Source organism: Syngnathoides biaculeatus, chromosome 9 (genome assembly GCF_019802595.1).
Source record: "Syngnathoides biaculeatus isolate LvHL_M chromosome 9, ASM1980259v1, whole genome shotgun sequence".
In the NCBI taxonomy this organism is placed as follows: Eukaryota; Metazoa; Chordata; class Actinopteri; order Syngnathiformes; family Syngnathidae; genus Syngnathoides; species Syngnathoides biaculeatus.
The window spans coordinates 5,105,488-5,177,576 of record NC_084648.1 but is presented as its reverse complement, the minus strand read 5'-3'; the positions used below and the strand labels follow the sequence as shown (position 1 = coordinate 5,177,576).

The 72,089-nt window shown below is 40.6% G+C and overlaps 1 protein-coding gene across 4 annotated transcripts; it reads right to left on the bottom strand.

Moving 5' to 3' along the window:
* Positions 1–30,926: 30,926 nt before the first annotated feature.
* On the bottom strand, positions 30,927–51,862 carry pcdh10a (protocadherin 10a). Of its 4 annotated transcripts, none has more exons than XM_061830891.1 (5): positions 48,805–51,862; positions 47,594–47,652; positions 46,841–46,947; positions 33,907–34,290; positions 30,927–32,372 (listed from the first exon to the last, which is right to left on the bottom strand). In XM_061830891.1, the coding sequence occupies exons 1-5, from the start codon at positions 51,349–51,351 to the stop codon at positions 32,353–32,355; spliced, it is 3,117 nt and encodes a 1,038-aa protein (XP_061686875.1). In that variant the 5' UTR covers positions 51,352–51,862; the 3' UTR covers positions 30,927–32,352. The 4 variants fall into 4 exon arrangements, 3 of the variants coding, with proteins under 3 accessions (XP_061686875.1, XP_061686876.1, XP_061686874.1); XM_061830892.1 differs by having other exon boundaries at positions 34,130–34,290; XM_061830890.1 differs by lacking the exon at positions 30,927–32,372 and having other exon boundaries at positions 32,738–34,290.
* Positions 51,863–72,089: the final 20,227 nt, after the last annotated feature.

Below are 72,089 nucleotides of genomic sequence, written 5' to 3'. Positions count from 1 at the left end.
TGCCTTATCTAGTCACTTATACTCTCTGTCGTACTCCACAAAATGGGTTGAAGAAACAAAATAAAGTCCACACATTTATTTTGCATTAAATTTGCTCTTACAACTTTAGAAAAATATTCACTTTCAATGGGATATTAAACATAGTGAAGTTCCAATGGAAAAATAATGTACAAAGAAATGTGAGGGATTTTTAAGGAGTTGCATTGCCTTTCTTCTAAACAGCGTACAGTACATTTAAAAATGTAGATCCAGTAATCAAATCAACAATTTCTATGGTTGAGACGTTGACATTTAAGAATCTGCATTTGGCTTCGTGTCAAGTCTACTCCCTATATAACATTGAATGTCACAACAACCCACACGGTGTGTTTTCATCTCTTAACAACTTTGACCTTTCCAATTAGGCAATTGACATCTACCCGCCGGTTCTGGTGCAGTGACTGGTCATATAGATTTCAGAAAATGGCAATGTGGAGCTGGTCATTAGACAAAAGAGCAAGATTGCCTGTTACAGTCGTTTTAAAATAATAATATTATAAATATTGGATTGTGAAAAAGAATCAGATTACTTCATCTTTGCTCGCATCACTCCAACGACAAGATCAATTGGCCAGAATCATCGCAGTGGCCAGTGTTCAATACTGAGTAGTCTGCTACCTCACAAATGCTAACACAAACATCATGAATTAGGTGATACTATTAGATGACAAACAGTGACTGTTGTGTCCTATGTAACTGTAATGACCCTTTCAATAAAACAAAAACGTCAAAATATAATATCTTGATAAAATCCTGATGCTTCCACACGTATTAAAGGTTGAAATAGTTAATAGAGGGAACATGTTTTTAGTCATTTCAGAGGGTCCACTCAATAAATAAAATACTTGTCATCCAACTTAAAATCGAATTAATAACATTGAGTTTTGCTCTTGCCGAATTTAAGAATCAAAACAAGGGCATTCTGTTGATCCCCTGCAAAGAACACATGATAATGTTTTATTTCTCATTATTCCTTCAACGGTACTTTGATATGCCTGAAATTCTTATCCTTTTTTTAATGTGATAAGGTCAATCCCCCTTTGGGGGAAATTTCTATTTTGGCACCCTGCATCCAAATTTTCGACTTAAAAGTTTGTGGCCACCTATGAGGTCAGACCATGAAAGAGTTATGGCCTCATTTTTTTCGATGATGTGGATTAATGACAGCTAGAGGAGAGGAAGATAGAGGAGCAGGGTTGGTGAACAAGGACCTCGCCAGAAAACGAGAGCCACTAGCTTGCACTAATGCAAAGTTCACTCTTGCAGGTGGGGATAATGAAATACTGTACATAAGAACGCAGTACAGCACTTTTTCAAAAAAGAAAGATTAGATTTGCTGAAGAGTGAAATGTGTAGCCTCTGTTCACTATGCTGGACATCCGTGCTGGATTTAATTTAATGCTTCAAACCTGGGGCTCATTCTATTACAACATGTACAAGGACACGTTTCATATATTGTAGATTACCAACTTCTTAAACTGCTAGTTACTGGCATGCTGATTAGTTGTTGCCATTTTATTATTGTATGCATCATTCAGGATTGATCTAAATACAAATAGAATATGCACAATGTTTGCTATACTGCTACATGTGCTTATTTTTACCTTTAGATTTTTTTTAAAAATGAAATATTTAGGTATTCTTTTTAGACGGGAAAAGGCTTGAATCATTGTTTGACTTGGGTGTCGCCGCTCTATTTTGGTTCATTTTTACATAGAAATGGATATTAACTGCACAAGGTGGAATGGTAAATCAGATTGCAGCATCATGTATTTAAAAATTCAGGGTCAACAGTTCACCTCTCATTAAGACACAGAAACTCAAAATAAACATAACAAAACAATGACAGAAGAAAAGATATTGCTCAAGTTCATTTCGACATTCGGTGAACAAACACGCTACGTAAAACACCAAGATACGGTGTCAAACTAAAAATTAAAAGCTGACATTTATGTTTTCATGTTTCTTGCTTTGTTTGTTGCAGAAGTTGTAATGTTTCTTTAACCTTGCCTTACCTGAATCAAGTGATTGTCTTTGCTATTTTAGGGAGAGTTACTCAAAGGTCACCCCAAAGTGTCTGTTTTTAGAACTTCAGTGGGAAAAAAAGATTATTCAGATTTGCATTTTTGCACTTAATACAACAAATCCAAACTCTCCAAATTATCTCTGCTCATTTTCACAGGAGAACGATGCAATCATAGGTAATTTGATTTGTAATTTGTGATTTGGTCAGCCAATTGTCTACGTACTAAAAATAAAATATGAAGAGAAATTATTTTCCAATATAGACATTTTAGAAAATATTTCAAATCAACTATTAAAATAAGAGTTCTGTCTGGACAATATACCAACAGTGGTTATTTTTCTGCAATTGTTTATTTCTTATTGCCTGAGTAAAAAAAAAATGGACTCCACACAGAAATAACTGTTTAACATTGACCTCAGAGTGATTTGGTGTCAATGGCTGACAGCAGAAGCACTTTGTCAGCCGTGATGAGAGCAACATAGCGTATACACGCATTTAGACACATACACGTGTACAAAGTTGGTGACACGTGGATTGACTCACAGGCAAACAAATAAAAAGACAGCTAGTGACAGGTGGGGTCATACACATGCACTTCGAAGCACACTCAAACACACAGCAGCTCTTCAGTTGATCAGCGACTGTTCCAGCATCACCCCTCTCTCCAGCTCAAACCCCCGAGGAGCTTGCTATATGTCAGCGACGCCAATTTGCAGACGATGTGCCTGCCACTTCTGTGAGTGCATATTTGTTTGTCTTGGGGGAGGGAGTTAAATATTTCATACCTGTGGAAGAATGGAGTGGGAATATTAATGGTGGCTGCTCAAATGTCTTGTAAGAGATGCAGCAGAAACAGACATGGCTTCACAGATCAATCTAATCAGAATCAGAGAAACCAAATATACAAAGTTCATTTAGAAAATATTCTTTTACTATAAATACCACATAGGAAACGTGAAAAGCAATATCCACAGACAACATCAAACAAATAAATAGTAACTGTAAGTATGTCTGCGACAGCAGCAGTTCATCCATCCATTCATTTTAATACCTGTTTATCCTTACGAGGGTTGCGGGAGTGGTGGAGCCTATCCCAGCTGTCAACAGGCAGGAGGCAGTGTACACCCTGAACTGGTCGCTAGCCAATCGCACGGCACATATAGAGACAATCAGCCCCACTCACAATCACACCTTGAGAGTCCGAGAGTGTCAATTTAGAGCAGGGGTGCTCAATGTGTCGATCGCGATCAACAGTCTTGGTCGATCGCGGGACGGTGTGCCCAAAAAAAAAAAATGTCAGCCAATCTTCCCTTTAAACTGCGCACGTGCGTAATTGTGCACCGCTGATGCAGTCTCTTTGCAAATATTCTGCGTTGCGTGCAAAAAAAAAAAAAATCCAATGCAAATTTAAAGTATAACATACACCAATTCACTGTGTGCCATTTTGCAATGTGATTCAATGAGTAAGAGATGACTGGTTGTTACATCTAGTGGCACAATTCACATAAGTACTGTAATAAATGAAAAGAAGAAGCCACTGCTTTCTTTTAGGCAGCACACGGAACTTTCTCTAACAAGAACCGCTGCTCCGCCACACTCTCTTTTCCTAGTTTACCTTATTCATGCACTCTTAAAGACCTGCACTCATAATTACAAATGTTACAGTACTTACGCAGCCCATCAATATGTTTTATAATGACAGCGTCCACCACCGCTGCTTTAGTTACACAGTCTGGGCAACGTAGAGCAAAGACGAGTTAGACATGCTGTTTGTTTTTTACTTTCAATATTAATGGAGAAAGTTAAAAAAGAAATGCTGTTGTTTTAAGATGTAATGATTGTCGGAGTATGTGAATAATCAAAGAAAAAGTGGATCAACTGGATGAGATTTTCTTTGCGAGTGGGAAAGGTCTGGTCTCAAGTTAAAGTAGAAAGTAGAAAGGATGAGATGGTGTGTAATTTTAAAATTCCACCTTGGCACAGCCTGATCCAGGATGAAAGGACAGACAATACAGTGCACAAAAAGCGAATTCTGTATTTTCAATATAGGAGGCAACGTAACAATAATCTTAAAACGGTTTGGGAGCATCATCATCATCCACCCCCCCACCCCCCACCCCCCCGATCATCGGTAGCTCTTGGGGTAAAAAAGCCTGGGCACCCCAGATTTAGAGTGTCCAATTAATGTTGCATGTTTTTGGGATGTGAGAGGAAATCAGAGTGCCCTGAGAAAACCCACAGAGGCACGGGGAGAACATGCAAACTCCACGCAGGGAGGGACAGGTTTGAACCCAAGTCCTTAGAACTGTGAGGCCAACACTTTCCAGCTGCGCCAACCTGCCACGCAGAAGTTCAAAGATTCTAATTATTTTACAGTTTGGGCCATTCATAACAAAAATGATGGGTTGATATGATTAGTATTAGTTTTCCAAACAAAGAAGGCGTTCTTTTTTTTTTTATCTCCAAAGCTCTGAAAAATGTGAATTCCATGTAAAGCAACAAAGAAAAAGAACAGACTTGTCAAGCCAATGTTTTGACATCTCCAGGCGGAATTGCACAGCTGAGCTAATGGTAAGTGATAAAATGTAGGTTTATGAAGGATTAGTCAGCTGTGTGTGTGAATCAGACACGCGCGCACGCAAATGCACATGAAGGCACATGAGATTCCCCAAGTTTAGTGATGCATTAGTAGTGTTTACAACAGCTTTGAATGGAGCTTACCCTCTGCTCCTGTAATGCCTGCCCTCCCCATCGCTGTCACCACATACAAATATTGAAGCTACGGAAACCGGTTTTGGAGGGTTTTTAGTTAAAGACAGAAATTGTCAGTCACAGATGTTCAGGTCACCCGGCATGGGAGGGATGGAAACAATCGTGCTGGTTGTGAAAGTGGGGTTACAAGGAGAAGGGGATAGGGGTCAAGGCAAAAATATCTGGAAAGGAAGAAGCAGAGATTTGGGGTCCCATGCAAGAAAATATGCTTTGTACTTAGTTGGAGAAAGGACAGTAGGAGAAAGTCGGGAAAGAAAGCATTGACAAAGGGAAATTAAATGATTGCTGGCTGAAACATGACAATGGAAAAGAAATTGTGTCACCATTTAATTAGCTTTTTCAGCGAATCTTAATACATCCATTACGGACTTGTGATACAAATCATAAATAACCTCCATGAAGCTTTTGTCCAGCCATAGGATTTCATCTGGGTTTCCAGATCGCATCTCCAAATGCAGGTAGTCGGAAAAATGTCCAACCACATCAATTATAGATTCCAGTAAAGGTACTCATAATACTGAGAAAGCAACAGCAAATTCAGTACCATTTTAGGATTGGGACTTTGGTTTAGACTGCAAACTGATAAATCGACTGATGTAGCAAATGCATGAACTACCCTCACTTCTTCGATCTCAAGTCATTTCCATTTTTCTATGAAAAAGATTTTATATAAATATAAAATATGAATACCAAAAAAGTTTTGATCTCTTTTCGTATCAAAACGATGGCTTGCGCTTGATATAGGACAGAAAAACTCTTAGCTTAGAGCTTAACAAACACTGGAATCTTCTTAAATCTATACTAATCCATTATCCTCTGGTTGCACAGTGACCAACGGGAGGGGCCAGTGTTTGTGTGTACTTGTCTGTCTGTCTGTCTGTCTGTCCGTGTGTCTCTGTGTATGATGCACCAATGTTTAGGTTCATGGAAATGGAGATTTACAATCAGCAAAAACCTATATATATATGCGACAAAATAGAATTGTCGGGGGGGGTGCAGTTGGTAAGTGGGTATCAATTCATACATTTTTTTTATTGTATCTGAGGTCATATAGCTACAAACATACTCGATGGAGATTATTTTGCAGGGGAAAACTTGTAGTTTGGATTTTCATTGTATCTTCTACCAGCTCTAGAATATTTCTGATACACCAGTATACATATCTTCTTCTTTTCCTTTCGGCTTGTCCCGTTAGGGGTCGCCACAGCGTGTCATCTTTTGCCATCTTAGCCTATCTCCTGCATCTTCCTCTGTAACCCCAACTGCCCTCATGTCTTCCCTCACCACATCCATAAACCTTCTCTTTGGTCTTCCTCTTGCTCTTTTGCCTGGGAGCTCCATCCTCAGCATCCTTCTACCAATATACTCACTCTCACGCCTCTGAACATGTCCAAACCATCGAAGTCTGCTCTCTCGAATCTTGTCTCCAAAACATCCAGCTTTGGCTGTCCCTCTAATGAGCTCATTTCTAATCCTATCCAACCTGGTCACTCCGAGCGAGAACCTCAACATTTTCATTTCTGCCACCTCCAGTTCAGCTTCCTGTTGTTTCTTCAGTGCCACCGTCTCTAATCCGTACATCATGGCCGGCCTCACCACTGTTTTGTAAACTTTGCCCTTCATCCTAGCAGACACTCTTCTGTCTCATAACACACCAGACACCTTTCGCCAGCTGTTCCAACCTGCTTGGACCCGTTTCTTCACTTCCTGACCACACTCTCCATTGCTCTGTATTGTTGACCCCAAGTATTTGAAGTCGTCGACCCTCGCTATCTCTTCTCCCTGTAGCCTCACTCTTCCCCCTCCACTTTTCTCATTCACGCACATATATTCTGTTTTACTTCGGCTAATCTTCATTCCTCTCCTTTCCAGTGCATGTCTCCATCTTTCCAATTGTTCCTCTGCATGCTCCCTGCTTTCACTGCATATGACAATATCATCTGCGAACATCATGGTCCAAGGGGATTCCAGTCTAACCTCATCTGTCAGCCTATCCATTACCACTGCAAACAGGAAGGGGCTCAGAGCTGATCCCTGATGCAGTCCCACCTCCACCTTAAATTCCTCTGTCACACCTAAGGCACACCTCACCATTGTTCTGCTGCCATCATACATGTCCTGTACTATTTTAACATACTTCTCTGCCACACCAGACTTACGCATGCAGTACCACAGTTCCTCTCTTGGTACTCTGTCATAGGCTTTCTCTAGATCCACAAAGACGCAATGTAGCTCCTTCTGACCTTCTCTGTACTTTTCCACGAGCATCCTCAAGGCAAATAATGCATCTGTGGTACTCTTTCTAGGCATGAAACCATACTGTTGCTCGCAGATACTTACTTCTGTCCTGAGTCTAGCCTCCACTACTCTTCCCATAACTTCATTGTGTGGCTCATCAACTTTATTCCTCTATAGTTCCCACAGCTCTGAACATCCCCTTTGTTCTTAAAAATGGGAACTAGAAAACTTTTCCGCCATTCTTCAGGCATCTTTTCGCCCGCTAGTATTCTGTTGAATAAGTTGGTCAAAAACTCCACAGCCATCTCTCCAAATTGCTTCCATACCTCTACCGGTATTTCATCAGGACCAACTGCCTTTCCAGTTTTCATCCTTTGTAGTGCCTTTCTGACTTCCCCCTTAGTCATCATTTCCACTTCCTGGTCCTTCACTCTTGCCTCTTCAACTCTTCCTTCTCTCTCATTTTCTTCATTCATCAACTTCTCAAAGTATTCTTTCCATCTATTTAGTACACTACCGGCACCAGTCAACACATTTCCATCTCTATCCTTAATCACCCTGACCTGCTGCACATCCTTCCCATCTCTATCCCTCTGTCTGGCCAACCTGTAGAGATCCTTTTCTCCTTCTTTCGTGTCCAACCTGGTGTACATGTCTTCATATGCCTCTTGTTTAGCCTTTGCCACCTCTACCTTTGCCCTACGTCGCATCTCGATGTACTCCTTTCGCCTCTCCTCAGTCCTCTCAGTATCCCACTTCTTCTTCGCTAATCTCTTTCCTTGTATGACTCCCTGTATTTTGGGGTTCCACCACCAAGTCTCCTTCTCCCCTTCCTACCAGATGACACACCAAGTACTCTCCTGCCTGTCTCTCTGATCACCTGGCTGTCGTCGTCCAGTCTTCCGGGAGCTTCGGTTGTCCATCGAGAGCCTGTCTCACCTCTTTCCGAAAGGCTGCACAACATTCTTCCTTTTTCAGCTTCCACCACATGGTTCTCTGCTCTACCTTTGTCTTCTTAATCTTCCTACCCACCACCAGAATCATCCTACATACTACCATCCTATGCTGTCGAGCTACACTCTCCCCTACCACTACTTTACAGTCAGTAACCTCCTTCAGATTACATCGTCTGCACAAAATATAATCTACCTGCGTGGTTCTACCTCCGCTCTTGTAGGTCACTATATGTTCCTCCCTCTTCTGGAAATAAGTGTTCACTACAGCCATCTCCATCCTTTTTGCAAAGTCCACCACCATCTGCCCTTCAAAGTTCCTTTCCTGGATGCCGTACTTACCCATCACTTCTTCATCGCCCCTGTTTCCTTTACCAATATGTCCATTACAATCTGCACCAATCACAACTCTCTCGCTGTCTGGGATGCTCAGAACTACTTCATCTAGTTCCTTCCAGAATTTCTCTTTCAACTCTAGGTCACATCCTACCTGTGGTGCATAGCCGCTAACCACTTATACATAACACCCTCAATTTCAAATTTTAGTCTCATCACTCGATCTGATACTCTTTTCACCTCCAAGACATTCTTAGCCAGCTCTTCCTTTAAAATAACCCCTACTCCATTTCTCTTCCCATCTACTCCGTGGTAGAATAATTTAAACCCTGCTCCCAAACTTCTAGCCTTACAACCTTTCCACCTCCTCTCTTGGATGCACAGAATATCAACCTTTCTCCTAATCATCATGTCAACCAACTCCTGTGCTTTTCCTGTCATAGTCCCAACATTCAAAGTCCCTACACTCAGTTGTAGGCTCTGTGCATTCCTCTTTTTCTTCTGACGCTGGATCCGGTTTCCTCCTCTTCTTTGTCTTCGACCCACAGTAGCTGAATTTCCACCGACGCCCTGCAGGTTAGCAGTGCCGGGGGCGGGCGTTGTTAACCCGGGCCACGACCGATCCGGTATGGGATTTTTTAGATGAACGCTCATATTTGTTTGGCACAGTTTTTACGCCGGATGCCCTTCCTGACGCAAACCTCTGCATTTATCCGGGCTTGGGACCGGCCTACAGATTGCACTGGTTTGTGCCCCCATAGGGCTGCATTATACACCAGTATACATATATTTTCCGTTATTAATCTTCCATTTTTTTTATGAATTAATGCATTCCATGTCATCGAATATACACACGAACTTGTTTCCCGTTTAATTTAGCACACACATTTCTAATCTACGTTGACATTGAAGTTCTTTTTTTTTTAATGTAAATTTTTTCTTTTATCCTGGTTGAAGCAGATTTTAATGAGTGTGTCTTGTGTTTGGCCTGACTGGGTACCGGTAATGGGGTTTAATGGAAGGTCATGCCACCAAACCAGAAAAGACGTTGGCGGTTCCTGCATACGCATGGATAACTACTGGCTGATGATGTGATGGTTCGAACCTAAAGTTATATATATATACAACCATCAATTTTCTTAGCCGCTTATCCTCATGAGGATCGCAGCAGTGCTGGACCCTGTCAACGGGCAGGAGGTGGGGTACACCCTGAACTGGGTGCCAGCCAATTACAGGGCACATTAAGACAAACAGCCCCACTCCAAATCACACCTAGTGGCAATTTAGAGTGTCCAATTAATGTTGCATGTTTTGTGATGTGGGAGGAAAGCCCAGTGCCCGGAGAAAACCTAAGCAGGCGCAGTAGGAACATGCAAACTCCACACAGCCGGGTCCGGGATTGAACCCTGGACCCCAGAACTGTGAGGCCATTGCTTTCCAGCTGCACCACCATGCCAGATTTTGTTTTTCCATCGCTGATTTCTTTGGACAAAAGTTAAATACATGGATACCACTTAGTTATACTTACATGCTGTATGTACAATTTAAAAAAAAAAAGTCTAAACTTAATATTGTCTCATCTTTGGTAACTCTTTAAGACAAAACAATAGTTTACATTATAGACATTTTTGTACAGCTACTTTGTCCTGGTTTTCTCCCATAGGGCTCCGCAAGTGACTTCATTTGGAAGGAAGTGCTTTGCCCTAGTTTAACAAATGGGAGATTTGGTTTGACATAAACCACTATGACCAACCAGGGTGTTGAGCAATTGGAATTTTAGGGGGGAAATTGTAGACCTAAGTGACTGGTGGGAAAATTACTACTAGTTATTTTATTCCACTCTTCTAGTTCTCAAACTCTGTATATGCAACCTTCTTTTATGCCACTTATCCTCACTCGGGTGAAGAGTATGCTGGTGACTCTAAAATAGTTCTTCAAGGCAAGGCCAACGCTCAAAGAATCTTTTAAAAATGTACATAACAGACTTGTAACAATTTCACTAAAAACTTAACTGGAATTTAACTTGTTTTGGCTCTCCTCTGAGCTTTGCTCGGTTAAAAAAGAAACGTTCCCTACCATAGTTGCCAGTGACTTCTGTTTTGAGGGGAATTGATTGAACAGTATAAAGAGCTTCGTCTATTATCCTTAAGATTGTGTATTAGATAAACTAAAATGAACTGAAAATGGAATTCATTGTTAACAGTTGAACAGCACTGGCCTGCCCAAAAGCAGCTAATCGTGCATGATTTTGTGGCTACACAAAATAAGTCAATAAAACACGTAATTTTCATCCAAAGGACAAACAAAGTACCAAATGGTTTATTGCATTCCCTTCCTGTATGTGTGAATGAGTGTGTACTGAAGACTGTATGAGTGATGAGGCAGCATCTGTTACGCTCTCTACTGCAATGATAGACTAATCAAAGACAATTATGATGTTGACAAAGCCACCCAGCCGATAGTACTGATTCAGCCTCTGCAGGAGTTGAATATTTCCATTGAAAGCATTGGAAACATTTTACTGCCATTTATGCACACATGGTTTTGGCTGTGAGCAATCTGGAAGATATGTGAGATCCCATTGATAGTAATTGACTCAAAATACTGTGCAGCAGTAATTTACTAATTAAAATGTTTGATTCATAACCATCCATTGTCCAAATATTTTCTTTAGTGCTTATCCTCACTAGGGTTGTGGATGTACTGGACGCTATCACAGCTATTTTGGGCAAGAGGTTGTCTACACCATGAACTGGTTGCTCGCCAATCACAGTGCACATACAAACAAACAACCTTATGCACTCATATTCAGACCTACAGACTATTTGGAGTCTTCAATTAACCTTCCATGCATTTTTTAATATGTGGGAGAAAATGTGAATACCCGAAGAAAACCCACAAAGGCATGGGTGAGAACATGAAAACTCCAAGCAGTTAGGCCTAAGCTAAGATTTTTGACATTTTAATTTTTTATACTGACTAGTGTCCCTCAACACAAAATCTTTCAAATGCAGTAAATAATGTAATCTGAGAAAAACTCAACAGTGCACAAAATTCTTTTAAAATTGACCATTTACTAACTGAGTGCATACTGCATCTCTCTGTCTTACACTAACTGCCCTCAAGCCTTCCCTCACTACAGCTATAACCTACTCTGTGGCCTTGCTTTGGCTCTCTTGAGTGGCAGCTCCATCCTTATCATCCTTCTACCACTATGCTCAGTGTCTTTCTGTCCCTGTCCAAAAACACAATTTTACTGCTCACTCTACCTTTGTCTTTGAAATGTCTAACCTTGGCCGTCTGCCTGATTAGCTAATTTCTAATCACATACAAACTGGTTACCTCTAAAGAAAACCTAAACATTAATTTCCACCACCTCCAAGTCTGCTTTGTGTTGTCTCTTCAGTTTCACTGTCCCTAAATCCTGCTGTCGTCATTTCCTTATAAACGTTCCCCTCACAGACACCCATGCATGAAACCATATTGTTGCTCACAAATACTCCTTACTGTCCTGAGTCTAGCCTCCAAGACTTTTTCCCATGACTTCCTTGTCTGGCCCATCAAGATTAATTTCCGTCCTACAGAGCGCACCAGATTATAAACCTCACCCAGTACATTTGTGAAGGAAATACCATTTGGTGCATACATAAGCCACACCTGTGTAAAAGCCACAAGTGCCCACATTCAAACCCACATTGAAACACGACATATTTAGAAAGATGGTACACAGAAAGAGTTTTCAAAGTTTTAATACCTTAGCTTAGCTTAACATAGCAACAACATGGTAGGACAAACGGGGCTGGTAAAAAGCAACACGGTAGCACAGCACTAACAGGGCTGGTTTAAAAAAAAAACATACCTAAATCACTGAGAAGTGGCAGTAGCACAGCAGAAACCTGCTAGCGTGGTCCTAACAAGGCCTGTTAAAATAAAAAAACATACCGGTAAAAATCACTGAGACGTAGCAGTAACACAGCAGCAACATACTAGCACAGCACTAATCGGGCCGGTTTAAAAAAAAAACATACCGGTAAAAATCACTGAGAGAGGGCAGTAACACAGCAGCAACATGCTAGCACAGAGCTAATTCTAGCACAGCACTAACAGGGCCTGTTAAAAAAACATACCAGTAAAAGTCACTTCCTCGGCACATATATTCCACTGGTCTCACTCTTACCTTTTCCGCTCGAGTGCCCCCTTGCGACCGTTATAAAAAAATGCTCAAATTACCTGTATCACCGCATAAGCCACAGGGTTGAAAGCATATGAAAAAATCGCGGTTTATAGGCCAGAAATTACGGTATTCCTCTAAAGTTCCCACAACTCTGCACTTCATCATTGAGTAAGAGTAAGTAAAATGTGTAAGTAGGCAAGAAAAGTAAGTAAAAGTGATTGTATGTGTAACATATATATATATATATATATATATATATATATATATATATATATATATATATATATATATATATATATATATGTGTGTGTTGTGTGTGTGTGTGTGTGTGAGAGAGAGAGAGAGAGAGAGAGCGAGAGCGAGAGTGTAAAGGTTATTTCTACAGTGAGGCCTACTAAGGACCCACCATAAAACCAAGGCAATTAAGAACAGCAATGAAGAGGGAAAGTGACGTTGCACAGCAGTGCAGTGATCCAACATGGCCTCACTTGCACAGTGTAAGCGCTAGCACTGCAGAAACTGACAATGAGGGAAAGGGAACAGGTTATGCAAATGACCATGGCCTCTAACAGAGGAGAGTCAATGGAGTTTCTCCTCACTGACAGGAGCAGAAAGTTAACTATGCAAACAAGTCACTAGAGCTCTGAACCGAATCTTTATTTTATTTTTTACTTTTTTTTTCTTTTTCTGAAAGCGATTGTTGAATTTTAACCAGATTTTTGAAAAATCTTCCGGGAATTTTACAATTGCATCTGAGATTTTGATTAAAAAACTCCAAATGCACCTAAATGTGTTTTCAGATACTATTTGTCATTCTGAAACCACATCTTGTCTCCTCTGACTCAAAGAGTTACTTGTATTTCATTCAGCTTAACAAGTCTGTTATCTTTTGCTTGAGTTTTTATCTGACTTGAGAGAGGGGAAAAGGATGGCTGGGTTTAGTGGGTATATTTTCCTGCCATTCTGGTGGGAGAAACTTGGCCTTGTTTTCAAAGCCTGGTGCCAGATGGTAGGAGCAACTTGTGAGGCAAAGGAGGAGATAAAAGAAAACAAGCTTGACTCCAAAATGCCAAGACCAGATGAGAAGACATAACCCAATTCACACACACACACCGACACACACAGATGTCCAATTTTGCATCTCGAACACCACTTCAAAAGCCCACTTTAGGTGATTTTTTTTTTTTGCAGGAGCCTTAGGTGCGCTCTTGCATGCTATTGTTAGAATGTGAATGAAACCATCTGTCCATCGCCACATGGAAGATCCTAAATTTACATGAACAATAAGTAGGTGAAACACTCTCATATATCCTCTTTATAGCTACAAGAGATTTAGTCTCTTAAAAAGTACTGTCAGATATTACAAAGCACACTGATTTTGAAGCCTATCCCAGATGACTCTGGGCGAGCGGTGGTGTACACCCTGAATTGGTCGCCAGCCAATCGCAGGGCACATATAAACAAACAACCCTTCACACTCACATCTACACCTACAGGGAATTTGGAATCTTTAATCAACCTTCCATGCTGGTTAGGGGATGCGAAAGGAAACCAGAGTACCCGGAGAAAATCCTCTGAGGCACAGAGAGAAGACTCTACACAAACTCTACACAAGTGAGACCGGAACTAACAACTCTAGGCAATTTGGAGTGTTCAATATACCTTTTATGCAAGCACAGGAGGAACATGCAAACGCCACACAATTAGCTCCACACAAAGCTAAGATTTTTTTTTTAATTAGTTTTTTTTATACTAACTGGTGTCCCTCAATGGGAACTCTACACACTCGACCAATACTCTATGATAGACACCAAGCAAAGAACAACAAAGTACCAGGTATCCTGCACCACTTGGGTGGTGGGGATAATGCCTTGCTCAAAGGGAACTCCACAGAAGTTAGCGAATAGACCAGCATCTATCCAGAATCACAATGAGCAACAACTAGTTGTCATTTTTGTCCATAGCGTAACTCGATCCATCCTACAACTTCTAAGCCCATATCCTCACAGCATTCTTTGGTACTTTTGACCCAATTTCAACCTAGAATGTTTCAATTTTACTTGAAAAAAAATTACAGATTGCTTATGTTGAGCTTTATCAAATAACTTGTTTTGTTGTGAGACTCTGCTGAGACCCTCATGACAGTTAATTATTTAGTTTTCTTTGGGTGGTGTTTCTGAAATATTAGGTATGGAACGTCCTCTGCGTGCCGCCGAGGATCCATTTGCAAGGCATGAAAGACTTCTCTATTTCAAGAAAAATACTCCATAATTAAAAAGATGAAAAAATAGATATACTTTGAATTGGTTTTACATTTACAACAAAAATAAAAAAATGAATAGGTTTTAAGTGACTGGGGTCAACATATGGTGAAGCCAGACAGCTTAGGTCCTCTTTAGACCAATAAGGGGGTACAAGTCAGGTCAACCAGTCAAGTATAAAGATTATACTTGGATAACCTTTTGAAGAGTCGGTCCTGACTTCTGTTTACTGCTCAAATCTCAGTAATTACCCCAGGCTTGTGGCAGGAACCTTAACAATATATATTCGAGACATCAACAGCATGGAGGATCTTAAGAACTGACATGAACAATTTTTTTTTCCACAAGTGATTTGGATCAGACAAATCAGATGATTTTAGAGATAAAATACTCCTACATTTGGATTAACCCTCACCCTAACTCATAGCACCCCAACTCTGCGTGGGCCCTGGCTTTTACTGGACACTGAGACAAAGTGACCCTCTTGTCCACACTATATAAAAAGAGAGCGACATTGTAATTCTTGCTTCTTTGGAGTCAGTGTAGTGCAACCCAGCTGCATATAATCAGCCTCTGCGCCTGCCGTAAAGTTAGACCCGTGGAATGCTCTTTGACGGAGTCAAAACTCTCCTATGTCTGTGGGTCTGGGTGGCCAATTCAGTGACCTTATCCAATGTTTAAAGAATCCCATGGGAGACAATCTTGTCATTGATATCACCAGACAGACTGTATAAAATGGGTTGATCAAGGCGGCTGAGATCCAATGGCTAAAACTGGCTCTGGTCATCTCGAAAGTAGATTATGTACTAGTCCTCTTGTTAAGACCCATCAGTCCCCGGACTACGTCAAACCTGGGTCCTCCCAAACCAAATAATCTTGTGTATTCTCATGGAAAATAACAGATAGTTAAATCTGACCTATAAGATGATTGATAGTAAATGCCCATCACGCACATGTTCAGGGCTGGAATGAGTCACAGAACACATTGTGCTTTGAGTGGTTGGCTGTTAGTAACAGATGTTTGCCGGCCATCTGAAGCTGCATGCTCATGATGCTCGAGGACACCTTCCTTCCCATGTAGGGGATTCAGGGCAGAGGTATTGTTTGGAGGGTTCATGACTGTCACGAAAAGTGGCAGGGCCCAAAAGCACAAGTGAAAACCAACTTCGCAAGCATTTCAGTATCTTGCCACCAGCTGCTCTTAAAGTGTAGTTTATGTGTGCAAGAGTGAGTATCATGTAGAAGCAACTGAATTAATTCACAGGTCACAGGCTAATTCTTGGGTGGAAACAGAAAAATATAGATATTTTTTTTTCAAACTTAGGTCTCCTGAATGTGAGGGAGATGCGCGAACTATGTTCACTTACATTTTATCAGCTTTTACAAAAGCAAATAAATGTTTATGAATGCATTAATCATCATGTTGCTTATGAGCAGCATGATGGTTGACTGGTTAGCAAATCCGCTTCACAGTTCTGAAGACAGCGGTTCAAATCACACACTGCCGGTTTTGAGTTTGCATGTTCTCTCTATGCTTGCATGGGTTTTCTCCTGGCACTCCCATGTCCCCAAAACATGCAGGCAAGGTTATTTGAAAAGTCTATATTGCCCACAGGTGTGAGTGAGAATGGTTGTTTGTTTACTGTATATGTATGATTGTCTGGCGACCAATTTCGGGTCTATGCCGCCTCTTGGCAGAAATTATCTGGGATAGGCTGCAGCTCACTCATGACCCTAGTGAGTAGAAGCGTAATGGAGGATGAATGAATGAATTAATTAATTAATTAATTAATTAATTTGTTCATGCTTTGACACTTCAATCTCATTTCTTTGGGGAATAAATTCTCGAGGTAGAACATCTGGAGACAAACCATCTCATCAACTCAATACAAAAAAGGGAGATGAGCTCCATTTTTGGGTGGATCTAGTATTTCTCCTCTATCTCGCTTACTGTCTTCAATCCTCACATTCTCTGGCCTTGCTAACACAATACGAGATTTCACTTCCCATGAAATTAATTTTACTCATTACTCTCTGACAATTCTGTATTGAGCATGTGTGCCTCAGTTTAACATTGTTCCAATACCACTCAATATGTTTTCAATAAAACATTCATCATAATAGTTAACCATTTTGACATCTAATTTTAGCTAATTAATTTGAGAGAAATAAAGCTTGTGTTGTAGAGCCCCTTGAATGGCAATGAAAACTCTAATCATAAAGAAAATGATTCTAATTGTGCACTCACACAAACAGTAAATTAATTGGTTCATGTATTAAAGTATAATTTTAATATTACCTTTACAAAGAACGGTATTGTTCTAAAATGTGTATCTTGTGGTCAAGTGGTCACTCAATCCACGTTTGCCATCAGACAGGAGAACAAACGCTCAAAATAATAAAAAGGTTGTACTTTAAAACAACAGCACAACCACCATTGCGAAATATAAGTCATGCAAAGTTACACATCCAGACTCAAAATATTAAAAATGTAAATATTAGTTTTAATTGAATTTGTATATTGTTATCAGTCACAGCTTTATGAGTACTCGATGAGAAATTTATGAAAGAGATCTTCATGTTATAATGTGAAAGTTTGAAAAACAAAAATGCAAAGCAGTGAGCAACAATTTAAAACAGAAACAAACGATTGGGTTGGTTTCTAGTGTAAAGGTCTTCCTGTGTGGTGCGGTCCTACTCACGGGTCTGCAAAAACCGCCCCCCAAGTTGTGAATCATTTGAACTCACCGATAGTCCAACAGCCTGCATCCTCTTTTCGGTATTCTGAGCTATGAAATGCAACTAATGTACATTTGCATACTGCCCGCTTGCATTCATTATAATAGTATTAAAATACTGTAAGTAATCAGGAAGTGCAGACACTGTTGGCAATGATACTATCTGTGAAGCGGCTATGGCTATGTTTTTTTTCCCACTTGTGGAAAAAAAATTGGCTACCGTATCAACATATAACAGTTTTACTCTACTTACATCACTTATTTGGAAAAAAAGGCTCCTTTGTTCAACATTTTCAACACATCTTTGTATTTTATCTAAAGTGTGTGTCATTCGTTGTCCACGCCAGTGTTCCCCAACCTTTACTGAGACAAGGCCCATTTTCTCTTCGAAAAACCGCACCATCAAAAAAAATAAATAAATAAAAAAGTGGATATAAAGGTCATTATGTACCTTCTGGCATGTGGACGAAGAACAGATAATTGTTCTGTCTCTGACTATAGAGTATGTCACTGGCATTGATACTGTAGTTGAAAAAAGATACATTATTTGTAGCAAATAGTTTTTACTGGAGCTTGCATTACATGAGATTCCAATCTAAATAAATTCTGTGCAGCCTGCTACTGCTCATATGACTAGTCATGCATTTTTATTTCAACCCATTTTCAGCCTCAATTGCTGTTCCAAGTCCGACTAGAAAATACTGTATGTTCACTCATCTCTACTTTGTCACATGGCCTCTTACAATCTCCAGGCCTAGCAACATAGAAACAACAAGGATTCATGCAGGTATTGCGTTAACCAACAGCGCAGTGTGTTCCGTGACTAACAGCTTTATTTCAACATTTGTTATGGTTCAAGAAACAACAGAGGGAAAGCTATAGAGAAGACACAGGTTATTTTCACATGTGCCGCAAGCTAGACTGATATGCAATTTTGAGGCACCCATATTGGCTTTGACTTTGAATCTCTCACAATACATGTTTTTTTTTTTAGGTTGCTTTTTTTTTCAGTGGGTTGATGAGAGTTTGTCAGTATAGGGCTGTGCAGATCACCAATTCAATTCCAAGGGTGTAGCATGAAATTAAGTGACTTTACAAGGAGGACATGCTGGGTTTTAGCTAGTAGGAGGTACAGACAGCTTTGCAGTTTTTTTTAAGATCTTTTGTTCCTACATAAAGAACAACACATATCTATTTTATTGCCATGACAAGCACGTGTGTGTGTATACTGTGAGTTACTGGTGCCTTACGTATCATTTGACACACCAGACTGCACCGATTTCCCTCCTCATTTCCGGCAAACACCGGTAGACCCTCTAATTGCACATCATCACCTCTCCTAAGACTCCGTCAGTTGTTGGACTTCCTTGGTTGAAGAAACACAACTCACCATCGACTGGAAAATCCCGTCAATTACTGGTTGGAGCCATCTTTCTGTGCCGTGCTAACCTTCAGTGAACCTCAGCTATCATTAGCACCACCCAATCTCTCTAGTCCCAGAACAATATCACAACCTCTCTCCTGTTTACTGGAAGGATTTGGCTGTCTCTCTAGCTCTCTTTATCCCTGGGTTTCATAACACCAATCATGATGCCTTTTCATGCCTCATGGTTAAGAAGACTCTGAGGAGCCGACCAAACATCCAGACCATCTCCTTGTGCCTGATTTGGCCTGCTCCCAGATGCTTCAGTGGGGACACAGCTCTAAACTCATCTGCCATCCTGGAATTACCCAAACCCTCCATTTCTTAAAAACAGAACTTGTCGTGGCCAAGCCTGGTTAAAGTCACCCGGGAGTTTGTCCTAGCTTGGTCTATCTGTGCCCAAGGAAATGCTTTGCATCATCTCCAGCCTTTCTTCTCCGCCTCTTACTCAACTTGAGCCGCTCCTGGTCATCCAATGCCCTGGACTTTCCTACTGGCTGCGCCACCACTGAGTGTGACACTATTATTCCTACAATCATGGATAATTTCTGTAAGTGTGTTCACTTGGTGCCCCTTCCCAAGTTACCTTCTGCACTCAAGACACTGACCTTCTTGTTCTCAATGTGTTCAAGCTTCAAAGAATGTCCATTTAGATTGTTTCTGACAGAGGTCCCCAGTACTCAGTTTGGAAGGAGCTTTGTAAGACAGTGGGCATATCAGCCTCCCCGTCTTCTGGTTATCACCCACATAACACTGGCCAGACAGCGTGGGCAAATAAAAATCTGGAGTCTGCTCCTTGTTGTGTCGACACATGTAATCCCACCTCTTGTATTTTTTTTCTTGATCGAATATGCCGACAACCAGCTCACCAGCTCCGCCATAGGTATGCCTACCTTCATGGCATGCTATGGTTTTCAACTCCCTCTGTTTGGGTAGCAGGCCCATCTGGTGAGGCAGCACCTGTCATATGGAGGAGCATCATTTCAGTTCTGTCTCACTTCTTCTGCCAAAAAGAAACAAGCATTTGGCAGATTTCCATCATTCCCCTAAATCTGAGTTAAAGGTGGGTAAGATGGTGTGGCTGTTTTCCTGGGACCTGCCTCTTCAGACGGAATGCAATACTTCATTGGACCTTTTCCTGTTACCAATATCATCTACTTTATATCTGTACAACTAAAGTTCCCCAAGTCTATCAAGATGAATCCCACGTTTCACATAATCACTGCTCAACGCTGTCTCCACCGGTATTCTCTGTCCTCTGACCATAGTCCCCCCGCACTCGTAAGGCACTGACGATCAGCTTGCCTTCACTGTGTCACGCATCCTTCATGTATGGCTACAAGGCCTGCAGTTTCAGTTTCTTAAAGACTGGGAGAGGGAATTTTTGAGGACACTGTGGACTTCGTGTAAACTCATCCCGGATAACTCACTCTTTGTGGATTTTATGCAGCTCACCCTGTGAAACCTAGAAGGACAACGGGGGGTTGGTTCTATTGACGAGGGTGGTGACCAGCACTCTGACCCTCTTCAGCAAACTGACTCTCCCTCCCTTTCCAGCACTGGTCACATCCTCGTCTAAACACCTGGTTTCCATCAGCACTCATCACAGCCTGTACTTTTAAGCATGGCAGTCCAAGTGTTCCAGGACCCGGGGGCATCTCTGTGGTCCACTGGCCGATTCTTTGCCGAGTATTAGTCTCTGAACAAAGTTATTTTATTATGTGTGCTCGTATTTACCGTTATGTCATCTCTTCCTCCTCCAGTGTCTCCTGCAACACCACCCACCTTCACCACCTTGCCAGCTTCACTTACCTGCTTACTCGTCAGTCTCCTGCACTCTCCTGCTTCCATGGATTGCCCTCACACCTCTGGTTTCTGGATCTCAGACAGTTTCCAATAAAACCCCTTCCCATTACCTCTTCAGTTTCAGTCTGCTTTTGGGTCCAATCTAACATCTAGTTTCAAACTGTAAGAATTGTCTTGTAAAAAAAAATCGACCTTTCTAATACCAAGACTCACTTTACTAACTCTTAAATAATGCTGTGACATAAAACCAGCTGGTAACTGACAAACTCAAAATGAGTTTAAAATTGGGAGGATCTCATCATCACTTAAGGTTCCATTGTTGAGAAAAGCTGCAATCGGTTGAGTCAATCTGAGTGAAGGGCCACAGAAAGGTTAATTTGTGCCATCTGTGGGATAGCAATTTCTTTGAAAACCAAAGTCTAAAATATACACAATATTTAATTAATTCCATAAGTCTCCTATATTCAAGAGGGATAACATTCAAAATGCTGACGCATTGATATAAACATGACTCTATGACGTGCTTTCCTCTTTCTAAGTGCTTCTCTTCATTTTCTCAACTGTGTTTTATTGAATACAGTAATTTTGGTCAAAAGGAATATATTTTACTCACAAGTGCTTCTTATGCTCTTTTTCAATTCTTCGCATTTGTGTGCAGGCTCATGTAACTGTACAGGAAACTTGTCCTTGCTCTGACACATTCTCTTACAATGGCACCTTTGTAGTAGGGAATTATGACATGCCTGAAGAAGTCACCACAGGGCTTTATCTGTGGCTCTAGGGAAGGACATGCACAAATGCACACGTAAATATACTCATTAAGTACAAGCCAAGACATCAACAAAATTCTTCCAACATCAGGTCAATGGGGATCCAAGGGATTAAATACAACATGCAACCTTGGAGACTTGCCTTTGTATGGATAAGGCATTTTCGCTCAGCACTCCTGTGGGGTTGCTCTCATTTTTTTGTCGATAAAACCTAGAATGCTTGATTATATTTAAAAGGCTGGAGCATGTGGCCGTAATTCTGCCACCAAGGTAAGGACACACTTATTGGATCGTTCTGACACAGTTGCAACAGACGGAGATCAGATGTACGAGTCAAAAGGTTGTTAGTTTCATTTCAATACCATGACAAAAAGAGTTTTTTATTCATTGAAGAAGACAAGGCCACACACACACACACACACACACACTCAAGCAGGCATGTATGCGCGAATACAAACAGTTAATATGAAAGAACCTCTTCCTTATTTATGACTAATAATACAGAGAATTCCTTTGCTGTGCTTCTTTGGCCTTGTCACCTTACACCTGCTTCTGATACACAATATTAATATGATGATTAAAGCAGCATTATTCCTTACATTGAATTCCTTCTCTTTTATACCGCATTTTCACGTGGGGTATGGTATTCATAAAAACGTATTTAAGTATCAATGGAATCAGAGAAAGTTCAGGTAAAACAGTTTAATATACTTAATACGTGTTCACTTTGTCATTCATAAGCAATATACTGTAGATGTTATTTATAGTTGTTTTTTTTATGTTTAACTTTGTTATATCTCATTTTTCGACAAGAGGGGTATTGATTTTTGGTATTAAATAAGACAAATCAAACTAAATTTGAACGAAGGGATCAGTGAAAAAGAGTGTGTCACACGCTTCACCCAACACAAAGTTTACAACTCTAGGAGCAAAAGTTGTGTTGTTTGTAGAACTTGCTTGTGATTCTTATACAGTATATTGTAGTGCGTTTTCCTGTCCATCATGGGTCCACGAAACTGAATGTTAAATTTAGTGGCGGGGCACGCGCTTGTGTCACACTGTCCTTTTGGAAGACTTTTGCATGGAGGTAGTTATTCCTCTGTTTGCAGAAGGTGTTGCATGCACCTCTTAATGAGTTTTTGGCACAGACGTTCCTTTGTTTTTAACATTTTAAATTTGAGTCCCAAGGTAGGAATGTGATAACTACACTAACAGTATAATCAGAATCTTAAATGGAACAAGGAAGGCATTGATGTACAGAGTAATCAATTCTGGCTCAGTTGGTTTGTATTTTGAGTACTTGACTTGTTTTGCACCTTTGCCAAGAAATGGGGCACCAGAGTGGAGGCCGCATGCTTACAAAGAAGCAAGTGAACTTGTATTCTAAGGAGATATATTTAGATTATATTTTCCATATTCTTAAACTTATGTTTCAATGTCATGCCAATCTGAGATGACAGACAGTAACCATCTGGAAGACTGAATGGATGTGTTGGTTCTGTAAAGCAATGTTGAGTACAGTTATTTTTGCATGTATTTATTGGGGCGTGGGCAACACCCAGTTTACTCTCATTCATGTTAGATTCCATCCATCCATCCATCCATTATCCAAGCCGCTCATCCTCACAAGGGTCGCGGGAGTGCTGGAGCCTCTCCCAGCTGTCAACGGGCAGGAGGTTCACCCTGAACTGGCTGCCAGCCAATCGCAGGGCACATCGAGACAAACAGTCGCACTAAAAATCACACCTAGGGGCAATTTAGAGTGTCCAATTAATGTTGCATGTTTTTGGGATGTGGGAGGAAACCGGAGTGCCTAGAGAAAACCCAAGCAGGCATGGCGATGACATGCAAACTCCACACAGGCGGGGCTGGGATTGAACCCGGGTCTCAGAACTGTGAGTCCAACCCTTTCCACCTGAGCCCAAGTACAAATTAATTGTCTAAAAAAAGTAAGGATCTGTTAAATTCTTCTTCAAAAAAAAAAGGAAAACAAGTAGGTGAGTTTGTAAATGGAAAATCACAAATAGGTGGGGATCACGCTGCTACTGATGAGCTCCATTACCGAAGGTACAAATCCAATAATTCTTAGTTTTAAGAGATGTCAATCAGTCTCCATGGTTTTAATGTCATGGGCACTCTTTGAATACCGGCCATTAGATGGATGCCACTATAAATATGCGCAAGGTATTTTGCATACCAATAGATTTTTCTATTCACTTGCGGTGTTTCCTGATTTAACGACACTTTAAATTATGTCAAGGGTGCAGAGTAGCTTTGATCAGCTGTGGGGCATCTATTCTAATTATTATTACATCAGTCTGGACAGGGCTTTTATTATCAATAATGCAAGTAGGGAGGCTAGTTACTTGCTTACAAAGCACAGGGACTGAACTTAAAACCCCAGAGCCTGAAAAAAGTTGTGGAAGTTCATATTCTGTCTTTGATGCAGTCAGCATATCTGTGTGTAAAAGAAATTTCGTTGCTCAGGTGGTAGAGTGGTTGTCTCCCAATCTGAACGTTGTGGGTTCATCCCTCAGGGCTTGTGACCACGAAGCAAGATACCGAACCCCTAGTTACTCCTGATCCTGCATTATCAGTAAGTAGGTGAATGAGGAGAGACTGTTAAAAAATTCTTTGAGAAAGAAAAGGGCTGTATAAGTGAAAGCCCTAACATACTGAATCAGCTTTATGTGATCAAAAACAGCTGATTTGTCACGTACGAGGAAAATGCCCTTTCTCTGTAAATATGTTCATGTATCATCAGTGAGTGCCACGCAGGATGGACCAAGACAACTATGTAAATATTTCTTCACAATAAAATAAATATATATATATTTATATATATATATGAATTTGAGAGGGTCAAATTACACACATAATTCTGCCATCACAACCTCAGGGTTTTGATTGCAATCACTTGTTTCTCTACATAAGATCACAAGTAATTTATTACTCTGTATAGTACATCTGTTTATTTTTTATGCCATTGCAGAGTGTCTCTCAATAGGTAAATGCTTCATGAATCTGACCTCGCTTAACTGTCTCGCCAGGTAGGAGACCCCCTGTCTTGGTTGTCATTTCACAGTGTAACAGCTGAGTGCACAAAAGAAGGAGAGGAAGACAGACAGAAGGAAACATCCCGACAAAGTCTGGGTTGAAGAAAGGCGAAAAGGGATTTGAAGGAAAATGCCGACACAATAGCTATCACTGGATCAACAGCTCCCCTGTGCAACGTGAACAAATCCTCAGTTTTTGGACCAGGCGCTTGACGTCTCAAAGAGAATTATGGCTTCCGTGTCTCACTCTGTATCATTGTAGGATTGAGAGGTGAAAGGGCATCAGTTAAGAAATGTCTCTCAAGAGGAATGCCTTTGTTGGTGCAAACCCCTCCCCGCGAAGGATGCTATCAGTGTCTCAGAGGTAGGGGGATTACATTGCTCAATTTATATTTGACAAAATAACAATTATTAGCTGTTGGGCAATGTTATATATATATATATATATATATATTTTAAATACATGTTTCATATGTATTTTAAGTCTATTATGTCTTTCACAATTTATTCATTCATTCATCCAACTGAAATGGAACATATCTCTTAAAGTAAACAAATCTGCATGAACATTATTATCAAGTACCATGCTTGCATCATCATGTGTGACAACATAATCTAATCAAAGAAGCTTCATTTTTCTTTTCATGTATTCGTTGGCCTCAGAAAGATTTGCTCCTTTAAAGCATTTGTGGTGGCTGTGTACTTAGTCTGTTTTGTCTTTGTCAATCATGTTGCGTTAGCTCAGTGCTGGAGGCTGAGGTCTGTCCTCTCTTGTGTTGTTCCCCCCTTCGGGGGTCAGGGCATGAATCAGAGGCCTGATTCCGTCACCCCAGGTTACCAACTCACCACTTCCTATCCAGAATATTAAAATAAGAAGGCATGGTGGCTGAGGGCAAACTGTTTCAGGCCTAAAGGGGGAGTGCATGAGCATGTGTGTGTGTGTGTGTGTGTGTGAGTGTGTGCAAGAGCTTACGTTTTTTTTTTCTTTTTTTTCTGGAAAAGGGGAGTTACTGTAAAGTAGGACAAAAAGACTGTCTCAATGAGAGATAGATCTTAGTTCGATATTCATTCTTACCATTTTACTTACGCTATGTCATGTCATTTTTACATGCAGATTAAATTTTGTAAAACATTTTAAATGTAAAGTTCAGTAGGATCCAATAGAAGGGTACAGTATTGAAAATACTGTAGATAGAAATAATGCTGTCATGACTTACTGTGGTTAAAGTTTGCATTACATTGCAGCATACTGAGAACTCTCACCAACATTTTGCCACTTGTGAATAAAGAGTGGAATGGCGGTGTAACTAGTTATGAAATGTTCCTCACAGTTCTAAGGACCTGGGTTCAAATCTGGCTTCACCTGTGTGGAGTTTGTGTGTTCTTCCCTGTGCCTGTCTGGGTTTTCTCTGGGTACTCTAGTTTCCTCTCAAATCCCCAAAACATGCATGTTAGATTGACTGAAGCCTAAACTCAGGAGAAAGCACACCATAAGAAGGAAAAGAAAGTCAAACGTATTATCTGCAGTGGCATTATTGTACAGCCTACATTGATCAGAATTTTCACATTGTTCAATGTTATTTAAATAATTGCATGTGGTATTTATTGTACATATGTTGTATGCTTATCCTTACACCCCACATAACATCCAGAGGCAAAAGGTCAAGTAAAACATTATACAGTCTTTCATTATGATGCCAAATATTTCATCAGTACTGCAAATTACAACCAAGTATCATATGCATAGCAATTGAAATGAATTACATTAGTTTATTCATGCAAGTGCATTTAATGTTGTCGCTGGTACAATAGTCAAATTCGTCCTGATGCTGTGGGGGAACATGCATTTTGCGTTGCTTGTCCATGTGTGGCACATATAGTTCAATGTCTGGTGTTTTGATTGTCACTTGAGTCATGTCATGTCACACATCTTTCCTGTCGCCTGGTTCCATTCCATGCCAACCCACGCCATTTGCGTTGACATTACATGTAATCACACTACTTGAACCATCCAATACGTGTCTGGAATGAATGCAAGCATTAGTGTTCCTCATTGGTGTTCAACTTTTTCAAAATTGGTCTGTTTTTCATTTTGCAGGTGCGTGGACTGGATCTGAACTGTGGCTTAATATTAGAGGAGCTTTCTTCAAAACTGTTGACCTCCATGAATTATATTTAGATCGATATTGCATGTGGACAGCTCCATAGTTTACAAATTGATATCCTACTATAGCCCTGATGATGACTGAGTCAGGAAAAAAATAAATATAACTAATGTATTTGGGTGGCACAGTGGGGGAGACGGTGGTTAGAGTGCCTGCTTCACAGTTCTGTATGGACTGTGGTTGAAATCCCAACCCGCCTGTTTGGCGTTTGTATGTTCTCCTCATTCCTGTGTGGGTTTTCTCAAGGTATTCCAGTTTTCTCCGACATACAAAAAACATGCATGGTAGGTTGATTAAGAACTAAATTGCCCATAGGTGTGGATGTGAATGTGAATGTTTGTTTGTTCATAAGTGCCCTGCGACTGCCTGCTGACCAGTTCAGGGTATAATCTGCCTTTCACTTCAAGATAGCTGGGATTGGCCGGAGTGAGGATAAGCGGTACAGAAAATGGATGAATGGGAAGATATTGATGAGACTTAAGTGTCCTACAATGTGACACAAAATTGAAGGTAGACTGTTGCTGCCATTCATTTATTGGTCCCCAAAAAAAACTCCCAAATACTTGCAAATGTTTTTTGTAGGAACAGATTAAGAAAAAAACAGATCAAGCAAATTTTGGCCTCATCCACATTGCGGTGTTGGTATCACAGTAAAAGATGCTGTTCACAGCATCTTTCATGAGACCTGGGATAGCTGCAGACCTTAATGTGAGCTGTTTTTGCTTTGAATACTGTTAACTTGGTATCCACTCCAAGGGGTGTTTAATTAACCACGTTCTATTTCATCAAAAGAGTAATGAAAATGTTCTTTGAAAGTATTCACATTTAATGTTGGCAGTTATTTTGAGAACTGATTTAATTAAAAATTAATCTTTGGATTTAAAATGCTTCACTGCAACAAGTACTTTTTCCAAAGGTTATGAAGAAACTGTTTTGATCTTTGCGGTTTTGTTTGAATTGAGGATCTGAGGACACTTTACATTGAGTCATTATATTTGACGTGAAATTGTAACATCTCCCAGATAGCCATAAGTTTGTCCATGTCTTAGCATGACTGGAGAACAATTATTGTCTGCTTCTGGTCAATTGTTTGCTGCAACCTGACAAAGTGGAAGAAGGATGTGAGGATGAAAGTCGGCTGTCAGCTGGGGTCTGATGAGGTGGCTAGTTGTCAACCAACAGTGTGTATGTTAAAGGGTGTGCATGTGTGTTGGCTGTTGGGCCTGTAAAACGATAAGGCAGTAGAAGAGAGGGGAGTGGTACATGTGTGTCTGAGTGGGTGTGTCATGTTCCGTCTGTGTATGCGTAAGGCAGAGTGCGTATGGCTGATGAGGTGTCTGTGTTGAAAGGTGAGAGGGCTGATGGGGTCTCTAGAAAGTCTATTTAGCCAGAGTAATGAAGTGCATCTGCCAGGGATGAATATGAGGGAAAGGCTCGGCTGCTCAGACTGACAGCTAGGTCACCTCACTCAACCTTGTATAGTGAGAAGTAGTGAGATAGACACCATGATTCAGCTGCAATGACTTTGTCTGCTACGGAGGCATCTTAAGATCAGCCGGCTGGGTCGTTGATTCGAATGTCCTTCTCTTCTTTAAGGTCATCCGCATTTGCCTAAGCAGGATGCGTAACTTTTCCTTTTTTATGGTAATGCCAGTCATGGTGAGTTTTAACTTAAGAATGATAAAGTTTATTTTGTTTGTTTTTTCCAACAACAACAAATATTATAGTATAATGACAAAAGAATTGGGACCTGAAAGGCAAGTGGAGACACTTATTAGGTTTTGGAGTCTGTGTGTCTGGGGTCTAATCTTTAGAAGTGCCCTCATCAGCATGTCAAACATGCAGCACCTTCCAATTAGTGCATGCAACCACGAGGCTCAACTATTTTTTTTTTTTAAACAAATGATTTTTTAAAGAATATTCTGTTAAAAGAAAAGATTCAACCCTTCTCACTTCTGAAAAACATTATCATTAGCTCCAGACCACAATGTCACATTCAATATGACCCCAATTAGTCTTTTGCTTAACTGCAATGTCTAAAACTAATTAAGAATGAATACATGATCCTTTGTAGTGCAGGTATTCATTTTTTAGGCTTGACCATTTTTTTTTTTTTTTTTTTTACTAGGAAACCTTGGGCAAAGACTCCTGTTTAGGTTTGGCTTTAATGATTCCATTCTCGTCCGCCCTTTGCCATGTTTAGTTGTCTTGGTACTGGTTTGTCCCTGAACGTTTCTCTTTTCTGTCTCCTTCCCCTTGTGTAATTATCTGGCCTCGCCCATCAGCTTTACTTTCGCTTCCTTTTGATACCCTTGAATCCCATCTGTTCTTTGCCAGTTCATTATGTTGTTTTGTCTCATTAGTTTCATTAGCATTTTTGTTCTTGTGTTTCGACCTTTGTTCGTATTGACCAATGATTTTTTTTTAGCTTTGCATTTGTTAAATGTGGTTGGACTGTTTTCTGGTTTTGGCACCTTTTTTAGGGGCAAAAGAACTTTTTTTTTCCCCTCAGATATCTTTATTCTTGACTCAATGCTAAGGTTTTAATTCCAGCTTGTCTTGTAAAATCATATCACAAGCTACTCAATATTGTTACTGTTCACTACTAACTCTGATGACCGTGTTTAAGAAATATATATTATGGCAAGTTCAACATTTGGTTCAGTGGCGCATTTTGCTATTAGGTCCATTTGACCCTTTCGGGCTTCTGTACTTCTTGGTAAAAAGCATGCATGGATTAGTATGTTTGAGTTTTTGTTTTGTTTTTGATAATTAAAAGAATAAATATAATTGTTTAAAATATCCATGCTGCACTTGATTTGTCATAAAATTACCAACTTGAGTCAAATAAGCTTCTTGTGCAGTATTACGCACCAATGTCATCAGGGTGCGGCTGACAGCTATGTATTAGTATATTAACAGTTGTGTAAATGAATTATATTATTGGGTCCTTGCTATGTTGCTAGAGTTTAGTTGTGATTTACAGTTACAGTTGGAAAATTACATATCATTCCTACTATCCACCCTAATGAATTCAGTTGTTTTAGTTCAAAGGTGTTTGATATGGTTTGGTTCTGGGCTCTGTAAGGGCCAGTCAAGTTCTTCTACACCAAAGTCTCCCAATCATGCGTTTTTGGACCTCGGGTTGCATACGTGGAAAAATCCAAAGTGGAAAAAAGTAGGAAATTTCCAAACCGTTCCCAAAATGGTGAAAGCATAAAATGTTCAGGAGTCTCTTAAAAACATATTTTTACACAGCAAAATATTATAAGATTAAGTGTTTTGCTTTTCTTTAAAGTTGAACCAAAGTTACTCAAGAAATTCATTAAATCAGGAATACCATTCAAACGTGCTAATAACAGTTTCCATACTAAAGGAATGCAGAATTTCATGTAAAGTTGAAAAAAATGATTACATATCATTTAATACAGCATATGGAGTGGAGGGTATAGATAAAAAGTAATACATTGTGAAATACTACACATACTTCCCTTTTATTGTGTTTACAGTAGCTATAAACCGTCTGCTTCCAATCTTCAGTCTCATGCATTTGGATTTGATAGAATGTTTCTGGATGAGATGCTAATCTAAACCCCAAAGGCCACTCACTCATGCAGGAAACCACCGGATCAGTCACATGCGGCAGTCACATGAATCTCTGCTTCTAAAAGAAGGCAATCTTGTGATGGACACAAACAGATCGTCTCTGTTTGCAGTCAGCCAATTGACGGAAACCCCTCCACCCCCCACCCCCACTTCCTATGACCCTGACTTCAAGAGCTCTTTCTCCTCTTGTGAACATTCTGCAAGACCATGTGAGAATCACATTGAGGTGAACTGATAATGGGATTGGAATGCAAGGGCTGAAGTGTTGTCACCAGTCATTTCTTTTGGGAAGATAGGCACTACTGTAGTGTGACCGGCACCAGAAAATATTTTTTTGAGGTCATAAGAAAGTAGAGCAAAACCATAGCGATCACATACATCTTTTAAGTCCACAAGACTCATCAGGGATAACTCAGTGTCTTGTGAAAATTCAAGCACTAAAAATAGCGAAAGCAGTTATTGTGCTCCATGATAAAACCAAGGAAAGAGCAGGTTTCCCAGTGGACTTGTGGCAAATTATTCCCGACAAAACACACATTAGAGAACTTCAATAACACGGTTTATTTATTACTTGACCTTGTGTGTGTGTGTGTGTGTGTGTGTGTGTCTGCGTGTGTGTGTTTGTGAGATCGTATGATTGTGAAACCTTTGAAATATAGCTCAGTAATAATAGCTCCTCCCCTTGCTGTACAGGATCATATCTTGAGCTAAAAATACACGGGCGACCAAGATCTCGGTGACATGGTGAAAATAACAATCAAATAAGAAAGTCAACCTAGCCTTGGTTGGCCTCAACGGCATTTGCTTTTTTTTTTATATATATTTTACTTAAAGCATTCCTCCTTTCAAATCAGAACAACTCCCATTTTTGTCGCACTTGGAATGCTTGATTGAATGAGGTGTAGAAACCAATGCTTACACAGTTTTCGGGAAAACAAAATTTTGTTTGAATATAGTCATATATATAGTTAGATATGTAGAGATATATATTAATTTAAACGCTTTTTAAAATAGCACAGTAAACACTTTTCACACATGATAAAAAACACTGAATGTGTCCGATTGTTTATGTATAGGCCAAGGGCGTTAAAAGAATCGCATCCTGGTAATCGATCACTTCACTTCCATTAATCATGACGAGTTCAAACGTTAGAACATTCTCGCAATACTAAACATGACCTTCCATCTCGTTTTCTGTAGTAAAAAGCCACCCAGAAGAGGACTGAACCTCCACGTTGCTGTTTGCAACTATATGTTGTAATACAGTTGTATACAACTGTATTTGTCCACATGTGAACCACACAGAAATAAAACTCAAATGAAAAAAGTTACATAAGACAGTCAGTCAAAAACAAAAATGTAAAACTTGTCGTCAGTTCTCTGCATCCTCTTTTTTTTCTGTGCCATCAAATACTGTACCTGTATATCACCTGCTGGCCCTCCTTCACATTGTATGTCAGTCATTATATATACCCACATAGTTTCTGTACAGTTGGCTCACTGGTGACCAAAGAAATAGCTAAAGGGCTCCACATGATGTTGGTCCAAGTTGATGACCCTTAATGTATGTAAACAGGCACACACAGCTCTCCAGAGTCCAAAGCCATTTCTGTGAATGAGCCGGTCCTTCATGGTCCCTTGTATTCCTCTTTCATTATTTGTCATTCCTTTGCTGATAATGTTAATATCTCCATAACCTCAAAAGACTGTTTCAAGCCCAGATCTCAGTCCTGCTGAGAGGAATAAGGCCTTGGAATGCTCCTCAGAAAATGAAAGGTTGACAGCTACTCAGAATTTTATTCTCCTCACCTCTTTTTGGCAACCAAAGCCAAGGTTTTGTCATAGATTGCCACGCGAGAAAATGGCATTTATCCAGAGTTGTTGTTGTCCAGCTTTGTTTATTTAGTCTTAGTTTGAGGTCTCTATCATCAGTGTTGGTGGTCTATTACTGAACTTCACGCTGTCTCTGACAGGTCCACATGGAATGAGCTAGCAAATCCTCTTGCGGGCTGTAAGACAGAGAACAGTCATTAAGACAAATGACACTATTTCCCATGCGGCTTTTCAGTTACAGCTACAAATACAGCTCGTTGAAGGATACATGCCACGAAGGACTCTTTGTGAAGATATTTATACTCCATAAAAGCTACTCCACAGTGTCTAATACTAAACCTAAGGAATGGGATTACAAACTGTGAAGATGAATACTCAAAATTTTACGTCTACATTATGTAGAAAATACACAGTACAAAAATTGTGTCAGTGGCTATAAGTGGCTCAACAAAGAATGATATTGATATATAGTATGAAGCTAGCTGTTGTTTTAGCTATGATGCTATCTTAGCATAGCATCAACCTCTGGAGCTGTTCTCCTTATTTTTACGCCATGCTGAACATCACAACTTCTGCTGTGCCATAATGAAGCCCATTTATTTGGAAAGACCAAAATAAAGTAAAACACAAATCAAAAGGGTATAAAATATATATTTTACAATGGACATTTGTCATTACACTGTGAGGCAGAAGAGATGAGCAGCCTGTTATATTAAGAGCAGGTTATTGCGCCTTAAGGCTAAATAGCAATGATTTTTCCACACGGGCAATTGTTGTACTGTAGAGAAATTGCTTGGCACACTTTGGTAGGTCACAAACAATTCTTTACCTGAGAGACAGCCCACAGTCAGCATGCAGTTTCATGGAGGATGGCAGTATACATGCCGGTGACGTGATTGGAAATGACCTCTCTACTGAGTGTTTATATTGAATCCATTCTCTACTCTTAGAGCTAATAGATTATTCATGCTATGTGGGAGCACGGAAATGATTTGTTATCATCTCCTAATGAATGCTGTAGAACTCTTTGGAGCTGGAAATTCCCGATTATGTTCCAATTGATGTCAGTGCGATGTATGCAGCTCAACCTTCATTATTGAAGGATTTTGACTGTTTCGCAGCGTGCTTATCTACGTACACACGCAACGCATTCTTTTCAAGAATAAAGTGGTGTACTTGTTTCGGAGGATTCAAATCAATTCTGATAAATGTATGAGGCAATGAAACAAATAAAATCATGAGGTGAGCTTGATGGTGATGACCTTTTACATGTATGAGCATCAGATTTGAAAAAAAAAAAAGCTTGGCAAAATATTTTTACAGGGGGAATTTACAAAAGGTAGGTGGGAGACAAATGGGCCACAGCAGATTCAGGGAGTCCAATTCGTCCTCTTCTTTTTCATTTTTTTATTTTTTTTTAAGTCACAGAATTACAGACAGTATTTAAGAGCAGTGGGGAATCTATTTCGGTCGATATTGGATAAAAGCGGGATAAGCAATAATGGATTACATTTTACATTTGACAAAAACAAATTACAAAAGAACAATTAAACAAACTAAACTTGCACTTTTAAGCTCCTTAAAAACAGGAGAACTAAAAGTTTGTAGTCCAGATCAGAAAAAGGTATATTCAGCAGTCCCTCTTCTAGTATCTGTACTGGACCTGACCAAAGTCAAAAGGTCCTAGGGATTTTTCATACTGATACTCACAGAAAAAAGTGGATTTGTACGGGAGGGTCCCCCTATCATACTCTTTCCTCTCTAGCGTGCTGGAGTTGTACTGCTGCTGTTGGGGATGGAGGTGATGGTGAAGGCTGTTGTGTGACTGTGACCTTTGACCATCCTTGCCAAAGGTGAAGAATGACCTATCGTTGGACGAAGCTGTGGACGATGTCAAGGCGACTTGGTCGGAGAGGTTGACAGACGAGGGTACCTCAGTGTCTGGCAATGTAGCGTCCATTCCGGGGACGTGGAGGTTGCTGCGATAATCCGGCCCCTGGCGCCCATCAGATGGGACGAAGGATGGCATCCAGCAGCGGTCAGAATGACCCAGGGCCTTGCATTCCTCTGTGCAGTTGGAGAACAGATCGGCACCTGGATTCAGTGAAAATACAAACAGAAGAATCTAAGTTTAAAATTATTTATCATTCAGGTCACAAGACGTTCAAGTGCAGTGAAACAATTCATCAAAGGGACGAGGCTAACACTGATGAAACAAGCTGTTTGCCTCTAATCCTCATTCATTCTGCATCAAATGTGCAATCAAAGTGAGGCTGCATTTTGAAAATATGCCCCTCCAAGCGCCACGATCTTAAAACACACAACGGCACTGCCACCCTTAAACAAAAACTACAATTATCTCAGGAAATGTGACATGAAAAGCAAAGTATTTACATGCCTGCCGACTTGCTCTTCAATGTCAATCATCCCTATACACCCAGACAGTCTGTAATTGACATAGGGTTACTGCCAAAAACAAAACATCCACATAAAAAAAGACTATATTAACACGGGAAATGATATAATAGAAGAAGATGCATAAAAGGGATCTCAGTTATGTTAATTACACTCTCTTAGAGAGAATAAAGAGAGGGGAATGGCGGGATAAGTGTATGAACGAGATTATAAAAGGGAATAAATGAAGGAAAAGAAACATGAACAGAGCCATCATAATAATTACACCCTGCAGCCAATTTTCTCCTGTGCAGATTGGATTTATGTTTCTTCATGTTTTTCCCTGTAGCTGGTGAAATGTGGAAAAGCAATAGAATAGTGTGATCAAAGAAGGAGACAGGAGGTTGAGGGCTTACATCAGGGAGGAGGATGGCAAAGGGAGAGAGTTGAGGAAAAAAAGGGGGCCATCTACAACCTCTCCACTCACCATGCCCCCAAGGCCAAAATGGCTTACTGTCAAAGACCCCGCAGTTGCAGAAATGTATTCTTGTGAACAATATATGGCTAGTGGCCTCTAGTATATAGCATCCAAAGTGCCGGTGTACCTAATGTTTTGACCAGTTAATGCATAAAAAATAAATATTTAAGATAAGATAAATCCATGCAGAGTATTCTAAATGTTAGGCCAACAAGAAGTAAAGTATGCAGACAATGATGTAACACAGTACATAATGTAAATAACTAGGACTTACCATGATGGTATAAATCGGTAACTTTCAAATGTTTTGTTTTTCCTCTTTACCTTTCCTCTTGCTAGGGGAAGAGAAATGATTCTCAAAACATCTGACCATCTTACTGTGTATTATATTTACCCACCATGAACAAAAAAGAGTAAAGAAAGTGGGACATGTCATGAAATGCACCGTGGCAAATGTTCTATTTCACCTATGTTTACCTAGACAGGATATTGCTGCTCTTATGTTCTGTGCACCTATCACAACAACTTCATATACCTTAATCAGTAATAAATGAATAAGAACACATGGGTAAAACACTGTATTATTATTATTATTATTATTATTGTTATTATTATTATTATTACTGTGTGACGAGGATAGTGTTGTGCTTGAGCCAGTCCTTTTACCTACAATGTGTGTTGTCATTGTTTTTGTCTGACCCTTAAGCCTTAATTTTATTGTGTATACCATACTCTATTTTATATATTTCAGTTACTGTGTGTCATTTAGTATCAGGCACCTGAGTTGAGTAGACTTGTGTGGTTCACCTTCAAAAATTACAATAGACACAAACATAATTTCTTTCTAATGATAAATTACAACGAACGATGTGTAAACACACACTGTATATGGGGCTTAATTTAAAATTCAATATTCCACGTTTCTGACCAAAATCAGAAAAGGCCCGGTTGTTAAATATTATTGTATCCGAAAGATACTCTTGACCAGTTATCACGTGGTACGTTGTGGTTGGAGTTATTTTTTGAGGCAAGGGTGAAAGACTTCAGAAATAGAGAAGTATTTGTCTGTTCTGTGTTTGTATAACATGTCATTCACAACAACAGAAATGACAACTGAGTTCCAGGCCCGGTGTCACAATAGATCCAATAAATTCCAATTTCCCATCGGAGTAATACAGTTGAAGCCTAGAACACTTTCTTAGTTATCGCTGCTACTACTTGAAGAACTCCAGGAAGGATTCATCTGGGCTCCTCTGCAGCTCTGTCATCACGACCATCTTCACATGGTCCATGCATGTTGTCATGGCAAAGCAGTCATGAATATTCCTGCTGCAACCCCCACTTCTCCCGCACTGAAGAAAGCCAAAACTGCAGGATCTCTTTGTTGATGTTCTGTTTGATAGTCTAGCCCAGAGTGAAGTGGAAAACTCATAGTTTGTAGTTTGGATTTATAAACTGAATATTAGGGGTGCAGCTAGTGAATATTTCAGTATTCGGACAAATGTTATTTTTGCTTGGTTTAAGATCAATTATGAATACAGAAGACTGCAGAAGAAAATAGAAGCACTTAAACTTCAAAAAGAATGACAAACTATTTTGTTCATTTTTTTGTGATAGGAAACTCTTTTATTTTTATTTTACATTGAGCAGAAAAATATGAAAAAAAAAATGTCTGTGAGTGTTTTCAGTTTAGTAATTTAAAAAAAGATGCAACAAATTTACATTTTAACAGCATTTATTTGGGTGTTTGGCAGTTAGGGCCACAAGTGAGTACAATAACTGAATTCCCAGGGCAGAAGAAAATCCTTAAGCATTTTTTTGTCCTTAAAATACTCAAAATATGTAAGTACTCACTGAAGCCCTACTGTATATCTTTAGTGGCACCCGACAGACCTTGTAGTTACCACATAGGTTAACAATCAGCCTGGCGCCTTCTATTTTTTCTTCTATTATTGTTCTTTGTATTTCATGTATTTCATTCTGTTTGCCTTGTCTCCCTTCAATACAACATACTGTATATATTTTAGGGGAAGGGAGTCAAAATTGTTGGGCGCTATACAGTTTTTTGTGTAGTGTGCTGTACTGGTCATCTGAAGTACACCAAACACTCTCATAGCTGTAAACACGCATGCCCTGATTTTTTTTTTTTTTTTTTCTCATCGTGTGGTGTCTCTCACTGTGTGTTATATAAACATCCAACAATAACTCGGACCTTTTCCCATGGTCTATGCAGGCTTGCTAAGGTTTATTTGGAGTATCCAGGTTTCCTTCCACAGTTCAAAAATGTAAATTAGATTAACCAAAGGTTCAAAATTGGCAAGAGATGTGAACAGTGAACTGAATGTACACATTGTATACGTCAGCCCTGTGACTGACTGATGATTTTCTTCTTGTCCAAACATTAGTGTTGATAATCTCAGTATTTGTGACCATGGACAGAAAGAGGAGTTCAATTAGTTGATCACTAAGACAACATTTTTGGGTGACATTTTTTTTTTTACATACAAGTAACCTCTCACATGAAAATTAGCTTTTTATGACACAGTTGACATTTTCATTTGAGTTACTTTTAAATTTAAAATAAAATCTAATCATCTTTCAATCATCTGAATCTTATTTCAACTATAAATGCTCATGTATGTACCACAACCAATGGGTCATAGCTGAAGCCGGCGCTTGTTTTTGTGCGCCTTGTGTTAAAGTAATACTGCTGCTAATTCAGGGCACAAAGCAGGCAAAGCGACCGCAGTGACCATGAAGTCAGATGAGACACAATGCTCCCAGACAATCGACGGCGTGGACCAAACAAAAGCAAGAGTCACAGATTTCCAGGGCAGAAAAGGCAGCGAAGCTGCAGGAGCAGAGAGAAGAACCCTCGATAACACAGATGGCGAGAGCAATGGCCAAAAAATAGGCAGAGGGACACCACAGATGGCGCAAGAAAAGTTGTTAAATCCATACTGTACATAAGAGCAGCTTTCATATACACTCAACTACACTTTTATTGGTTTATTAATATGATAGAACTTGCTTAAAAACATTTACAATAGCAGTTTTATATTATTATGGATATACTGTATGACAATTACATGAATGTTTTAATTTTAATCATTTCAATATTACCTAATAATAACAATAACCCTAATAATGCATATTATTATTATTATTATTATTGTTGCCGTTGTTGTTGTTTTTATTATTATTATTCTTTACAACTGTAACATTCCTCCTGCAAACAATCTATGCAGAGGCAGAGGCAGCTCAAGTAACGATTGGCTTTTGGCCTTGTAATGATTTGTTGACGTTTGCCCGTGTTGCTCTTCAGCATTCTAATCTTCTCTGGGTCATTGTCCAAATAAGTGGTTGACAGTTACTATGTGCATCCATCTTTAAGTACATCATCCATCCATCTATCCATCCATCCATCCATCCATGTTCTGAGCTGCTTATCCCCACAAGGGTCCTGGGAGTGCTGGCGCTAATCCCATCTATCTACGGGCAGGAGGCGAGGTAGAGCATGAACTAGTTGCCAACCAATCCCAGTTAAGTACAGTATATCATTGTTAATCAAATCAAAGGCAACAATCGGGCATTGTAGTCTGGAGAAGATGCGTAAACATAGTGACCAAAGGCTCTGCAACTTCAGAAAGGTCTTTGCCTGTCAGCTTGCACTTAACCAACAGGGACATCACCACATATGTTTGCAAACACACAGGCTTAAAATTACTCTTATGCCAAGTTATGTAAATGCTCGGAAGCGAACAGACAGACGGGCCATGTGCGCATGACACCCAGTGGCTGTTGATCCTCATGAAGCACCTTCACTTCCTCGGGCAGGAAGCAAACAACAACCAAAACAGTGAGTGGCAATGACAGTCCCTGCCAACAGCGCTCTCCCTCATCATGACCTCATCCGGCAGGCAAACACACACACGCACACACACACACGAGCATGCAAACTCGAACACATGCAAGGGGGTAAACAATGCTACACAAGGCAAACACAATCCACTTTCTAATAAGCCATCAGCACATTTCCCCCCTGACTATTTTGTTTTTCATTACATCGCTGCACGTTTCAGAAATCCCATGTTGGAGTGATTTGACTAATTGTGCTGACTGACATACAATCAGCAAGTGGGAGCTGAAGGAAATGAGCAAAAACAAATGGTGAGGGGGAAAAAAAATGAGGCACTGTGTGTGTACCCAGATTAGACCCACTCACCCACCCTTTGCCCGCATTCATTCCTCTGTTTGTGATTTTCACTTTTTAGCACTCTCCTTCTGTGTCATTTTCCTCAGAAAAACATCCATTTCCCTCATTGTTCCAGCGAGAACACAGGCATACCAATATTTGGACAGGAGCTCAAGATGGCAGGGGAACAGCAAAGCTTCCTCGCACGAGCTGCCCATTGATGAGTAAACCACAGACCTCCCAGGGCAACAACAGAGCAAGATGGCTGCCACCCTACCCGGCAATGACAGACAGAGAAATTGTTGTGAGCCTCACAGAGGCAGCTACTAAATGTTTTGATGGAGAGTCGAGATGGCTGCCTTCCCATGCGCTGCCTGGTTGATTAATATCCCACCTTCCTGTACACCCTCTGGCTGAACACTGGTTATTGATCTCTGGTTTGTGTGTTATTTGGATGCAGCGACACATGCTGGATACTTTTTAATGAAATCAATACAACTTTCCCAAAGTTGTCATAGTTCAAGTTGTTGCAAAATACAAATTGTCTTTTTCATTAAAGATTGTTTTTTATTATTATTTTATATGACTAGCCATCCATTTTCTATAGCACTTGCCCTAATTAGGATAAGAGGTGAACTAAGGGCTATCCCAGCTCGCTTCTCCTGTAAAGGACATTGTAAGTGTCATGATCCTGCCGCTTCAGCACGAGCTGTGCGGGTGCCCGCGCGGCTGCGCTAATTGGGAGGCACACACCTGCGCCTCATGCGGGCTGATCATCCCCTGTATATATAGGACCCGGTGACGACTGGTCCTCGGCCAGTTCGTTGAGCTTTATGTCCCGTTCCAGCACTCTCGTATCCCTGATTGAACCTGTGTGTACCGACCCTCGTCCGTTCTCCGACCAACCCCGTAAGCCTGACTCCTTCGATACTTCTGCCTGCGTTGATTGTTTCCCTGTGTACCGACTCCTGCCTGTCCGCTCATCTGTTCTCTTCGCCTGACGTCACAACTACCGCTGCTGCACCGGACTGCCTGCTCGATCCCCGACCTCTGCATACAATAAACGTGTCTCTTCTTGAACTACCTTGCGTCTTCCGAGTTCTGCATTTGGGTCCTACTCTCGTTTCCGATGGGACGTGACAGTAAGATATCGAGCAAAATACTACTATTCCACCATAACACCATAGACTTTTATCTTACAATAATATTCCCTATATTGTTATGTGAATTAGTATCTTGGGTGGGAGCAAAGATGGTTTCTGAAGTCTGTTTGCTAAATGTCTTTGACAGATCACTGACAAGGAAACATGATGCCTGCTACTAATTCATAACCATCAATCTCATACACCCCTGCCACAATGATTTAATTGGCTCATTTGTCATGGCATTTGTTCTCACGAAAATGTCATCATGACGATAATTTCTGCTCTCCCTACCGTCTCACAGATTGCCGCATCCGTGTCTGAAATGCCTTTTTTTTTTTTTTTTGCTTGTTTGCTCAATTTCCTATTAGAGAGACAAGGAGAATAATGCAGAGAGAAGACAGCACCTTATTTGAATAAAACAACCTGAATGAGGGTGTGGGCTAGATAAGGGTGTGGCAGTGTGGATCATTTGTGCTTTGGATCCTGACACAGCTTTCAGGAAAGCTATGCACACACTTTTTAAAAAGCATCTGGAGATAACCCCACAGGCAAAATCCCTTTGATTTAAAACAACATCAGTAGCCTTATTTTCTCAAGTGTCAGAAGGATGGCTGAGCGATTAGCAAATACAGGTTCGGTTGATATTATGCCAACTGCAGATGGTTTTCCCGTGATTTTAACTACTCTGAAACATACCAAAGGGGACATTGTGATGTGAGGTCCTGTGAGGACAACCTGCCTCTAAACCCCCTTTGATAATTTCTATGCAAAGGCTTCAGAAATGAATTACTGCTCAGCCAAGTGTTGCAGAGATCCAACGTGTGGGGAAAACTGAATGAAGGCTGAGACTCTGCCACAAATGTGCGTCGTATAGCTGGTTGGCTGTTGCAATTTTGCTTAAGCAGACAAATTCAGGAGGAATTCACAAAACCGACATGAGGTCAATTCTGGTTTTAGCTCAGCACAAAAGCATGTTAGCCAACACAAACTGCCCACATTAGCCATGATGCAATTATATACAGTACTGTTGTTGACAGTTTTACTCAGCACTTTAGATGAAAAGCTCAATGAGAAGTCAAAAAAGCAAATTATATTGGACTATCGTATGTAGTATTAGCAGTTCGGCATTCATGAATTCACAAATTCTAGAGTTTGGAATCTCAGGCCTGAGGCTGATACTATCCAAATGGAGATATACAGGAATCAGTTAAATTCAAAAACTATAACTACAGAGGCAGACCGATTCGTTACGAATCTCGATTCAATTCAGTGCAGAGAAAGAAACCAAAGACCTTGACTTAAGCCAATTCTATCCATCCATCCATTTTCTTTGGCGGTTATCGTCACGAGGGTCGCAGGAGTGCTGGAGACTATCCCAGCTGTCAACAGGCAGGAGACAGGGTACACCCTGAACTGGTTACCAGCTACTCACATGGAACATCGAGATAAAAAGCCACACTCACAATCACACATAGGGCAATTTAGAGTGTGCAATTAATGGTGCATGCTTTTGGGTTGTGAGGGGAAACGGGAGTCCCCGGAGGAAACCCACGCAGGCATGGGGAGAACATGCAAACGCCATACAGCTGGATCTAGGATTGAACACGGGACCTCAGAACTGTGAGGCCGACACTTTCCAGCCGATCCACCGTGCCATTAAATGACATTTTTCTAAACGTATTTTGAGATCTGTAAAATATCACTTAATGTGAGCATTGTTGCTTTATGGCACCGTGTGTGTGTGTATGTGTAAAAACAAAAAAACAAAACAAAATGATACACACACACACACATATATATATATATATATATATATATATATATATATATATATATATATATATATATATATATATGTACTTATATATTCTATGAAACAATTATTTTTAAGGATTTTCTCTACATGAATTGTTTGAAAAGCCATGGGTGGTCTCTCAAACCTAGCCATTCAAGGTACGATCACCACTGCACATGCGCCATTTTTTTTTTCAGGGGGTAGGGGGGTGCTGCTTGCTGAGAGCGCAAGACTTCTTGCGCATCTTTTACGAGAAGAACTTCATAAACAACCTGTTCAGTCATTTTATGATATACGATCCATAGCCCTGCAACTACATTAAAGGATTCATGGCAGATTTTGTATCAATAGTCCAGTCTGTGCTCAAACCAATCATATCCCTTGGCTTTACAAACAGTTTGTCTTTCCCAACCCCTAACCTATTTGCAGAGTTCTTTTTACCTATCCTGTTATTTGTGTAAAAACTAACCTGTAATGCAGCAAAAACTTTTTTTTGTTTGTTTCACAGCAAAATACTGCTTACAGGATGTCTTATATTTTATGTATTATAGAATCTCTTTAATCGAGACAACATGCTATTACTGTTGACCATAACCTCAAAAAAGATACAAAATCCAACGACTTGTCCGCTCAACCAAGCTTCCGCGGTGGAAGGCAGAAGGTGGAAGTAATGGCTATTCACCTTCCTTTGCTCTGCTCCTAGCCAATGACTTGCTGAGATTCACAAACATTTTATTGGAGCATCTCTGTAATTGAGACACCGTTATTTGTACCTACACCCAAAAAAAATAAAAATATTGTCCAACCAAATATACTTTTAAACAGTCTTCCCCAACCAAAAGCTGGTGTGCATGTCTGGCAAAGTTTTGGCTTGCACACAATTGCTCATCCAATTAGAACTCAAGCAACAGCTGTCTTAGATGTGTGATTGTGAGTCAGCGTGAGAGGGATACCATACATGGCGGCACCCATGTGTGCTTTAGCTCATGATTGTTTCACCAAGCTAGGATTAAAGAAGGCATCCACACTAGTGGAATCTGTAAAAACAGCAAAGCGGAAGATCAATAAACCTATCTACGAGCGTCGGTTCGTGTTGTCACTGAGTGGAGCCAGTAATCAGTAAACATCGAAGCGCTAACTGCTATGTCGACCCAGCAAGCCACATCGCTCTTATGACTCCTGCGCTTTACTTTGCAGTCAAATGGGTAAGGAAGCGTGGTAGATACGCTAAAATACAAACTGACATTACGGGAAACATCTGGAAACTCAAAATCAAGTCGGTACTGAACTTAGTAGCACACCACAATGTTGGCTGGAGGAGCTACAGTATCCCTTCATCTTGAAAACATTTTGATGAAATTTTGACCTTGGAAAGTGCCAAAACTGAACTATTAAGAATAACTATTTCATAACCTGAGGTTTTCACACATTCAAAGAATTTAGTTATTTTTCCCTCAGATGGCAAGTCAGTAGCTTAAAACATACGGATAGTGGAAAATGATGCGTATCCAAACCTTTCCACCGGAAATGCCTAACGTGTTGCTGCAGATGACTGTGACTGTGGATGCTTAGGTCTAAAAAAATGACTTTACTTTCTAATAAGCTTACAGCAGTTTTTTAAGGTGTTTTCAAGTGTTTTGAATGATTTTAATATATTTGGGGATCACAGTTTGTGGTATATTTATGGTACTCTACAAAAAAAAAAAAATACAGTTAGAGTATTGTCCATTATTTGTGGAAATTTGCTATTCATAGTCAGGTTCAGCCCCTATCACTCAAAAATAGCAAAGGTCCAATGTATACACTTGAAAGAATTCCAGGCAATCGCTAAGACAACTAAATAAATATTTGCCTTTTAGAGGACAATTCCATTTTATTCCCTTCATACTGTCCCTGAGGAAGTGCAAAATCTCACATAAATGTTCTTAGTTTTATTTGCCTTAAATGATACCTGCATGGAAAAACATCAAACTTTAATAATAGTAATACAGCACACACATTTAGTTTCTTGGTTTTGAATTAATTTCTTTTGACTTTAGATGAGTTGAACATTGCAGATGTTGATAACAAAATGAACAGAGGTACTGCTATTTCCTCCCACATTGTCCAACAACATGCATGATAGGTTAGTTGAAGACTAAATTGTCCATAAGTGTGAATGTGAGTGCCATGCGGTTGTCAGGCGAACGATTCAGGGTGTACACCCCCTCTTGCCCAAAGTCAGCTGGTACAGGTGCCAGCATGCTTGTGACCCTTGTGAGGAAAAGCGGTTGAGAGAATAGAAGTATATGGGGAGCATAACACATAAAATAATGTCTGAAATACACCCCCACCAACAAAAAAAATGTAATAAACTTAAGCCGAAAGAAACTTACTTTTATACTTTACTGCTATCAGATTGGCCTACCGCTCCACAAACAAATACTACCTCCACATTTGAAAATACCATTAATGTGCTATTACCTCCCTTGGAGTTGTCATCTGTTCACTTAAAAATCTAACAGGAGAAAATGCGTTAATGTATTATATAAAATATGGATTAAAGAAAGCGTACTGTATGTTCTCAGACCAGTGCCAAGGGAACATTGTCAAAGCCAAACTGGAGCTAAGTACACTTTCGTTTATTTACAATTCAGTTGTCTTTTCGTTACCCTTCAACATTCCAAACAGGAAAGTGATAAAAGTGTCTTCCTAATCAGCACTGAAAATGTGTACCAAGCCATCGTGTCACAAATGCCATGTCATCCCTTTTCTGAAGTTCTATTTTTTTTTTCTTAGTCGAACTGTCGATAGCTGTATAAAGAGTCAAATATTTAAAATCTCAACTGCTGCCTTGCTGGTTTATACAGTGTGACCTTCCTCAAATATTTGATAAGCAAGAGCTGAGAGTTAAACTATCAGTGGCGCATAGATGACTCTCTGTTTCGCCTCAGGTGATAAAGAATGTCAAATGCCACAGAGCCTGATGAGTACTGTTCACTGTCCTACAACACAGATCCAAAGAAGTCTAGTTTATATTCCCAGCACTGACATGATATTTGCCAGACTTAGGTCTAGACGGAGGTCTTATATGAATTGTGTGGAGTGAAGCCTCCAAGGAAAAGGGCAGTTCAATATGAAATCCGATTTTCCATTGCTCCTCTTTTTGTCCGACTCCACTTGGATCAATAAACAGGTACACATCTAATTGAATGTTTGCATAAACAAGATGACTGCTATGGTAAGCTGCGTCTACAAAAAGGGCTCATCCATACTGTAAACCAGGGGTGTCAAACTCCTATTTTGTCGCGGGCCACATTGTACTTGCAGTTTCCCAGAAAGTGCCGTTATGGCTGTGAAACGATGACAATCTTTAACCGCCTCCTCATATTTACACATGCAATTTAAGAACTAGTTTTGGAATCAGAAATCAAGGGTAATGGGTTTTTCCAACTATTATTGTTTTTGGCAACGTAAAAATGCTTGGAATATCTCAACGTTATCATTTATGATCGGACAATTTGAAATTTTGGTCCAGATTTGAACAAAAAATCATGGAAGTTGATACACAAGATTTGCCTCCGTGGGCCACATAAAATCATGCGGCAGGCCGGATCTGGCCCCCGGGCCTTGAGTTTGACACCTGTGCTGTAAACCAAAGAAAGGGCATACGGCAGTAAATTGGAATATGTTTAACTATTTTGTAAATAATAATTAAATACCAACAGTGCTCTGTGGCCACAGTATCACCCCACACGCACCCATGCATCTTCATCCCTGCATGATAAACACTTTTCAAGTACGAAGGATCATGGAACTCATGTAAATATTATGTGTAATTCATGCCTCTGGCATTTGTGATTTCGCTGCATCCTAATCATGTCCAGTCATTCAAAAACTAAAATAAGTGTTTTTATCTTTTTTATCTGTTCTTATTTTACCTTATTTTCTTAATCTATTTATATCCCACAAGTCTGTTCCCTAGCTACTGTTGACGTGCCTTTGAGCAAGCCTGCTCAAGTGGTGCAACATAGCTTGCATACATCCTTACGTTATGACATCTCTCATTGCATCCCTGCATATCTGCGGTGTGCAACACAAAAACACAGCTGAGTGTGAATTTCAATTTCCCCTTGAGGGATTATAATGAGTAGAAATTTATGCAAATAAAAAACACAATTACCTTCAGACACAACCATAACCTTTTTTTTTTTCTTTAACAATTCAAGGGACAAGATATAAACTATAATCCTATTTCTTACGATGTGTATTGGCTGACATATTAAAAAAGGGGGGGATGCAATCATTCATATACGTGATTGAATGCATCTTATTATGTCACATTACCTTATCTGCCTTTTGCCTTTCACTTGAGTGAATTTATTTATTAATAAGAGGAAAGAAGTGCATGGCTCACTTCCGCCCAGTCAGTCGCTGTCCTTTCAGTACCACTCAGCGGAACACCGAGAGTAAGGGGAAGCAAATAAAGGTTTCTGCCAAATAATTTCTCTTTTCACTTTCTATCCAGAATGCAATAGTCTTGGAAGCCAGCTAACAACAAACAATCAGGGCAGTCTTGGTCACAAATTAAAATTCGGCTCAATTCACCACACGAACATTATTTCGAAAGACGTATGATTATGATGATAAGAACTCACCGGCAGAGTGGCCCCGGTTTGTGGCGTCGTGGTCACTGTCGCCTTGTTCGCTATCTCCGTGACCGCTGTCTTTCGAGCTCACGATGTCTGCTTCTTGGAATGCCGAACTGGAGGAGAGAGGCAGAATATAGTTGGTCACAGAGGGACAGGAGAACGAAAAGAATTCATTAAATGAAAGGCCAGGAGAGTGCAAAAGACAGAGAAAGGGGGAGTGAGAGAGAGAGAGAGAGAGAGAGAGAGAGAGAGAGGAGAGAGAGAGAGAGAGAGAGAGAGAGAGAGAACCAAAGAGAATCAGAACCCGCCAACGCATAGCTGCATTAATACCGTCACGGCGGCCATCACAATTCTAAATTGGATGTTACACATGGCATGTAATGAAATCCAGTCTTAGAGCTTTAATAGGCGCCGCTCTGCCAGTTATGGGACTGGTGCCAAATTGAAGAGCTACATTACGGACACACAGGGAACCATGTAGCCTCTCAGAGCCACAATTAATGATGCAGAATCCACAAGACTAATACTGATGGGTGTAATATTCAGTTTTATAGATCTGTGAATAGACTGTGGTTCCCGTTGGCCAGCTGGATGTTAGCGGTCCTCTGACAGTGAATGATTATGTGGTTCGCCTGGCTCAGCACATTGTTGATATCCAGATGTGTGTGCATCTGTGTGTGTATGCATGTGTGTATGAGAGAGAGAGAAAGAGAGAGAGATAGGTCGTGCGGAAGAAAGACAGTGACTGCTTTTCGCTACCTGTTAACACGTCTTGGTCTGTCCACCAGGTAGCTTAGTTCCGCGCGTTGATGTTTATTCTACAAAACCCATAAAAAAAACAAAACAGGTCATCTCAACTAAAATAGACACACAGGTGAATACGTCGATTGGAGAAACACAGGTGACCACAAATGATACATTAGCATAGAAGAGTTGAAAACTATTTTTGCTGTGGCGCAAAAAACAACGGACGTTGAAAGCATCCACTTGCACGCACGTATCCACTTAATGACTGGGTGAGAAGAGAGCAGTGGAGAGTGGGTTAGGAGGCGATTGAATGTGTAAATGATTGAGCCAGCCTACGCTGGGACTGAACAACCTTTGTTCACGCTGCTGCCATGCTGGGTCGTGCAGAGAATACTTAAAGCACAGCAAAGGCAAGACTGTGACTGGCTGTCTGGCAAAACTCCAGCCACACTGCAATCAACAAAAAAAGCTTCAAGTCCTCAAAGCTCCCCGGTGCAAAACGTACAGGCTGAGCATAAAATGGGGCCACCGAATTATTTACCTTTTTTCTTCTAATGTTTGCTGCCTCGTTATAGTTCGGTCATCCAAATAAAATTAAAAAGAGGATCGTTTAGAAACTGACATTACGAGAACCATCTGTCATCTTTCTCACAGAAAGTTTAGTTTTTTGGCTATTTTTTTTTTTTTACAAAAATAAAGCTTCCCAGTACTGAAATTTTGATGTGAATTTTGATGAATAAAATTAACTATGAAGAGGATCTCTGTTGTCTAAATTAGTGTCAAGTGGCCTTGTAATTACTGAATATAACCACGGTAAACACTGAACATGTGTGATCTGTGACCACGAGGTCAGATTATTCCTATCAATGCAAATGAAAAAAATTACTTTCAATAATATAAAAGCTACTTCAATGACTCAAAGATGTTGCCTGACTGGAATAATACCCATATGAACTCATAGCCACATGAGAGTTAACAATTGACGCGTCTCATCACCAATTTAGGTATGACAATGATTGAAGGCCACAAAGCTAAATAGCGAGTCAATAGAAATTCCATCTGTGGAAGGACTTTGTTTTGACATGGTTTGAATAGAAAACATGAAACACATGGTTGGGTGTTTATTTCTGCCCATGTGATAGTGTTAAATGTTAACATTCTAGTGCATCTTGTCATGGGGGAGTGGGGTGGGGACAATTGTGATTATTTTTTTTTTTTTTTACCTCACTGGAAAGAATGCTGCCGTTGGATATGATGTCTGGTTGTTGGTCGCTGTAACCAGTAACTAAGGCGCCACACGGGTTGGTGTGATCCGTATCAGTGCTTCGGGAGGGACTGCATGGTTTTAGGAACATCAGATCAGTTTTGGCAGACTCTGGTGTCAGACACACTTGGTAGCAGTAGGAGTTTTGGTTCTGGTGGTGGTGGGAGCCAAATCCCCCTCCCACACTTCCCACTCCAGACTCCTCCACGGGTACCTGCCCCACAGGCCCAACGCCTGATGTCACATTGGTGCTCTGAACCAACATGATGTCGGACTTGCTGAGCTTCTTCTGCTTGCGGCCTCGAGTGTGCCGGCTACAGCAGGAGCCGCAACACATGCAACAGTCACCGGCCAACAGGCAGGTGTACAGGTTGAGTTTCTTGTCCTTCTGGCAGCGCACGGCCAAGACAATCATAGCCAAGAGGAAGATAAAGGACACGGAGCCGAGGGCTATGATCAGAATGAGCGTCAGGTCAAGAGAGGTCTCCTTTGCCTTCGAGGCGGAGCCACGATCCCCACTGCGACCTTCAACCACACTGTCCACTAATATCACACTCACGCTGGCCGAGGATGACAGGGGGGGCTGCCCGTGGTCCCGCACTTCTATTAGTAGGTCATAATGGACCTGAGAGTCCCGCTTGTGAGCCATCCGCCGGGCGGTCCTCAGCTCTCCAGTCCTCCAGTCCATGCGGAACATGCCCAACTCGTTGCCCCGCAAGATGCTGTAGGACAGCCGTGCGTTCTCGCCATCGTCCGCATCCATGGCCACGACGCGTGTCACAAGGTAGCCAGGCTCAGCAGCGCGCGGCAGGGGCTCCTTCGCCGTGCCATTTTTACCAATGGGCGCTATGACAGTTGGGGCGTTGTCGTTTTGGTCCACAATGATAACATTCACAGTGGCATTTGAGAAGAGCTCAGGTGTTCCCTCATCCTTAGCCTGGACCATGAAGCTAAACTCTTTGAGCTGCTCATAATCGAAAGAGCGCAGTGCGTAAAGGTAACCGGTGTCCTGATTTATGGAAACATAAGTGTCCACAGACATGCCCTGTATGTCACACTCCAATATGGAGTAAGTAATAAGAGCGTTCTGGCCAATATCAGGGTCTAAAGCGCTCACAGCGTGAATGAAAGCCCCGGGCACATTATTCTCAGTCACATACACGTCATAAACCACCTGCGTGAAACGGGGCGCGTTGTCATTCTCATCCGAAACGTGCACTTTAATGGACTTGCTGGCGGCAAGAGCGGGCTGGCCCTTGTCTTTTGCCACCACTGTGATGGTGTAGGACTCCGTTGTCTCTCGGTCCAGCGGGCCGTCCGTCACGATGGTGTAGTAATTTTTGAAAGACGACTTGAGCTTAAAAGGGACGTCTCCCAGGATCTCGCAACTCATTAAACCGTTCTCGCCTGAATCGCGATCCGAGACGCTGAAAAGTGCAATGACTGTGCCCGGGGCGTCCTGCTCGCTCACGGACTCAGTCACAGTGCTGAATCCAATCTCTGGAGTGTTATCGTTCACGTCAACGAGTTTCACGAGCACTTTGCAATGAGCGGGGACGGCGTTCGCCCCCAAATCTTTCGCTTGCACGTAAATCTGGTGCGTGTTGCTCTCTTCGTAGTCCACCTCACCCGCCACCTCTATCCTGCCTGTTCTGGCATCGATGCTGAACAAGTCTTTAATCCGCGGAGTGTTGTGGTTGCTGAAGGAATAAATAATTTCCCCGTTTTGCCCCTCGTCAACGTCAGTGGCGTTGAGCTGAATCACTTGGGTGCCCACGGGGGAGTTTTCCCGTAAATTAACCGTGTAGACGGACTGCTCAAAAGTGGGCGCGTTGTCGTTGGAGTCGAGAACTTTCACGACTAAGAGCGCGGTTCCGGTGCGCTGCGGGTTGCCCCCGTCCACGGCGGTGAGCACGTAGCGGTGAACCGCCTGCTGCTCCCTGTCAAGGGGCTTCTCCAGCACTAGCTCGGCAAACTTGTTCCCGTCGCTTTGAGTCTGCACGTCCAGGTAAAAATTGTTGTTATTGGTGATCGCGTATGTGCTGAGAGCGTTTGCGCCCACGTCTGGGTCGAAGGCGTTTTCCACTGGGAAGCGCGTCCCGGGAATGGCGCTCTCGGATATCTCCACCGAAATGTCCGGCTCGGGAAAACTGGGTGGATTGTCGTTGATATCCAACACTTCGATTTCGACGCGAAAGAGTTCCAACGGGTTCTCCAAAAACACTTCCAGGTGCAATAGGCACGGGATGGTCTGTTTGCAGATTTCTTCTCGGTCAATTTTCTCCCTTACCACGAGCGCGCCGTTTTCTAAATTCATTTCTAGATAGGGCGTCCGCGAACTAGGCACAGTCTGGAAGCGGCGAGCGGAAAGTTTGGTAATGTCCAGCCCCAAATCCTCCGCGATATTCCCAACCACAGTCCCGGGCTCCTGCTCCTCTGCTACGGAGTAGCGAAGCTGAGACAGCGCACCATCCAGGATGGAAACCAGAAAAAACAACCGAATCATGTCTGCTTCCTCTCTGCAAAGTGCACTTCGAGAAAAAAAAAAAAAAAGTTGTTGAAAAAAATTTTATTCCTTATTTTTTACCAGCAGCGCGCATTTCCCAAGTTATCTGCCTTAAAAATGGCAGCGAGATTAAAATGGGGGAAAAGGTTTCCGTTTGTGAAAATCCCCTCCTTTGACTCGGGTAAGTGTAACATCTAGTCGTTTGAGATGTGTGAAGCACAGCCATCTGTTTTAATCAATTGTGCACCGAGCTGCGAGTTCTGGCGTCGGACTGTAGCCAGGCTGCATAGCAAACACTTCCTGTGCGCAGAAACACACTGTTCCCTTCTTCACACACACCAAAAAAAAAGAAAAGTCACTCGACAAAAGAAGCAATTCCTGCCTTGTAGAGGGGACGGGGAGAGGAAAAAATATCTACAATTTCTATATGAAGACTCTAACGAATACAAGGGCTTTTTCTTAACCTATGTGCGTGAATGTAATCTGTGCGTCCGTGCGCTCAAAGCGGATGATGTTCTCTGCTCGGCTTCTGTCAAGCGAGTGTGAGCTGCGGGTTGGTTTTGCGCACAGCTTCTTTCCCCACCAGCCAATGGTGAGCTCAAGGACCGCGCGTAATGCCCCCTGATTGGGGCTCCGCGATGCCAGCAAGCGCTCCCACTCGAGCGTCTTAACAAAACCAGTTCGGCACAGTTGCGCTTCTCATCTCCCCCCCTCTTCTCCTCCAGGCCTTGCTTCCGTGGTAACAGGGAAATTAAATGTTTTACACATTCGTCGAAATAAGAAACTGCAATAATAGAGATGATTGGAAGGAACCAGCGGGGCTGCACGTACTCTGTCGAGGGAATGCTTTTTGGGTCCAGAATGGTGGCTACCTCTTATAATTAGATCGTCATAAACTGGCTGTCCCTTAAATTTTAGCAAACAGACGTCGGAATGTGACCAGCAGCTAGCAATGCAATTATTGCAGCGTTGTATTAATTTGCAATGGACTGGAACAAATATGTGCATGAGCCATCGTATACAGTTGTGTGTGTGTGTGTGTGTGTGTGTGTGTGCGTGGCAGGTGTGTATATATACTGTATCTCACACAAACACACACACACACACACAAACACGCACACACACACACGGTGTTGGGACAATATCTCAGGGCTCAATACGTACATGTTCTGTATAAAGTTCGAGTGCATGTTGTTTGGGAGTTGTCACCAAACGGGTTTCCCATCAGAGCGCGATCACACATGGGTTGCTTTAATTCAGTTTAATGAAGCATTCCGCTTTAGTCCCACCGTGATGCTAATAGCTTGGAGTCTATTAGTTCCTCTATCTTCCACTTTTTTATCATTAAGTCTCCTCACATGCTGGCCTTCACTGTATGCGCAGTTGCATCATCCGCTAATTTAATTCACAATGAATATATTAAATATGCAAATTTTTTCAAATGGGTGGTTTCCGAGGGTGGCATAAATAATTGAGGTGGTACTTGTGTGCATTTTTTCTTTTTTTTTTTTTTTTTTTGAGACGGCGATCACAAAGACGATGAAAAGGGGTGTAATTGAAATTAATTAGCATAAGTCTCCTAATCCAAATGTAATAGACGGGGCACAACAATATAGACTATAATGCAAAGCGACGTGCCCATTGTGGAGTGGATTAAACAACGATTCTGCATCTAGCCACGCAAGTCAGAAGAAACAAAGAACAGACGTTCGATAAATTTTCACCCATGTCTGAGCCAGAGCTGTGTGACTGAATCGAGCTGACACTCGATGTAAGATCTCGCGGCCCTCTCTCTCTCTCTCTCTCGCTCTCTCTCTCTCTCTCTCTCTCTCTCTCTCTCTCTCTCTCTCTCTCTCTCTCTCTCTCTCTCTCTCTCTCTCCTCTCTCTCTCTCTCTCTCTCTCTCTCTCTCTCGCTCGCTCCCTCCTCTCAGTAACAGCCAATTGTAGAGACCAACGTCGCCCCCTGGTGTTTGCATCTTTTCTCCAGTCCATTTTTGACCACTTATTCAGTTGAAGGTCAGGGGCCAGCTGGAGCCCCGAAAGTACGCCAGCCACCATTTTTATTGATAAGTATTTTTTCTTTTCACCAGTTATTTTGAACTCATAGTTATCAGTTGAGACACACAAACATTTCTTCAGCCCAGTCCTGGTTAAGATGGAAGCAAATAAAATAAACGCTGCGGACACAGATACTGACAGAATTGACCCGAAATAACAGTGTGTCACTAATGGCTTTTTACAGTGAGGAGATAAAAGCAGGGCAAACATTTTACGGGTGCATGCACATGATGACATATAGGAGACACTTTCAGACATGTCTGTACCCTTTTAGGCCCAGAAAAGGAACAGGTGTTCTCATCTAGACACGAATTTGTGATTAGATACCAGACTAAATCCTGAGCAGACAAATGACAAGATAGAACAATGAATGATAGTTGACATGATAATGCCAAGTGAAGCATTGAAAGTCATATAACTCAAATGTAGAGTTGTGTGTACTCGCAAATACATGAATAACAAATTAAGAGCCGAATAATGATTCTGAAAGTGTGGTACTACTACTGCTATTGGGACATGGGCTCCGTTACTGGTAGGTGAAACAACCAATTTCTAGTAGAGTTTAGTTATACAGTAATTGTCTTCTAAGTACAGTAAACTAGCATTTTGTCATGCTGTTTGTTGTCAAACTTTATGTAGTTATGTTTTTAATTAAAATTTAATGAGCAACACATTTTATTGGTATCATTATTTTTAAAAAGTTTTTTTTTATTTTCCAGTATTTAAGTGCATTGTTAATATTCAGATCGCTCAGAATTTTACAGTGATTCAGATTAATGTTAAATATATATTTTACAAATAAAAGTCTTTCTTGTGTTTGATGAACACTTGGGCCTACTTCGCCACTGCATTTTAATGTTGGTCATGATGGTAGTACTCAAAAAGCAAAGTATTATTTTGGTGGTACTTGGTCTCTGTCACGAGTTCCACATTTTCAATTTTAGTCTCTCACGGTCAAATTATTGTGTATGCTCTGAAGAATTCTTCACTCTCCCACATAAATTGTTTTTGTTTTTTTAGCTAATCAGAGCTTTTCAATTGCTTCACACATTACTTTGAACCTGATAAGAAAATAACAGTAATACTTGAATCACAAGAACACATTAGATGGAGTGATTAATACTCATTTAATAGAAAATACAGTTATTCATTTAATGCAGCCCTTAAAACTTGTTGATACATCCACTAAACTTCTCAAAACTCCAGATAATTGAGTACTTTTAGGAAGAATCCTAACATTGGTGAAGTGATTTAATGTGGGCGTGTCTCTATACCTGGTTTAGTCTCTCCAATGCATAGTGTATTGTATTTTGAATTTTACATAAAACATTCAATAAAATGTTAAATTTGGGCCATTAATTGGACACTCTAAATTGCCCCTAGTTGTGATTGTGAGTGCAGCTGTTTGTGTCTATGTTCCCTGAGATTGGCTGGCAACTAGTTCAGGGTGTACCTCCTGCCCTCCTGCCTGAGAAAGGTGGGATAGACCCGAGCACTGCTGCGACCCTTGTGAGGATAAACGGCTAAGAAAATAAATGGATGGATTTAATTTTGGCTGTAACAGTACCCCAAAAATGTCATGTTGATACTAACTTGGCTTTGTAGTCAAGTTCTAGCTCACAATCAGTCAAGCAAGCCTTTTTATTTGGCTACCTCACTCAGTAAGGGAACAAAACGCAAATAAATAAATACAACTTTATGAAACAGATTTACGGTATTGACATTCAAAATTTAAAATGTAAACTAAATTGCCCGTAGGTACAAATGTAAGTGTGAATGGTTGCTTGTTTCTGTGTGCCTTGTGATTGGCTGGTAGCTAGTTAGGGCGTACCCTGGCTATTGCCTGAAGATCATTGAGTTAGGCTCCAGCACTCCAGCGACCCTTGTGAGGATAAACGGCTCAGATAATAGATGGATGAATGTATGCTTTTGTGATTGCAGCCAAAGCAGTGTCTAATAATAAATATTGCTTTGGCACCATCCTTGTTCATCTTGGTGCTAGGGCACTATGTTGAAGTGTGCTCAGGAGCAAAAGTTAGACAAAGTAAAGTTGCTACCATCATGTGACAGTTCTGGTGTAGATGAATTACTTAATCGTGAGGCAGTTTCACTTTCTAACCATTGCAAAAATACATTTTGGAATTCAATATGCCGTGTACTATAGCAAATGTTCTGTACTGAAAAATCTAAACTCACAAATTTCTACACCACGACTGAGATAGTTCACACTCTTATATATATATCTTATATATACCTATCTAATATATATATATGTATATATATATATAAGATATATATATATATATCTTATATCTTATATATATATATTACACATACTTGGAATTTGGTCATGGAGTGGTCATTACTTATTCTTTTGTGGTGACAAATGGCTTATAAAAATTATATCATAGCGAGAGATTTTGGGAGGGGCAAACAAACAAACTGTGGCCAGTCTGTTGGCTCTCCCCCAGAAGGCCATTAAAATTTCATACTCTGAACAAAAATGCAATTAAGACATCATTAAGGGGGTTAGTACCCCAAAGGATATACCTCCCGCATATGACAAAGATCTCTAATAAGCTAGTACATTGCTGCAGTTGAAAACAGTTCTTTGGAGAGTACAAAAGAACTGAGCTGTGGGTATCTGCAATGGGAGAAAGTGGGACAACGGTCGTTTTGTGAACTGAAGTCTGTAATGTTTGCATTCAAACAGAATGTCACAGAAGTTAATCGAATGAAATTCCCTTTTTGATCCATAACAAAAAAAAGCATCTTGTAAACTTTTATGATGCTAATATTGATTTTCTAGAGTTCGATGGTCATAACTGCTTGAGGGTTTGTAAAATGATCAGAATGAGTCAGTAAACAACTAATGCTGATGAAAACATTACAGAGTGAGATAACCAAGCCAAACATTCAGTTTCATAATACAGATCCAAAACAAAATGTAGAAATTGTTGGTTGAAAATTAGATACAGATGTTATATAAGAAACAACAAACAAACATGCAGAATTGTTTTGTTTGTAACTATCTAGTTCCCTGATAGAGATTAGCAATAAGAGTGCTGTGCACCCAGATCAGGAAAGACGCATGTACAAAATGGATGTTTGTTGCCTCAGCTCAAAGTGTGTGTATGATCAGTGTCTATCCCAGACAGTTGCAGGGTGACTCTTGGGCCTTGGGGCTATTACTCGGGCTGATGGATGGAGGGACAGCAAAAGGAGTGGTGGTGAGAAACTGCAAAAGGTGGAAAAGACGTAGGGATAGATGGGGCTCAAAGGAAGACTCGGACAGTAGATTAGGGCAGCCTAAGAGGATGGTTGGTGTGAATGGAAGAACAGGGGCCTCTGGAGGGTGAGGTGTTAAAGTGTGTGGAGGAGGGTTGAAGCAAAAGGTGGTGAAGAGATGGCAATCTGGGAGATGGGCTTGACAGCAGTGAATGGTGCTGACATGAAATGGAAAAAAAAGGTTTTTTAGCACACAAACTCAAGCTGATATTATTTGAAGTGGTTGGTTTTCACAAAGGATCATCATGAGTTCTGTACATGTGGTACCTATCATTTCTTACTACATCACTTGGATATAGAAAATGCAATTACAAATGATGAGAGGTAATGGTGAGGTGAAAGTCTCAAGAAAAAGGAGAACTGAGGTCTTTAGTGCTGCTTACGGCATATCCCAGAATTCCCCAGATATCATGCAAATCTGCACCTTTTGAGCATAAAAGTGAGCAGCTGCTTTAAGGCAATGTCATGGCAGGGTTCCAATGATTGATTCAGCATTGCCTAGCCACTCTGCCCGTTACAATCATGGGTGAGTACATTGAAATAGAAGGCCAATACTGAGTACATGGGGATACACTTGAAGTATTGACTTGATTGGACCGAAGTGTGTGTATGTAAAGACTAGTGGAAAGGTGGTTGACTGGTTACAGCGTTGGGCTCACAGTTCTGAGGACTCAGATTGAAAGAGATTTTCATGTTCTCCCTGTACATGCCTGGCTTTTCTCCGGGCACTCTGGTTTCTTCCCACATCCCAAAAACATGCATTTATTGGAGACTCTAAATTGCCTCTTGGTGTGAACGAGAGTACCACTCTTGTTTGTCTATATGCGCTGCGATTGGCTGGCAACCAGTTCATGGCGTACCCTGCTTCCTGCCTGTTGACAGCTGGGATATGCTCCAGCACTCCTACGACCCTCGTGACAATAAGCAGCTCAGAAAATGGATGGATGGATGGATGGATGAGGTAACTAGTGGCTTTGACTCTCCACTGATCCCTCTAAGATAAAACATGGACACCGTAATCAAAAAGAGTTATTGCATTTTGTCACAATTTAAAAGAGTTCCCGTATGTCATAATAACATGTCGATGGCAAGTATTTATCAAAAAAAGACTTATTTTGATTGTGTATTTCTTGCCTTGGTGATAATTCATTTTAGTGGCTGCTCTGTATCCAGCAGTGCACCATTCCTCATCCAGTTCCAAATTCAGATCGGCCAATAGCAAGCAGTCTTTAGATTAACAATCAGTGGCCACATTCGGGCTCACTCATCTGAGCGTGTTCCCAGCTAGTAGTTCTCTAGAGCTGGCCCCTCTTAGGAACATTTGATCAACTTATTATTAGTCTTGCAAGGATCGCGATTTGGCAGCACGGTGGCTCAGCTGGTGAAGCGTTGGCCTCACAGTTTTGAGGACCCGGGTTTAATCTCGGCCCTGCCTGTGTGAAGTTTGCATGTTCTCCCCGTGCCTGCGTGGTTTTCTCCGGGTACTTTGGTTTCCTCCCACATCCCAAAAACAAGCAACATTAATTGGACACTTCAAATTGCCCCTCGGTGTGATTGTGAGTGCTACTATCGTCTGTCTCCATGTGCCCTGGGATTGGCTGGCAACCAGTTCAGGGTGTACCCTGACTCCTGCCAGTTGACAGCCGGGATAGGCTCCAGCACTCCCTGCGACTCTCGTGAGAATAAGCAGAAAAGAAAATGGATAGATGCATGGGTCGTTATTTACCCTGTATGGTGGTCCTTTCTTATTATACAATGAAGAAAATAAATATTTGAACTCCATGTTATATTGCTAGTTCTCCTACTTAGAAATCATGGAGGGTTTCAAATTTTCATCGTTGGTGCATGTCCACTGTGAGAGAGATGATCTAAAAAGAAAATCCAGAAATCACAATGAATGATTTTTTCATGATTTATTTGTGTGATGCAGCTGCAAATAACTATTTTAACACCTGTCGATCAGTTAGAATTCTGACCCTCAAAGACCTGTTAGTCCACCTTTAAAAGTCCAAATATTAACCTGACTCAGATGAACCTGTGCGAGGTTGTTAGCTGCATAAAGACACCTCTCCCCCCATACAATCAGTAAGACTCAAACTTGTAACATGGCCAAGACCAAAGAGCTGTCCAAAGACACCAGAGACAAAATTGTACAACTCCAAATGGCTGGAAAGGGCTACGGAGAAATTGCCAAGCAGCTTTGTGAAAAAAGGTCCACTGTGGAGAAATCATTAGAAAATGGAAGAAGTTAAACATCGCAGTCAATCTCAATCTGAGTGGAGCCTCATGTAAGATATCACCTCCTGGGGTCTCAATGATCCTTAGAAAGGTGATGAATCAGCCCAGGACTACACGACAGGACTTGGTCAATGACCCAAATAGAGCTGCGACTACAGTTTCCAAGATGACTGTTGGTAACACACAAAGAAATCATGGTTTGAAATCATGCATGGCACGGAAGGTTCCACTGCTTAAACCGGCACATGTCAAGGCCCGTCTTAAGTTTGCCAATGACCATTTGGATGATACAAAGGAGTCATAGGAGAAAGTTTTGTGGTCAGATGAGACCAAAATGGAACTTTGTGATCATAATTCCACGAACCGTGTTTGGAGGAAGACAAATGATGAGTTTACTCCCAAGGATACCATCTCTACTGTGAAGCATAGAGGTGATAGCATCATGCTTTGGTGATTTTTTTTTTTGCACATCAGACATGACGAGTGCACTGTATTAACGAGAGGATGACCGCGGCCATGTATTGTGAGATTTTGGGGAACAACTTCTTTCCCTCACTCAGAGCATTGAAGTTGGGGCGTGGCTGGGTCTTTCAAGACGACAATGACCCAGAGCACACAGCCAGGAAAACCAAGGAGTGGGTCCATAAAAAGCATATCAAGGTTCTGGCATGGCCTAGCTAGTCTACAGACCTAAACCCAATAGAAAATCTTTGGAGGGAGCTGAAACTCCATGTTTCTCAGTGACAGCCCAGAAACCTGTCTGATCTAGAGAAGATCTGGGTGGAGGAGTGGGGCAAAATCCCTCCTGCAGTGTGTGCAAACCTGGTGAACAATTACAGAAAATGTTTGACCTCTGAAATTGCAAACAAAGGCTACTGCACCAAATATTAACATTGGTTTTCTCAGGTGTTCAAATCATTATTTGGAGCTGTATCACACAAATAAATCGTTAAAAAAATCATCCATTGTGATTTATGCATTTTTCTTTTTAGATTATCTCTCTCACAGTGGACATGCACCTCCGATGAAAATTTCAGACCCCTCCATGATTTCTAAGTGGGCAAACTTGCAATATAGCATGGCGTTCAAATACTAATTTTCTTCACTGTATAAATGGGAACTGTTTAGTTAAGTGAGGTCTGTTTCATCTTTTTATGCGCTTCTTTTCTGTTCCCTCCATTGTCAAATAAGTGATCGAGTGGGACCTTGACTCAACATTCCATGCCATTATTGCTTTGTTTGTGCATTCCCATATGACACACTAAAAATGCATGTTTATCAGAATCAGAATCATGTATGTCAATTATATCAAAACACAACACAAATTTCTCACCTGTGATTGGAGCCGGTCTAGTACAACAACAGACATGTGCATTGACAAAAAACAACAAAACAAAACAAACAAAACCCCCCAAAAAACACACATTATGGTGCGTCACTGATATTGACTCACTTTGTGGCAACTATGTTGTAATGCCAATACAAATTTATTTTCTGTTGAGAATCATATAAAAAGTCCTTTAGCAATTTAAAGCAGTTTGAAATGACTAAAAGAGCAATTATCTCCTGGTGCAATGACATTTGTCCAAATGGTGAAGAATCTTCAACAAATCTAAGCAGTTTAAAACGACGAGTCATGAAAATAAAAATCTAAACCACAGAGGTCAGGGGAACAGGCCTGTAGTCATTAAATCCAGAGACTTCAGGTTTCTTGGGTACTGGGATGATGGTGGAATGTTTGAAACAGGATCTATTGCAGATTTCTTTGAAAATTAGAGTGAGCTAATCTGTGCAGAGTTTGAGGGCGAATGAGGACAGAAGGTCTAGGCCTTCTGTTTTATTGATCTTCTGTTGTTGATATTAGGTTCTGATGTCTCACATCCTGTTTGTGGATGTTCCATGTAGAAGAGGCAGTCAGAGGTGTGATAGTGGTCGATGGTGCGGGTTGGCATGGGACGTGATAGTTTTATCGAGTTCGAGTTCAGGGTCAGCGGTGCGGCATTTGTGTTAGCTTGATGAGTAATGTAGACATTGCCAAAGATGAAAGTGGTGAACTCACGTGGCAAGTAGAATTATTTACAGTTCAACTTCATGTTGCAGTGAGTGCTGAGCTCTATGACGTCAGTACACCGTTTTTTTTGTTGATATAGTAGCATTTTCTGCAGCCTTTTGTTTTACCTGATAACTCCGTGACACGGTCTGCCTGGTGTAGTTGGAAGCCCAAAAGCATATGCCATTGGGAACGCGATCTATGTTTCTGTGAAGCACAGGGAGTGGGACGTCAGAAGTCTTTATTGGTCTTTGTGAGAAGATGAAGCTCGACCATTTTTTTGGGTATGGAGTGTAGATTTGTGAGGTGAATTGACGGGTGGAGCATTTGGAATACTTTCATACAGAGTTAACCTGTATTCTGTCCACTGCTGTCACCGCTCCAGTAAGTAACTCCAGAGTAAAAAAAAAAAAGATCAATTTGTGAAAGTTGGTTAAAGAAAGTTCAGGGTAGACTCTCTAATGTTGAGCTAGTCGTCTCTTGTGTACATGAGTCATGTAATATCATGAAAGATGAATGAATAACACAAAAACAGAGAATACCAGAGAGCACTCAACCGAGGCAACCACATGGCAAGGCGGCATCTTGAAACAATCACATATTACGGCCGTTGGGCAATCAGTGAGCCTTGGTGAGCATTAAGGGGCATGTGTGTACCACGTTGTCCACATGAGTCAGCCATTGGCAGGTAGTTGGCTGGGAGTTAACTCAATCAGAATTTGCAAATGATGTTTCACCTTCATGGTTTGCTTGACTTAGAGTAAAACGGAGTATAGAATGCATAGTTCAGTTGGAGAACCCTTCCAGCATGTGCGCAGGCCCAGATTTGACAGGGAATTCTCCGACGTATTTTAGGCTTGCTCCACCCAGAGTGCGTAAATCAAAGGTTTGAGATGGAAGAATGCACACAGCCAGAAGAGTGGAGTTGCGTGTCTTTTCTGACTTACAGACACAGAAGAATTGTGTGCACTGTGCTCCTAGCAAGAATAATAATGATGACACTTAAGGAAATTGAGGAAGAAATTTATTCAGCCGAACATACAGTAAATTTACACCCATTTATTGTAAGAATTACAGTTACAGTGATCAATGCCCTATGGTGTGCCTTTCACGGTCTGCATCGCAATGACAGAGCACAAGCTCGATGATACAAGATATTCAATATTTTTTTCAGTTGATAACACCACCACTCTAGAAACATCTCAGTAAACAATCTGTGCATATCTCAGTATGACCACTGGCTCTGATGTTCTCCGCCTGGGGTCTGTTTGGTGATGCAGTGTTTGCCTCCTCGACTGGCTCTCCTCCTCCTGTGGCTCCAAGCTTCACACCTTCGTATATAGAAAACTGCATTTTCCGAGTCTCCCCTGACAGTAGCCTGATCTTTGTACTCATATTCATCTTAGCTGGAACTTTGTTCTTCGTCTAATGCACTGGCCTTTTTCTCCCTAGGGTTAGGTGAGGTGCCCTCAATCACATTCCTCCTACACTCTTTCTGTCACACTCTTGCTCTTGGAAACAATGAAAACTTTAATGCCATAAAGATGCAAGAGATGCTTACATGTTAAATGATCAATTATGTGTTTATAATATATATTCTGCAAGTACATTGCAAGAAAAAAAAAGTAATTGTGAGTCTGTTTTCCTATAAATCTACAACATTAAAAACACATTAAACACATTAAAACCTGAAGCTGTTGTGTAATGTACTTGACGTAAGAATGTAGACTCATTTTAGTATTGTGAAAACCTTCTTGCTCACAAATGTCCATTAAGGTCGTAAAATGAAGAAAAAGAAACTGTGAACTGACACCCTTGCCTCTACTATCACTGGAGAAAAGTTGATGGTCAAACTATTGCAATATACACCATTTAAGTCAACAAAGATTTTATGTTTGTGTATGTGTGTGTGTGCAATACAGAGAGCGTTTGGCATTCAAATAACGAACCAGAATATAAAATGCTTCAACTTCAAACTGCTTTGGAGGATGCTGCCGCTTTCCTTTGGGCTTTTTCGGATGTTTGAGCATATCTTTGTTTATTTAAGCATTGTTGCATTGAAAGTTCACGACACTGTACTGGTTTTGTTGCAGTGTTCTGTGGAATTGTGAATATACCTAAACCTCATAATCACCAAGAAACAGCTTGCTTTTTCCACTGTATTAAAGCCTTGAAATTCTGCCAGTCTATTAGGGGACGCTATGTGTGTGTCAATGGAGTGAGGAAGGTTTGCTTGCTGGTATTATTGGTAATTAGCTCCAAACCCAATTCCCCCAAGACAGAGAGTGAAACACCAATGTATTGTTATGGTTTCAGTGTTGTTCCAGGTAGTATCTCTTAAGTCGTGACTCCATAATCCTCTCATATTTGTTTGGATGAAAAAGTGGACTTAATTTGTATGGTTCAGGCTCAGCCTCAAATGAGCTTGCATGGGAGAGGTATGCGGAGAATTATAGTTTGCTGGAGTACTTTATCTGTCCCTTGATTTATGTCTACTGGTGCAGTCATGGGTCTCTTTTCAGCTCTGTCAAGTGTACTTAATCATTATTAAATTAATTTCTTGATGTTTGTCAAAATAATCAGTCTGCCATCTGCAGAAAAGCTGGCTAGTGCTATGCGACCATTCTTGTCAATGCAGTAATTCCAGCATAGGTCAAAAGTCAACCACTGATTTGTGTTGTTGTTATTGTCTCGGCAGTTTTAACGACTGGTACCAAGAAGGGAAAGCGATTGCCTCAATAGCAAAAGTATATGAATAAAGGTACTGGTACACACACCTTAGTGAGTTAGTTAATCACTCCCTTAAAGATAGATAGATAGATAGATAGATAGATAGATAGATAGATAGATAGATAGAGATAGATAGATAGATAGATAGATAGATAGATAGATAGATAGATAGATAGATAGATAGATAGAGATAGATAGATAGATAGATAGATAGATAGATGGATTGAGGCAAACCATAAAGAACCACTGAGTCAAAATGGTAAAAAGAAAATAGAATGGCTGCCTTTATGATAAACAAGAGCTTTGTAGGTGCAGTATGATAACTAATAAAAGTCCATGAAATGAACAATGCCGGAGTAAGGATGGAAGGTTGGGGGATGGGATGGGGCCGACCCAGGAGTCTCTACAATCAGCTGAGGCATTGCAGAGTTTACTTGCTGTCAGGACAAAGAACCTCTTGAAGTGCTCAGTATCAAGAGAGCAATCAAATGCAAATGCTGCTCTTTCCTAAAAAAAGGCACCGAAGAAGTTGACATACATGTCACTGTTTAATGAACACAAATGTACCTTTTTCACTCTTGAACATTTTTTAGGGCCATACAATGCCTTCGACATTATAGATCAGGTTTGGCGGAGGCATTGTCTGTACCATAATTTTTGCATTTCCACCACAGTGAGGGTTTGAATATTTGCTTGCACCTGTCTGTTTCTCCTAGGCTTGGATGGGGTCTCTCCGATTAATGTCATCTTTTTTCCATCCATACATCCATCGAGCAGAAGACAGTCTACATTCTAAACTGGTTCCCAGTCAGTCCTAGGGCACACAGACAACCATTCACACTAACATTCGCACCGCCACTGAGTGGGAACTCAACCCACACTGCCTGCACTTAAATCAGGCGAATGCACCACTGCATCAGTGATCGCACTTTCTACCTGCATTCTAAAACCATTCATGGTAGGCAGTGGTGGCTCCTGATATGGGAAGTCGCCCGAGGGTGGCATTCTGTGGGGGGCTGCACAGAAAATCTGTTGAAAATGGATGTTTCCACTTAAAAAAGTGCTTAATTGTTGGTTGGGGATGATTAAAATGTGGTAACCTGATGTAATTTCCTCCCCTTATCCTTGAAAATAATAAAACAATTTGTTAGTTTCACAAATTTTAATCAAATGAACTGATGTAGATTTTCAAATTAAGTAGATTCAAATTAGTTTTTTTTTTTCAACGAAAAGTTTGGTGTGGAAGAATATGACCTGAGTCATCTCATCAAAAATCAAACACAGATTGTGAGCCAGACCCCCTTCTACAACATCTACAACCTTACAAATCCTCTTCTGGAGATGAATTCCACTTGTATGAAGTCCTTCAAGAGGAATGTAAAGCTGAGTGTCCAACCACTACTGACTGAATACCTGTAGTCTGTATTGCTTACATGAAGGCAGGCTTTTATGTAATCACTTTCCCTAATGATCATACCGTCTCGTACATTTTTCGATACCTCTTCATTGAACGTTACAAAAAGTATGTGACCAGAGTAATGTTGACATATCTGATTGTAGAAAATCATGTGTAAAACGTTTGTACAATGCGTTACAGTCTCCCACTAGATTCTTGTTGATAAATAAAGCGAAAGTTTGGTCCGCTGTAACGTGTTTCCCTCCCTGGGATGTGATGAATGGTTAGTCTGGGCAGTGCTATTGCGGCAAATAATTCTTCCATTAGTGTCCATGATTCTTTCATGCTGCAAAAACAACTTTATGCAGTCTACAGGGGGAATTCTGGCTAAGCAACACTAATATGTGTCAAAGACCTTTATCTTGAGTGTTTCCTTTTACGCCATAGTCTGCAACATAAATGATACTCCAGAGATTACATTCTCGGATTCGGTTGAATGACATTAATTATACTGTCTACAGGTATACTACAACTGGGTTTAGCATTCATCCAAAATTATATTGCACCCCAGTAATCTACCAAATAATACTACTAATAATGTCAAAACTAACCAAAATAATCTGATTGAGTTCCGAATAATTTTGTCAATGCTACTTTAATCTTTCAGCCCAAAAAGTTCTTTTATTAGGCTGACTGATGTTGCTGCTCGTGTTTGCAATGAAATGAGTGTCATATTAAAGATAAGAAATATTTGTAGATTTGTGTGGATACAGTGGAGATGTGCATAGTTGTGGTTTGGCTTTCACAAATTCAGTTTAGTAGTATCTTGAAGCTCTGTCTCTTGAGCAAGACTACAAAGTACTATTGTAGGAACTTTTCTTAGTACAAGAAATGTAAGGACAAAAAGAACAAAGTATTATTAGAAATGAGAACTAAATGTTTTGGGGTTTTTTTTCCAGGCAGTATGCTCACATTAATCAAAAAAAAAAAAAAAACATCTATTGCCCCCCCATCTAATTTGTGCCTTGCCAACACTGTCAGTGTGCTTTGCAAAGGAAAGCAATAGAGGTGGGAAGTTTTAAAGGGAGACCCAACATGATGAACTAGGCCTGACACACTGCAGTTCTGGTTGGCTGGCTTAGATGAAGGAGGTTGATAAGGGATGGAGGGCACAATTTACAAGTGGGAAGTACAACAAGTAGAACAGTCATACATACAGTTCTAGGTTCTAGGACCATATAGGGTTTTTTAATTAGAATTTTCAGAGATACAAATAGCAGTTGTATCAGTGGGAATGCATCTTTCTTTTAATGAATGCACACATGCACCCTGCTGTGCATTGCACACATACACGCAGCACATATACGAACATCTAATCCTCACTTCTCTGCACCGCTGGCTTCACAATTAACGGATCAATTTTACCCCTGATACACCCTGGTCCTCCTCAACACGGTTTGAACGCGCACACGTCAACGTGTCGGCACGTGTATGTGCTCTTGATTGCCACAACAGCAACAATCAACAAGGGGCCGATCCATCAGCTGTCAGTCCTGCTGTGACGTTTTAATTAATTACACAGAAGGAGACAAGGTCAACACTGCTCACCATGGTGGACTGCTGGCCTTGCCTCTCTAAGGGGGATCAATAAGGATTTACACGCACCCAAAGACTGAGACTCTTACAGGGAGTTATTAAGGAAGTGGGAATCGGCGTTTTTGAGTGTTCCGAGGACTTGAACAGGCGTAAAGGATGTCAGAATGGGAAGGGTTCACCGTAGGGGCGCTCTTAAATGGGACTTAATGGCGCTAATGGATCCTAGAGAAGAGAGAAAAAAATGTTAAAATGGTGGCATTTATGATACATGCTTTATATTGCAGTGTGTATAATGGCAAGGTTTTCATTTTTATCACAAAATTATCTAAGCACATACGTGTTTGATAGACCTACAACTTTTTTTAGATTAAATCTATAGTATTTTCGTTGTTCCCAGGCTTGGTATTATTGTAACATTATAGGTTCTGCTCAACCTGACTGGTGAATACTGCTCAGTCAACCAGGATGGATCACCTGGTAATGCTCATACAAAGACCTTTTATTTTTTCCCAAATGTATTATGAAGTGGATTGGAACTGTGCCACATGATGCAATATGATCCCTTAATGGCCAGATTTATTAAAATCCCATATAGCAGGTGCTAAATTTGCACGTTCACACAATTGAATGGAATTGCATTCTGTTGGCAATAGGTTTAAAAGTGGTGAAGACAGCTGTTTTTAAGAGTTTTTCCCCCCTATGTAGATCTAAATATTCTGTCCATGAAAAATTTGAGAGAGCACCTCAAATGCAGAAAGAAGTTAAAGGTGATGGAATTGGTTAGTCGAAGACAAACCAAAATATTACTGAAATAAAGAAAACATAAATATTGCACTGATAATTTTGGGGAGCTACTGACCGCAGAAAAGCGATTTTTATACAAGATTTAAATTGTCCCAAGTCACGATCCTGCACAACAATGCGTTGAAAGATGTGGAGACTGTGCCAGAAAAACTGTTCTCGTAGAGGTCAGCAATAGATGTTGTTACAATGCAGTGAAACGACAGAAAGATGTCTGAATGAGTTGAAAGTAGTTTTTATTATAGCTGATATTTCTAGCTTGAAAGTAGTTTCATCATAGTTGATACAGTGTGGCATGACCCCCTCCTTATGACTGGCTCCACGTCAGAGTTTAGAACATTCGTGAGCTCCAAAATTGCATTGTTGAATAGACTATATGTAACGATAACTGTTTTAATCAGTCAAAAAGAACCTTTATCCCATTGCTTCACAATTAGCATGCGCCTCTTCGTCATAGCTATGCACAAGGCTGGCTTTCAGATGCACTATTTAAAGATGCAAAATCAGCCATTGCAATTTGTCTCTGGATTAAAAAATCACTTTGGACATCAGGGTTTGACATTAACACCCACCAACCCACTAAATAAAGGTGAATTTCACCAGTATGGGTAGCACCAACACTCCCACTAGCTAGTTTGGTGCGGTTGTGTTCTGATCGGTAAAACAATTGTGTCAAAAGTGTTAGCACTATCTCATCAATCACCCTTGACCAAAACGTTATGTCAAGCCCTGTTGGGTGTGCTAAAGTAATTTATTTCAATGTGCAGTGCAGTAATGTACTTCTTGAATGTGTTAAATGGAACGTACTGCGATTTTGCACATTTGGCAAGTGCACCTGAATGCACCCAGTTAGCAGAGCAGCTTCCACATCTCTGTGCGTGAGCAATCAGGTTTGCACCTGTTCTTAGACTTGTAAATCTTTAGTAAATCCCCAAGGGAGACAGTGAGAGATGGAATGGAATGGGATTGCTAGCGTTTCAGGGGCAACCCAGTTTTCTATTTTTTTTTTGTTTTGTTTTGTTTTGTTTTAATGTCCTGTTCGGCTGTTGGATCAAGCAGAATGGAGAATGTGCATTCTCTTTCCACTAGACCAGATTTTTTCTGTCACAGAGGAGTTTCTTTGAACTTCCTCTGTGAGTTCTTCGTTTTTAATTGTTTTATTGACAAATCAAAGTTAATCAGTGAAAACAGGGCAGACCTTCCAGAGAGATGAGAGAGGTAAAAAAAAAAGACAAAGACAAAGCACCAACTGGAAACAGAATGAGAAAACTAAATCATTCCATATCTACAACAACAAAAAGGCTATTACTTGAGATTGTAGTGCTACACCCTGTGAAGGAAAAACAGGACAGGATAAGGACAGGAGAAGAAGCATGCAAGACAAGGATCGCGAACCGGCTATACAACTGGTGGGACTGAAACATTATAGAGGTTTATAGAACGAAAACCTAACTGGTGTAATACATACGCTCTTCATCTACACGTCTTGTACATTGCAATAAGTGAGTAGTCCCACACCTAATGAAAGAACCTCAGGGGTGTGTGCCTACGGACACATGCAATTAATTTTGTCCATGATGATAAAGCAGACATCTCATCGATTTAATGCTAATAGAAATATTATCTTCAGATCTCGCAAGACAAAGACAGTATTTCTCATGATATGTCATTGCATAATTGGATAATAATCTGAGAGACAGGAAATGTCACTCTCCTGTTAGACCTATCTGGGAAGGAATACCTAAATGTTTTAGATAGCCTCAGTTAAAAAAAAAAAAAGACCTTTTCACAGAGACAGGAATTGCTTCTTTTTATTCTATTTTGAATTTAAATGTTAGCCCCAAGTCACTCAGGTTTCTCTAGTATTTTACAAAGGTGGTCCAACTTTATAAATTAAGTACAATTTGAGCACAGTTCAAGAACAGTTCCTCAACTGAATACATCTTCATGTTTTTAATAGATTTGTAATTTGATGTACTCTCAAACCTGATGAATAACTTGGACATCATTTTATGAATGAGGAAGATGGAGAAAATGCCTTAAAAAGTTCTATTAAGGATCAACCAGTTTGTCAGTGTTGCGGAATAAGAATGCATTAAGTGGTTTATTTCACCATGAAGGTTTATAGCATGAAATATTATATTCTGAGTAAGCAGGAAGTATGTCTTTTCTTTGTCAATATTGACAGATCCAGTTAGACGTTTGGCTCTGGGGGGGCTTAGCTAGTCTAAAATGCACTAAAGCGAGGAATGCCAGGGGGCAACTCTCAAATGTTTATTGCAAGAAGGAATATCAACACACACTGACGCTCATATGAGGATCGCTCTTGCTTTAAACATTTCAAAGCACTCACAAAAAGTGCACGGGCCTCATGAGTCGCACACTCATGTCAACCTCCTGAGGCAAATCAAACCACCATTTCACCATTGGTCGAGTGATTTTGTTTAACCCTTTGAGGCTGGAGTGAAGTAACACTTTTGTGCTCCTGGACTGCAATTCCAATAGCTCTTTTTGCACTGGTACCCAACAAGCCTTGAGGGACTAATTGAAATAGCAATGGGTATCTTTTGATTCTTTTGGGTTAATCCTCAGGTGGGTGTAATTCTCTGGTCCACTTGTGAAAGTGGTGGAAAAGGTAAAGTTGTAGATGCAGAGTAAATGACACTGGGGGATTGAGTGAAGGGCTCAAAATACATCAGGCAAGCGGTTGGATTGCGAAATGTAAACTGTGCCCTAAATTGATGGATCTGAAAATATCCTTGACTCAAACATTTTCATCTTCGGACTCATGGTGTCGTTGGGCGTCTTAATTCTTTATTCCGTTGTGTCCCTGGCCCTGATGCTACACTGATGCTGCATTGAGAAGACATTTCGCAGTACCCCGTCAGATTAATCTGTGATTCAGGAGATGCTGCATAATGAAACCCCCATCTGAACCAGTTCATCACTTAACAGTAAAGGTTGGGTGATATTGACTGGGGAGTCAATCAATGCCACCATGGTGGTGTGCGTGTGCATCATCCAAACTAACTTCTTGAAAGAAAACATGGGTCTAGATCTGGTTGCACCATCATGACATGCAACATAAGACCAACAGTTCCTTAGTCAATGAGACCAAATGGCTTTTCTATAGCCCCAACAACTTTTCCTGCATCAGACTCGGGTTAAATATGTGATGTTGTACATCAAACAGCTGGTGGTCACAAGATCCTGCAGCTTTAATTTGATGGAGGTGAAGGAGAAAGGATTTAGGGGGTAATAGCCAATTTCTCTCAGGAGTTGAGGGAGGTTTGGTGGTTGCTGTGGAGACAGAGTAAAGGAATACTGATGAGTTGTATTTGCTGTTATCAATGATTAATCAACTAGATTTGACACCGAAGTACACAGATCTGACCAACTTTCAGACACAAATGAAAACAATGGAAATACTTGTTGAATTATTGACAACACCACTACACCACTTGAAAGAACATCTAGGTTAACAATTCTTGATGAATTCCTCCATTATTTTGGAAATTTTTTAACTCACAATCTGTAAGTGTTTCCATGTTGCATCAGTCAATTAGGTGGAAAATCAGCATGAATTAGTGCTGTTTCAAATTCACACCCCTTCACTGCCATCTCGTTCCCATTTTCTCTATTCTGGATTTCACAATTTTCCACAGAGTGATCTAAGGAAGAAGCCTCAATTCCTTCCTGGATAAAATCAAAGCACTTAACGAGACATCAGATCCACATAGTAACAAGTTTGTTCTTATTTTCATTCCTTCCTTCTTTCTACAAAGGGCAGACAAACCTGAAAACATTGATGTGACCCGTTTGTTAAAAAACCACAGCGTGCCAAGTGATATGCTTCCACTTTAGTGTTGTTAGGGGCGGTAATGTACATTATGGAGTCAGAGCCAACTTTCACACACAGCAAGCTTCACTGCAGCTTCATTTGTTGGATCCGGTGGGTCACTTTCTGACTTGATTTCAATGCAATACAGACCGTAACAACATAAAGTGGAAAAACTAAATCTTTCTCTTGTTGTTGTTGTGACAATTGGTCATTTATTTTTATTTTTCTTGCCGAACCCAACTAAGTAACAACACAACAGATGCCAAAACATGACTTGTGGCTACATACTGTGCCTGGCTGACATAATATGCATATTTCAATTTTCACTGACATTACAATAACAAGTTATCTGTCCATGTGTTATGGGTCTAGTCATGACATCTTCATCAAGAAAGTAGAATGTAAAAGGTTAAAGGTCTATGTTAAATTAAGATGCTTGCAACTAAGCAAGCTCTACAACAAGCTAGTTGATTTGATTGGGTGTGAGTGCTGCTCCATTGCCTGGAGCTAGCCTAAGGGCTCATCTTCTTAAAAAGACATAATTTTCAGCATCATTCGTCATCTCGCTACCTGTAAAATCACTTGGGCAGTGTAAAACCTGAGGCTATTTATATTAAACCCTTCCCCCCAATGTGTCCGATTATTTTAATATGTATTTGTATTGTTGTTATTTTCAGATGAATAAAATGAGCCAATGAGACAACTGTTGGAATGTTCCACAAACTGACGAAAACTGAAT

Excerpts from the sequence above, each read along its gene's own strand:
- pcdh10a (XM_061830890.1), bottom strand. The coding sequence starts at position 51,351 with ATGATTCGGTTGTTTTTTCTGGTTTCCATCCTGGATGGTGCGCTGTCT. Across the intron at positions 46,948-47,593 it reads AGACCAAGACGTGTTAACAG|TTCGGCATTCCAAGAAGCAG; the intron begins GTAGCGAAAAGC and ends TCTCTCCTCCAG. Across the intron at positions 34,291-46,840 it reads AAACCGGGGCCACTCTGCCG|GTGCCGATCTGTTCTCCAAC; the intron begins GTGAGTTCTTAT and ends CACTGAATCCAG.